Source organism: Seriola dumerili, unplaced genomic scaffold (genome assembly GCF_002260705.1).
Source record: "Seriola dumerili isolate Sdu_G_001 unplaced genomic scaffold, Sdu_1.0 BDQW01000468.1, whole genome shotgun sequence".
Classification (NCBI taxonomy): Eukaryota; Metazoa; Chordata; class Actinopteri; order Carangiformes; family Carangidae; genus Seriola; species Seriola dumerili.
The window spans coordinates 3,088,526-3,147,774 of NW_019174723.1; the positions used below are offsets into that span (position 1 = coordinate 3,088,526).

At 38.5% G+C, this 59,249-nt stretch overlaps 1 protein-coding gene across 3 annotated transcripts; it reads left to right on the plus strand.

The window, feature by feature from the left end:
- Positions 1 to 6,013: 6,013 nt before the first annotated feature.
- Positions 6,014 to 46,671, plus strand: plekhg5 (pleckstrin homology and RhoGEF domain containing G5). 3 transcript variants are annotated; one of them, XM_022763165.1, is made up of 20 exons: positions 6,014 to 6,068; positions 17,803 to 17,944; positions 19,479 to 19,578; positions 19,805 to 19,865; positions 20,294 to 20,385; positions 20,486 to 20,622; positions 23,283 to 23,449; positions 35,848 to 36,039; positions 37,399 to 37,569; positions 39,312 to 39,407; positions 39,717 to 39,917; positions 41,001 to 41,111; positions 41,248 to 41,397; positions 41,493 to 41,630; positions 41,738 to 41,857; positions 42,044 to 42,176; positions 42,463 to 42,578; positions 42,741 to 42,895; positions 43,440 to 44,519; positions 45,152 to 46,671. In XM_022763165.1, exons 2-20 carry the CDS (start codon positions 17,902 to 17,904, stop codon positions 45,159 to 45,161), a joined length of 3,273 nt encoding a protein of 1,090 aa, XP_022618886.1. In that variant the 5' UTR covers positions 6,014 to 6,068; positions 17,803 to 17,901; the 3' UTR covers positions 45,162 to 46,671. The 3 variants fall into 3 exon arrangements, with proteins under 3 accessions (XP_022618886.1, XP_022618884.1, XP_022618885.1); XM_022763163.1 differs by lacking the exon at positions 6,014 to 6,068 and adding an exon at positions 10,887 to 10,950; XM_022763164.1 differs by lacking the exons at positions 6,014 to 6,068; positions 45,152 to 46,671 and adding an exon at positions 10,887 to 10,950 and having other exon boundaries at positions 43,440 to 44,523.
- The last annotated feature ends 12,578 nt before the right edge of the window (positions 46,672 to 59,249 follow it).

The following is a 59,249-nucleotide window of genomic DNA, read 5'->3' on the forward strand; positions in this document are numbered from 1 at the left end:
CTGAGAGCCAGCTGGCGTGATTGTAGTCTACGTGTCAACTGATGATAACCAAGACTTTTATCTTATTAAGTGCACGTAACACAGCGCACCATCCTGTAAAAGACAGGAACATCCTCCCTGTGTTCAGTCATTACTCAGACAAGATATCCCCATATTTATGTGGACATTTTTCTCCAGTGTATCAAGGCTGTTGTGATGTGGATGTCAGCCGACCCAGCAGGCTGCAACAGGCTCTCAGCTCCCTCTTGTGCAGACACACACACAGACTTAATCTGCTGCAAACCAATCAGCGGGTCTTCTGCCCAGCTGTAATTTTCCAGTCCTATGAGAAAGAGCAGCTGATGACTGTGTGAGACCGTTACTCATTTTACCTCAGACTGAAATCTCATTGGTGAGTGTGAGGAGATGGCTCATTCCAGAGAAAGTAATAAAAAGAGCGTCTAGTTTGTTTTTTAACTTGGAAAATGCATTTCATCATTTTTACTTGGAGCATTTTAACAAGATGCACTGATTCTGATGAGCTGGGTTTGACCAAAACACAGACATCAATCTGACTGCGTAACAAAACAGTCTCCCTCTTTCAAGTGAAAAGCTGAATTCATGAATTCATATACACACCTCAGCTTGACTTGGTCTTTTATAACCAGTAGCTTAAGATGGCTAATGTAAGCTAGTGTTAGCATACTTTAGACAGCAACATTACTGAGTCAGTTTGCTGCTGTCAGGTGACTCTTCTGCACGTTGCCACTGTGAAGCTGCATTTTAGCCTGTCATGGATAAATATTTCACTGATTTTATCACAAAAGTAAAACAATAAGGAACATATTTGTTGTTTCCTGCTTGCGTGTAGACTCTGTCATGTAACCTAATGATATTATGCGCAACAACCTGTAAACAACAGATTGACACAATGTTGTTATCATCATATGAAGTTGATATGGTAATTGTATTAACAAACAGTTGCCTATTTATACATCCAGCAGATATGATGCAATATTATCTTTCATTTGGAGTTGTGTTTGTGGCCGCCTGATCCAAAATTCACTCTCTTTCTGTTTTTGTTCCACACCAACTCCTGATGGAAATATTTCTCCAATGGTGTTCACCAGCTATGTCATTTTGTGTTGGGCAGGTAGCGCGCAGTGGTATTATGTGTTTTGTTTTTTTTTGTTGTTTTTGCTGCTTTTGTTTACTCTGGCCCAATTACAAACCTAATGAGAGTGATTTAAGTGATCCAAAACATTATGTTCAAACTCCATAGAGCTGATGATATCTACAGATAATTATCTGTGGGTGAGTCACCATGTGTGACCCCTTTCCTATTACACATAGTCAGTTCATCCAGTGTTGATATAAAAATATTTATTAGAGAAACCAACTGAGAAGGATCTTGGGAAATGAAGGTAATTTAAATGTCATCATCCTGTAATTTACAAATGTGGCCACAGTGGCTGTTGTTCATCAAAAATTATAGGCCTATAGTCTGCGCATCAGTTATGCACTGTGTTTAAAGAAAAAAAAAACTTCCTGGTACTTTTTGCCCCTCAGAATTTAAGATCACAGACACAAAGCAATGATGCAACACTACCGAAATGTGGGAAAAGCAGATGGCTGTCCATCATGGTTAGTGGAAAGATAACAAACAAGCTGGACTTATGAGTGTCCCTCCATAGAATGTATGTCTCGTCAGGGAAGTACAAACACTAGTGGGGTAGCAGTGACGCCAGTTTAACCCCCCCAGGAGCATCCTAGTCAGGAAACAGCATCGCGGCAGACAGGGGAATAACAGGAAGAGGGTACCTGACTGACGCTCCAATGGAAATGGCCTTGTACGGGCCGACCGGTACACCCAGGGTTCAAAGACTTAAGAGAAGGCCCCCAGTGAGGAGATGGGCTGAGAAAACAACCTTCCCCCCCCCCCCCCACACACACACACACACACACACCTAAATCCCTCGCATGCGAAGAGTCTTCTCATGGCAAACCTCACTAATTGTTGGTTTGCTTTGAGTGTTTGGAGAATGTAAACAACCGCTGCTTAATGAAACACTCTGAGAATCACAGTCTGCTCGGCTTTAGTTAGAGAGGCGATAATAAGCTTTGAACAGTCTCCAATTCAGAATCTGTCATTATGGCTGTGGAAGTGTGTAACGCTCGCTCCCTAAATCGCTCTTAACTGAAGCCAGCCACGAAACTGGAACTTCCAGCAGCATCACGTGTCAAATATTGGGCTTTAGTCCTTTTCTCTCTCCCGCTTCCCACACGTCTTTTTCTCACAGCGACTTGCTCATCCGTGTTATCTTCATGCCTACACCACCCTTTGTTTTTCCCCCTTTATTTAACCGTTCCCTTGAAGACTTGAAAGAATTTAGAGCTTATGGTTATTGAGGGGTTAATGCCAAGGTCAGGCATCAAGGAGAGGTCACTCAATTTTCAACAGCCTCTCGCACATACGCACACAGTAGCCACAGCCACCCCACCACCACCAACAGTGGCAGTGCCAGTGGGGCCTAATCCCTCAGGGTAATTGCATCGCTGTTGTCCACTCCTTTAAATATAGCCTCCCCTAATTAAGGCTGACGGTGGGGGGGGGGGGCCGGGCGGACATGGATTCAAACAGGTTGCCTTGTTTTGAAGACAGAGGACAAGGAGAGGTGGAGTTTGTGCATTAAGACCTCCCCCCTCCTCTTATTCCAAACATGTGGCCCCAGGCCCCCGGAGGTCTGAATTGTTTTTGCGAGCTAGCTAATTACGAGGGATTTAAACACGGTTCATCTTGGATTAACTTGAATGACAAAAGAACAGAGAGTATTGGGCTGAGTGTTTGTGGTCAGCGCAGCAGACTGTGACAGGACATTTAGGATATAAAACATTCGCGCTCCCACACAACACTGCACCCAACACACGCATGCACGCACGCACGCACACACACACACACACACACGGCATCACACTAGGGCTGCAACAATTAGTCGACTCACAGAAAATTAATCAACAACTGTATTGATGACCGATGAATCGTTGATATTCCTTTTGTAAGACAAAATATCAAAATTTTCTAGTTATTGCTTTTCTGATTTCTGTTTTCTTTAATCATCACCCAGGGATGGACATTTTTCACAATTTTCTTACATTTGACCAGATGACTAAAAGATAAATTGAGAAAATAATTGACAGATTCATCGATAGTAAAAAGTTGCACCAGAATTTCAATATCAATTTATTTGCCTATTATTTTCTTGATTATAAAACATCATCTTATAAGTTCATTTTCAGATGTCTTGTTTTGTCTGACCTGTAGCCCCAAACACAAAGATATTCAGTTTACAATAATATAATACAGAGAAATGCAGCAATTACAAGAATAGTTTGAAGTGGGAACTCCAGAGATGGAGTGTTGCAACTCACTATATTTGGTGGACTGGAACAAAAGAAAGAAGAATGGCCAGAGGCTGAGATAATCGTGACTCCTGACTCCTTTTCCCACAACGCACTTGGATACTGTCCCTTCACCCAAACCCTTGTCTTCCTCACCTCCAGTTTGTAACACAGGTTGGGCTGCAACTGCCACATACAGTATTTCATTGATTAATCTGCAGATTATTTTCTTGAAAATAGAAATGCCCTTTCACAACTTCCTAGAAGGCCAAAGTGATTTCCTTAAATTGCTCAGTGCTAAGTGAGTAACAGACCAAAACCAAGAAACATGTCATTTATTATTGTCTATAATAAGTGCACAGAGCAAATCCTCATATTTGAGAAGGTGGAACCAGGAAAAGCAGAAAACGATAACCTTTGAAGGAACTCACTTCACCTATTTGTGTTTTCATTGGAGGAACTTGTTTAAATTTAGCTTCAGGGACATAGTTCTTCCGCCAAAAAAAATCCACTGTTCGGAAATTTCAGGGTGGGGCTCGCAGAGCTGAACGTTGCTGATTGGTCAAATTATGCCAGCGCTTTCTACAAACACGTTTTGCTTGAATGTTGTGGCTGACAACAATTAGGACAGCGCCAGAGATTTTACGCCGAATGCATTGATGACAAATTCCAGGCTTTGTTGTCCATTTTGTGTGTATTTAAATGATATTAAAAGTGACCGTTTTGATACATCAGTGAATTAATTTGCATAATCACTCACAGATCTTTGGCCCTGCTGATGAAATGCAAATCTCAATGTGCTGGAGGAACTTTTACTCCCCTGACAAACTTCCAGGACATGAGTTCTTGGAAAATTAAAGTTCCTTGAACTTTTGGTGGAAAAGAACCTAAAGTTCTTTGAGAGCCATAACAGACAGGACTGATTTGATTAATACATTATCAGAATTGTTATTAATGTTCTGTCAATCAACTAATTGTTTCACCACCACACCACGCCAAAGTCATTGACTTTCATTTTTCCTTATTCAATTTTTACATTTTTGATTTCAAAACTGATCCATACCAAACAGGAGGTAGACAATGAATGTGGTATTATTACTGTGTGTTGGTAATGTTGTTTGTGTGTTGTTTGTGTTCGAACAGATTTACTTCCCACTCTTCCACTGGTCAGCACATTTAAAGGAGACTCAGCTGAACTCATTTGGCCTTTTGTCCCTGCAGGGTCAGAGTTCAAATGAAGCACTAAGTCAAGCTGAACAGTTTAACACAGACATGTATAAGAGAAAATTTGATGACTGCTCACTGGATTCGACTTGGATCTGGATCAGATGAAACATCAAAGAAGTGTTCGTCAGATGGAAAACTTTTCTGGTTCTCAAAAAAGAGATCAGTTTCAGTCCACATGAGTCAGCCAGGATGTGTGTGAGGTTGTGGGGGTGTGATTGAAAAGGTAGGCGGGGTTGATGATTTTCTTTCTCTGCGTCTTCCCAGTAGACAGCTGTAGTAAACACAAGGAGCCTCTCAGCCTCTGTCACGTTCATTCGATCCCACCGTCCGTCAGATTAACTCCGTCCGGTGTTTTCACCTTGAAGCTCGGGATTATTTTAGGAACTTGAAACGCACTGACACACGCTCATCTGAGGGACTACAGAGCAAGTTCGGTTTCAGGCTGCGGACTAAAACTTTTACCACCTGCTGTCTATTGGACCTTGGAGCTATTGATTGGTTCTTCCACTGAAACTCAAAGGGGTTGCCTTTCCTGGGAAGTGGAGTTTTTCTATGGTATGTAAATAATGTAAGGACCAAGTTAGCTTGAAGGCAGTTTCATTAAAGAAAATTTGATGTGCTGAGAAGGATTTGCTGGAGTCTCCCTCTATAAACATCATAGGTTTGCATGTGTTGTTGCAGTTGTCATTCATTCTCTGTTAAAGCAAAGGATAGCAGAGGTAAACTAGGGCTGCAATTAACATCTATTTTCATTATTTGATTAATGGTCAGGTCAATAATACAGTGAAAAGTGTCTGTTTTAATTTTCATGGGCTAAATGTGACATCATCAGATGTCTTTTGTTCAACAGTCCAAAGCCCAAAGATATTGAAGTGATTATACTGTAAAACAAGGAAAAGCAGCAGATTCTCTAATTTGAGACGGTGTAACTGTCAAATGTTTGGTATTTTTGAATGATTTACCGTTGCAGCGCCTCTTCACTGACTGTCTTTTGTCTCGACTTTTCTCTTGCTGTGTGAGACTGTGAAGGTAGCACACATCCACATCTGTGAGGAGCAGCACTTAAAACTCTGTTTTTCCTCCTATGTCTGCATATTTCACATCTGCTTCTTATATCAACAGACCAGCGGTACCCCCTGGCACCCACCGGCATTCTCTCCTTTCCATATTACTTGTACCAAATTGGAAGTGGTTTCCAAATAATCAATTTCCATGTCATATTTGGACGCGCTTGCGCCCACATCAGCATTCAGTGGAAGTTCAAATTTGACTTCTTTTTTTTCTATTTTTTTCCTCTCACTTCCTCCTTTTTTGGTCTTGTTCACCGCCCTCCTGTCTATCTCTCCTTCTCCTACCCTGAAGCTATGGTTAGGAAGGCTGGTTGCGTCATAGTCCAGGCAACATTGCCTGAGACAGCAGTCAGTACACTTGACTGTGTTAGAGCGGAGAGAGACCAGCTGCCGGTGAGTGGTGCTTTTCTCATGTAGCCGTATTGATCACCCTGAGATGAATAGTGTTGAGCCTGGATGTGTTTGGTTCTTCAGGTCTAAGAGGATTTAGTGGTGTTTCTCTCCATAAGATGCAGCTTGAGTGTGCTGTTTTTCTCTGTGACGACACTGTGACATTGGCGTGTGTCATTTTGGGTGTCATGTAAATATTTGATTGTGCTGTGGGGGGTTGGGATCAGTTGTGTTTCAGCTTGAGTGGAACTCAAAACAATTAAATAACGTTTAAATCTCATCAGCTTTTACTTTAAAGTTCTTCCAAATGCAATTTATAAAGGAATAGAAAAATAATTTCATGTTGCCAGTTTCAATTTGTGCTTTGATTTAGTTGAAAAAAAACAACTGTATCCAGTTGTCTAATGGGAAAATTAGTTGTGAAAAATGAGGAGGTAATGTTTTTCTTGGGCAAACTACAGTGCATGTTGAAACATACCATTGACTGGAATGCATAGTTTAGTTCACAAAAAAGGAGTTACAGTATTTCCTGTGTGCTTGTTTGTTCTTGAGTTTCTTGCTTTCTGTGGCAAATGCTCAAACCTGCAGAGTCTGTTTGCTGTCAGATGAACCTTCAGGCAGTTTGTGACTTTACCTTTAGATTGTCTGTGTGGTGATCTGCTGTGTGGGGTAGTGGCAGGGATAAGAGATGTGACAAAGGTTATAAGTGGACGTACCATCAGGGCAGACATTCACTGGAGAGTTAATGAATATCTGTAGTCAACACAACAGTGAATTGCATAGTGATTACCAGAATAGGAAATGCAAATTCTGCTATGTTCATGTATAGATTACAGAATGGGCTGGGTCGGACTGGGTTGGGAGTCCCTGGGCCAGAGGTGTTAATAGTTCATGTTTGAAAGTCAAAGACATTAATTAAAAGATACAAAATGACCACAAAGAGATGCAAAATGATAAGGAAAAGAAGCAAAATAACCACAATGAGACCTAAAAAAGACCTACAAAGAAACACAAATTTACCATAAAGACATGCAAAACTACCATAAAGAGACTAAATGAATGCGGACAGTTAAAATGACTACAAAGAGATGAAAATTGGCCAAACCGAAACACAAAGCAACCAAAAACAGATGCAGAACTACCAAATGAGGACACAAAACAAACATAAGGACACACCAAGTGACTATGACAATGCCTCATTTGTACCTGTTTTGTGTGGGGGACCTTTTGCTTGTCTGTGCTCAAGGACCCATTTTCTCATAAACCATCCATAGCCATGTGACAGTGTGAATATGAAACTGATGTCAGTGTGTAGTGATGGGAAACCGGCCAATTTCTCCCAAGTGTCTATAGTGTGAAATCTGGGAAACAAAACCTTCCACAGTATGTGTCACAGTACAGAGGCGGATGACATTATGAAATACTGTGAACAATTACACAGTCTTCAGTCTTATCTGGTGTCCAAACACTATCGAACAAGTAAATGAGTCACACAAAATGATGTGGAGACTTTAAATGTGTCTGATAAATTGGATTTTATATTGTTGGGTATTTCCATCTCATAATAACAGTCCAGTTCATCGCAACTCAGATTTGGGAGTGCAAACATAAACAAATAGTACAGTTATTACCCAAAGTGTTCACTAAACATCCTTCACAGTTTACAGACCATTTTCAGCAGCAGACTCAGTTAGTGACTAAACTGTTTGCTTGTTTGCTTGTTTGCTAACTGACAGTTTGCCCAGAAAGGTAATTGTCCATATAGCTTTAGCAACCGTAACAAGGCAGAGCATGCTGGCTTTCTCTACATGATAAAGTGGTGTGTATGGAGTCATACTCAAGTCTGAAGGGGGGGGGGGGGTCTTTTTTAAAAAAAATTTTTTTACCAAAGCCAAAACACAACAGCAAAGGTGTAAGGAAAGGATAAAACTTCATATGTTATGTAACTAAGTAGCCTTACCACCTACTGTACATCAGTAACTTACCATAACTTCCATAGCCAAGCAGTAACCATTAGAAAAAGCCTTGGTCAGGCCTGGTACATCCCACAGAGAAAAGATGCTACTATGTCTGAGTTTAGCATAACGTTAGCTCACCCTCCAGTAAATTTACCAACCTCTATTATCTATACCTCAATATACCACTATTTGAAAACCTAGGGAATAAAGTATAAATCTGATATCTCTGTTGCCCATCCAAGTATGGTTTTCTATAGTAAGCTTTAAAACAGGGTTTGCATCAAAAATGAGTTTGGTGGAAACATTAAAAGGTTAGCTACAGAAAGAGTTTTTTTTAGCTAGCTCACACACTAGCTAGAGTTAACTAGCTTGCTAGCTACAGCAGATAAAGAATTCTAGCGACAGTTGTTATTTCAGCCAACAAAACAGACAGGCTTGAAATGAGCAGCCTACTTCTTTGTGAAATCAAAGACGCGTTCAAAGATTTTCACTCATTTTGAGGAAATATGCCACCTAGCACAGCATATGTGCTCTGCTAGCATTGAAAGCTTGACAAGCATAGCAACAGTAACTTTAGGGGGGCAGCGAGAGGAAAGTTGTAATAAGTTGAAATTACAGTTGCTCATTGGTTGAATTATGTCTTACAGGGATCACTACATACAGCTGTGTTAATAATTTTATTTTCACTTACAGATGCTTAGAGTGACATCATCCCTCCTCATCCTACATTTGTTGTCTGTTAGTAAATGATCGCCATTCAACAGAATTTACTGCTGCAGGTCATTTTATGAACATACTTAACATGTGTTTGGGTAACACACACACAGAGTCGCACTCACGCTTCTCTCAGGGGAGGATGAAACACAGCAAGTGCCTCTGTTTGAGTAAATCCATATGTGTGCGAGGCGTCAGGACTGTACAGTACCAGAATGAGGGAGAGTCGGTTAATAGGGAACAGACATGCAGACAGGCAGGCAGTGTTGTTGCATAAGGGCCGCAGTAAAAAAGCTAGGCTCTGGCTCTCCTCCTCCGCCTCCTCACCCGGCCAGAGGACAGATGGCGGCAGAAGAAAGCGAGCGGGCGGCAGCGGCTCTCTCCCATGCCACTCCTCAACAGATGCATCGCTTATTTATTGAAAAATAAATCAGACCTGGGCCAGGCCTGCCCAGGCTCCCGCTTTGATCTCCTGCAGCCTTACTGGGCGCTGTTTTCAATCCCACCTGCTGGGCCAAAGCTAATTGCAACTCTGTGTAATGTTTAGGAAAGCAGACCCTCTCCAGCAAACATGGGGAGGCCCTATGGGGTCATGTGCTCTGCTCCCAAGAGGACAATAAAGATAGTCTTAAGAAAAAGGTAGTGAAAAAGTTACATGTAGCAGAGTTTGACCTGTCTCAGTCTCTGTCAGCTCAGCTTGATGAAAAGCATGCACGCTCTGCAGGTATTTATCTCTTCAAACTTCTTCTTTGACAGTCCATTATGCTCAATACAGTAGCTGATATTGTTGTTTTAGTTGCAGTTAAAAAGTAATCGATGTCCCTATAGGACAGCTGCATGCAGGATGGCAAGTGGCTGGAGAGGAAGTTACTACCAACTGACCTCAATGCTGGGAAGTGTGGATGTCGATTTTTGATACTGGAATTTTCTGATATAATATTAATACCATCTGGGGAAACATTAAAGGTTGGAATACATTTAAATGATAACATTTTCTTCTTTCACAGACAGTCAGATAATCTCTAACAGCCTGGCCATCATACAATGATAATAGTAAATCAACAGAATATTATAAAGAGTTTCAATAGCAGTTCATTTTAATTCATCAAATGAAAATGGTATTAGCTTTTTTGATTAAAATATATTGAATAAACAATTGGAAGATGATACCTTGGGATCTTGGAACTTGCAAATGCCATTTGTGCCTCTGACATTTTATAGACTAAATTATTAGTTGAATAATAAAAACAAATCATAGCTTAATCTGTAAGAATAATCATTACATGTATTGCATTCATATAATCAACCTTTTTTTTTATTTGTTGATGTAAATATCCACTGGAACACTGGTAGTCATCCTCAAAATACTGCCACATGATGGATATTGAGGATTTCAATGACATTTGATTTTGTCAGTATAGTAAAAGAATTGCTCTGCTCTAATGTCGACGTTGCACTTTTATTTTTTGCAGAACAAAATCAGTTATCTGAGGAAAATCATTAGATCTGTTTTTTACGGAGATAAACAACAAGTGAAGTTGTTGCAGTGATTACAGTAAAATTAGTTTACGATCAACAAGGAAATATTTTTGCATTAGACATGTTATGGTGTGTTCGTGTAGTCTTTGCAGTCTGTACTGTCTTGTACCGATGTCTGTACGCAGGTCAGTGCATTAGTGTATTTGACTGTGAAAATGAGACAGTGGTTGTCTTTCCTTCACATGTAGACTATGAATCACTGATGATGTGTTTGTGTGTCTGACTTTTGGGTTGTCTTTGATTAGTTTGTGCTGTAGACTGCATGAGTTGGTCTGGCCAAAGTCTTGTCTGAGTATTTGACTGACTTCACTCATACTATTTGAACAAGACTCTGCATGATTCTGCCTCGTCTGGTGCTAACCAATCATTTGCGTGCGTAGGTGTGTTTATTGGGATGCACTCGAGCGCTTTTTTTCTTTTTGTTTGCGTGGAGAACAAGGGAGGAACAACAAGGCTGGGGTGGGTCTTTGAGAGGAAAGAAAAAGAAAAAAAAAAGGTTGACTTGAAGCTACCGTGAGCCGACTCCTGCAGCCCCTCATGACTGATGAGGAGTGGTGTTAATGCTAACATAACTTACTGCTGAGGAGAAGTCCAGTCCAGTTGCCAAATCGGTGATGGCTTGCATGTCAGGACAGGACCTTAACGCAGCCCTTTTCTCTGGGAGTGGAGTGATGGTAAGTATTACAGTTGGCCCGTGTAATTAAACACAGTGTACCTGGATGTCACCGGCAGTCTCAACAAAGACTGAAGTTCAGTGAGACCTTTCAGTGTCGGACAGATAGTTGGCCCAAACAATATGTTTTGTGCTCAACGTAACCAAACAGTATATATCCATTGTTTCCCGTATGAAGCATTAGTTGGGCTGTTGTGTTTTGTGTTGATTCAGGTTGGCTTTGATTTCATGTTTTCTATAGTGTGTGTGATTGTGTGGAGGTTGATGATGGCCTCTTGGAACAATGACAGGGTATTGAGTTTGCTCTATGGGTGTGGGCACCACTATGACAAAAAGTGGTGTGTGTGTGTTATAGTAGAGTAATAAATGTGTGGGAAAACTCCAGTTTTCACAGTATGTCAATAACAGATAAGACATTTTTTAAATTCTTTTGCTGTTTTTTTATTAGATACTGTACATTAACCTCCACCTCCTGAACCTAACCCACACACACACTTACAGCCTGATATATACTCACACTCTGGCAGTAAACATAACACAATAAAGGCTTTATTAAAAGCTCTAGCTGGAGTGTGTTTCCTCCTGGCTCACTCTACCTGTTAATTCTCACTTTTAATTATTTACATCTTGTTGTGCTTGTCATTGGCATTAATTTATCCATCTTTAGGATTGAGTTCTGGCTCCATTTTGAATCCAGATTCTTCAAACTCAGACACTGATATCTTATCAAACCTTTTACCTCCACTCCCTCTTTTTTTATTAGCAAAGAGCAATGTAGAAAACATAAAAAGCTACTTATTTTTAGTCTTCGCCGGCTGTTGCTTCCAGCAGTTAAAATGACAAACGTTAGCAGTGGCAGATGAGATCAGCTGTAGCTAATTAATGTTCAATCCATAATGGCTAGAATGATAGTTTTTGCTGATGTTTTCTCGATAGTGTGCTCTCTGCAAGACTGTCTGTACTCGGCTCAGTCCATGGTTCCCATAGAAAAAGCTCAGTGGATGTGAGCTGCTCTTTAACAGAGGTGGGGCAGTTAACCAGGCAGTGCATCTGCCAAAACAACCACTTAGTCCTCATCCTTAAAGTCTTTTTCTCTTGTAAAAGTAAAAAAGATGTCGTCTGAAAAAAACACTTCCTATAAAGAACAAATCTCCCTCTTTGTGTGACTTGTCTGTGTTTGAGTACGGTGTCTTCTTCACCTTGTTCAAAAACACAAAGGGAAGATTTATACTTTATCTGAAGTGATATTTCCAGACAGTATTTTTGTTTTTTTTACAAGAGAAAAGACTTTAAAGATGAAGACCAAACTGGCTGGTTTGGCAAATGTGTGTCTGGTTAACTGACCCTCCTCTGCCAAAGAGCGGGCACACCCACTTTCCTGAGTTTTTTCTATGGAAACCATTCGGGATTGTCTACCATGCAGTGGATGACATAGTCTCGAATGCTGGGACGCCACTCTGTTACACCACCGACTGTGAGTGAGCGGTGGTGTAACCAATGATCTACGCAACTGTGCCATGTCAGTTTCACAAGAATTGCATGATATCAATATTTCAAGCTTATCACCTTATTAGATCTGCATCTAGACCTCAGGGTTTGAATCAATTAACTAAATTAAGGATATAATTGTTGAAATGCATCACATGCATTTAGTATTTCATGTTTTGTGCTCCTCACCTCATTTTCGGGTTGTAGCTAAAATCACTAAACTTTGGTGTTTCTGGCTTCTCAGCCAGCAAAAGGCAGCTACAGATCCAAACTGAATCTTTGAACATTTGTTATTTATAAATTTAGTTGCATTCAAATGTTGAAAACTGAACCTAATTAGATTAGATAAGAAATAAGAGGTTTGATAAAATGCTATCATGCTACTCCAGCCCTATCAACCCTTTACGCAACAGAGCAGTGAGAGCATATTACCCCTCTGAAGATAAGTTGTGAGAGAAGCTATAGCCTGCAGCTCACATACCCTCTTTCTGCTCCTCCTTTGACCTGATGCAAACACACACGTGCACTCGGTGATACATGCGATTACATAAGCGCTAGGTGTGCTTTGGCAGGACAAGCTGTTCCGGAGGAAGGCTGACTGAGGTCGGAGAGGGAAATGCTGTCAGGTCGCAAGCAGTCAGGAGGTTTTATCCAGTTTAGTTCTGGCTTTTGCAAAACCAGTAAGAGCATTACTGAGCAGATTCTCTTGCTACTCAGATCTCAGAGCGGCAGCCCTGTGATGGATGGGCCTCGTATCGTATTGAGTCAGATCTGTAATCTGGATTTGAATTTATCTGCGGCCTTTCCCTCAATGCGTCATATAATTCCATACACAAAGACCGATCACCCGCAGATTTTCCAGCTCACGAGGACTCGACAAACCTTCCAAACTTATTTAAAACTGTCCTATGGAGCCAAAATTGTGATGGTGGTGAGGAAATTGCAGCCAGATTGAGCTGCCAGGTTGTTGCTCTAAACCCACAAGTTCCATCGTTAATTATAAATCATGTTTAAGACATTTGAATCTTTACTTAATACAACTTCACTGCAGTTTAATGTCTTTAGCATCAGCTGCTGTGTGAAGTACTTTTTCTTGTGATTCTTATAAGATAAATAACACCAAACTCTCAGTGTTTGATCTGTAAAGTGTGTGAGTATACCCTTCATATGTTGCGTGCCAGTGTTTGGAGGATTAAGTGTTAAAGTAATAATCCTGATTCACCTCAGAAGACTCCAGTCATCTTCTTTCAAACAAGAACAGCTTTATTATAGCTGAGTGACTGGTGTGCTGGTCGATGACACAGCTTTGGAACGGGCATGCCTGTGTTTGTAAGTCCATGTATGTATATGTGTGTGGGTGTGGGTGAATTGGCGTGTTTGCAAGATGTGTGGAAACAAGGGTCCATAAGCAGGTGCCACGTGGCATTGGATGTGCTAAGCCGAGACGAGGGCCGCTGTGGGGCTGGTGTGTGTTCTCAGCTGTTTGAGGGGGGGGGGGGGAAGGTGGGGCTTTGTGTGGGGGTGTGTGTGTGCATGCGTGCGTGGTGTGCGTGTGTGTGCATGAAATGTTTCATCTACAGTCCCTCATGCTCCCCCGAACCTCCCCACTAATCCACACGACACACTCACATGACACATGTTGTCTCGCAACACATTCATAAACTCGCAGTATGAGGCACGCATGGCTTCCCGTCAGCTGTCCTCTGCACCATAACCTTCTCTTACGTTCAGCTTCACTTACACGCTGCCTCATATTGTGTTGGGGGGGGGGGCTGGGACTGGGGACTGATCCAGGTTCAGATTCCAGAAAAGGCCAGATAATGAAAGTCAGGTCGTCCTCGTACCCAAGTATCAGTCATCCCTCTCATTGATAGGAATGTTCAGTATTGCAAAAATCTCTGAGGTGTATATCTTCAGGTATCTGTCAGGCTTTTCTAGGTTTTCCTTTTAGGTTTTTTTTTTCCCCCGTTTGGTGCTTTTTGGTCTTTTCTTCATCCTATGATGCACTCGTTTGTCTTGGCTAAAACGTCAGATATTTTCTGTTGCAGCAGGAATGTGAACGCCCTATCCTGATAGTAAGGAGGCCTACCTATCTGGGCTATTGTCTAAATATGGCATCTGATTTGCTCGTATTTGTCTGGCCAGGCTGACTGTCTCCGCACCTCATAGAGAACATACCACCTGTGTGCGATGGGACATTCAACTCTGCTACGTGAAAATGTCTGCGCAGAAGTTGACGTTGACTTCAGAGAAGCATAAGTAGGTGGTGTTGTAACAGATTTCTGTGACTGCCATGAAGCGGTCCCTGTGGGTTGAGGTCAGTGAGTCAGTCAGAGGTGAAACACTCATGTGTACCTGCAACCTGTCGAACGTCATCAACTGCAATGATTGAGAAATATCTTACACTGAATTTTCACACTATCCTCCTTTACAATAGTCACCACTCAGTGAGCACAAGACTGAACAGGATCTCAATTAATAAGAAAAAAGACTGAGTAAGAACTGCCTGTCAGTCTCTTCAGCTATCGTAGCAACGTGGCTCGGGCTTAGGAATGGGGATGTCAGTCATTCAGTTGTTTACTTGATCTGTCCATCCATCCATCCTTCTACCACTTTGGCCAGAATGAAATATCCCGACTTCTGGATGTGTTGCCATGAAATTTGGACATTCATGTCCCACTCAGGATGAATTGTAGTAACTTTGGTGATCCCTTAACTTTCCTGTGTGTGTTTTGTGACCAAATACCTGCAAAACAGGTATTCCCACCTGCCTCAGCTGCTCTTCCTGTTTAGTGCTAATTAGAAAATATTAGCATGCTAACACAAGATAACTAAGATGCTAACTAAGATGGTGCAAACAGTAAGCATTCTGCCTGCTAACCTTCAGCATGTTAGCATTGTCATTGCAATTATATTAGCAGATGATGTTAGCATTTAACTCAAAGCACTGCTGTGCCTAAGTATACAGCTTCACAGAGCTGCTAGCATGGCTTAGTTTTGCTAACAGAGTGATTATATAAGTTCCTTTAACCTGCAATAACACTTTTTTGGCCGCTTCAGACAAGAGAGAGAGAAGCTGCAAACCATAACATTGTCAAGTATTTAACGTTTAAAGTTGACATAGTGGGCTTGTTAGCTGAATGTTGCCAACATTAGCATCAATTTGAAGCCGTGTTTGTGTTCACCTGAGATAATGTAAGTCCGATATTGACTCTCCTTTTAGCTAGCTCTTTAGCTGCTAAATTCTCCATTGTGTCTGTCTGCTGTTTGGTTATGAGTAGATTGTGTGTGTTTTTTGTTCTTGTTTTTGCTGCTGAAACGGGCTGGAAAACTAAAACAGTGAGCAGAAAGATGCTAAATTGCTCTGTAGAGCTGAGGGGAACTACAGAGTGTTAATTCTCTGTGTTCATGTGATCCATTGTTATTATAAAAGTATTGATTCATAGCAGCTTTAAATGATAATTCTGGTTTATTTAGAGCTTGAATCTTGTTGTTGTAGATTTAGCCATTATTCCTATCAGTATTAATATAACACCAGACTGGTCTGACTGCTCATATTTCTTCTATTGTGTCACATTTTATTGCAGTGGTGTTACCATGTTCCCAGATCCCAGCAATTACTTTACTAAGTACAATGTTATCATAACCGATAGAAATGATATCCAAAACTATGAAAATAAGGCCCAAGTTGTAATAAACTGGAATTATCCTTTAACCCCACTGTGCTTATTGGAGGAAAGCATGTCATATACACTACAGTAAACAAGGCCATCCTCTTATTTTGTTTAGCCTCAGAGCTCACTGACTGACTCCTCTTGTCTCCGTCTCTTTCTATTTAAAACCTCTCTCTGGTTGGGGCTCTGCCTGGGTATAGTGACCCTGGGTTTGTGAGAGGAAGGGAGGAGTCGGCGCTGGTGGTGGCAGAGGACAGAGAAGAAAGGGAGAGAGAGGAAAAAAGAAGAGAAGACCCTGGCTGGCGGAGCTCAGAGCGGGCTGTTTAATCTCTGCAGGACTGTCAGATGGCTTTGACAGAGCACAGGCACCAATTAGGGTGCAAGATTAGGGGGGCTTTGTACTTCTGAAAAGCTTCTGGATGGACTTTTTTTTTCTTCCTTCCTGCCTTGGGTTTATATCTTTACTGGGACTCCTCACCCTCCTTTAACCTTATCCCTCCCTCCCTTCCTCCCCCCTTCTGTCCTCCACCAGCCCTGCGACCTCCTTAAAATCTGCGATTATACCTGGCTAGACATTGAGAGGAGTGGATTAATAAAGCAGGCAGCTCGTCAGTGTGGCTTGACAGGGGCACACTGCAGAGCGAGTTTAGCAGGCCAACGAGGTGGCGAGTTGGATGTTTATTGGGGTCGTGGGTGTCTGCTGGCATGGATATGGAGTCGATTTCCAGAGACTCCTGCTCCAATCTGCAGAAAATGACGGTAGAGTACCAGGGGTGGGGAGAAAAGGGGTAATTTGTGTTAAATTCTGAGTCACTTGACTGCACTTTAACTGTGTTATGTGTAGGTAGAGCCATGTGGTAATGAATATTTGTGTATTACAACAATATAATGAATTAAAGAGGGCCTATGTGACGGCGTTGTGTCTGCAGGGCTGCTCAGTCTTCTTGCATATCTATAGTTGTTGTGTTTACATGGAAGCTTGACTCCCTAGCTTGCGCTCAAACCCTGGTTGTTCTCATACACACATATTTACACACACATGCACAGACACACAGCTCCTCCTAAGTACATGGAAACAATTACAGGAAGAACATTAGCAGGACCTCCATTGTATCTCCCCATACATCCCCTCTTCCTGAGCTGGGTGTGTGTGATGGGGGGGGGGGGGGGACGGGGGGGGGGGGGGGGGGTGTCGGATCTGTCTGGCCAGAGAGATCCTTAATCCTGTATCCTTCTGCTGCCTGTCGCCTTGGCTCCAGTAGCTTTTGGAGCTCTGAGGCCTGGAAGTCTCCCAGTTGCTGACCTGTGGTCAGTTTCATTGTCACCTCTTGGGAGGCGATTTTGGATTATGTAACGGTAAGCTGTTCCCAGATCAGCACACAAGGTGAAAAACTGACTCTAAGTCAATTAGTTTTCATCCCACAGAGGGGGACAGATGGTGGGAAGGTGGGAGTCACCAAACCTCAGGAATGCCCATGGCAGCCTCTGTGGTCATTTAATTGTGGCAGAAACAATAGTGAGGCAGGGAGCTGTTTATTCTAAATGTGTGTGACTGTTTTACCCTTTTCACTTTGGCCCCGTCTTTAAAAATGCTTTCGTATTTAATGTAGGGACCTTGTGTACTTGAGAGTTATGTTGATCTGACTTTCTCTTGTCCTCTCTCCCCCTTTGTGTTTTGTTTCTGTGTCTAGGTTTGCCACCACCCAGACTGCCAAGACCTGAATAGCAAAAGCCCCCTTCACCTGTGTGAGTCATGTGACTCACGCTACCATTCAGAGAACACAGACAACATGCACTTTGACCGGCACCCCCGATTTGACTTACAACCTCAAGGTAGACTTTCATGATTTCTGTATTTGGTATTCCTCCTCTGACAGTGATGTCATACCCATTGCCTCATTACAGGATTTCACTGTGTAAATATCAAGGACATTGAGTTTCTATTGTGTCTAAATAAGGCAAACACTTTCATCTCACATGTTTGACTTGGAAATTCAAAGTTTGACTTTTGTGATTTGTGTGATCATTCAGTTTATGTATGAAAACACTGTCATTGTGACTGTTATTAAAGGGTTGGTTTATCTCACTTACCTTTAGTGCTAATTTAGCCATATAATCTGATTTAATTGCTATTTTGTTATACTTAATTTATTTAGTTTGACAATATGTTCATGTTAGCTGATTACTTGTTTGGTACTTGTTTGAGTTTTTTGTTTGATTTTTGTTTGTTTTTTTGCTCTGACCAATGAGCAGCAAGTGGCATTGAAGCTGTGGTAGCTTGCAACAACCTGTACAGCTGTGACAATCTCATCCACACTTACCCTCATTTTTGTGACTATTTTTCTGTTATCGTCACAGCTGTAGCTGCAGGAAGATGACATTATATTTTTTAATCCTGCCTGCAAAGCTTGAATTGGTTGACTGTTTTCTCCGACTGGCAGAAACAGCTGTCAAATGTGCACAGTACCAGATCTATTCGAGTCACTGCACTCAATCGTGCAAGTCGGGAGCCAGGCTAGTGCTAACCAGCCATGCAGTGTTCTATACTCTTTGCCCAGGCTTTGAGATATCCATCACTGAGATTTTTGCCTTCACTCCAGCACATTGGAGGTAAATTGAGTTTAGTTTGTCAAACTGACAGCACAAAAACAATTCAACAGCAACGTGTTTCTCCACAAACAGTGTCTTTTTTTGTTCTGGATAATCTACAGACCTCGCTGTGAACATTTTTTTATTGGAAATACTTTCTACCGACAAAATAGTCTGTTTGAAAACTTTCCAGAGCAGGGATTTCAAAAGTCAGACACATGCTACAATATAAACTCTGTTCATCTTAATCTACAGTTTTAGCTACATTTCTGCTTATTAGCACGGCATTAAACGTATGCCGAATTATCTATTAGCAGTTCCTGCTTGCAATGTATCCATGGATGAACAGGCAACAATCACTGGATTTCACTGATACTGAAGAAAACCTAAAAATGTCGAGTTTTAGAGTGACAAGGAATGTCTTTTCTATGATTTCTAAATAGATTTATAGACCTACATTCATGATAGACATCGGAGATAATGATAATCATAAAACTCTGATCCAGACTAACAAGGACACTGTTTCTGGAAAGAGATGATACTGTTGAATATTTTGAATGTAATGTGAACACCACAAACAAACTCCCCACCCCTCTGTTCCAGAAATCTCAAATATACCAAAACCTGGACAAACTAAAGCCAGGCTATCTTTCTGTATGGCCGGCTATGGCTGGAGAAAATTTGAGTGAACCATCCCCCTTTTTAAAGCTTGATATTAAAGGTTGCCTTGGATGTGATGTAACAGAAGGAATGACTGTTGTGTTTTCTTAACCTTTAGCCTCCATCCTGGCTCGGAACGTGTCCACGCGCTCCTGTCCCCCACGCACCAGCCCCCCCTCCGACCTGGAGGAAGAGGATGAGGGGAGCAATGACCGTGGGTCAGTAAACCTCCATTATATCATTGCTAGCGTTCATGTATTCCTGCTGCCTGTCAGGAGAGATCTTGTCCTCTCACACTGGAGGATAATTTACAGCCATGAAATGTGCGTCTGCAGATTTTAATTATTTCTCTTTAAGCCTCGATGGTCACATTAAACAGTTTCTCATATGCTGTGTTCTTTTGAAGAGCTGGTGTATGATAATATGTGTACAACTGTTTTGCAGGGAGCGTAAAACAGGGGGTCTGAAGTTGGTGAAAAAGAAGCCACGGAGACGACACACTGATGTAAGTAATCACACAGACATGTGGGCTGCAGTGTGCAACATAAAAAAAAGTCCCCCACATGAAACCACACTCTCATTTCTGTTCCTTGAAAGACTTTACAAGATTTCTGGCAGGGGGGGAGTCGGTGTATTTGTCACCTGTTGTGTGACTCAAGAGTTATTTGTAGAAGCATTGTTTTTCACAAATGGTGTATGAGACAAGCCGAGGGTTATGTGTGGTTATGAAAGCAGCCACCATTATTCTCTGCAACGATGATATAACGCAATGGTATCTCCCAGGCTGCTCTTTGTCTGAAGCAGCCAGTGTAGTGAGAAGGAGCCCCCCTGTGGATCCGCTGAGAGCACACATACAGCACGAGCCCAGGGGCCCGGCCCGCAGAGCTGCAGCCCCACCTGTGTAAACTAACAGTGTGTCTGTTCCCCCTGCAGGACCCCAGTAAGGAGTGCTTCAGCCTCAAGTTTGATCTCAATGTGGACATAAACACAGAAATTGTACCTGCAATGAAAAAGAAGACGCTGAGGTGAGAGGAGAGGGAGATTGGCCGCATAAACTCTATCGCAAGAGATTGATGAGAACCAAAAGTAACAGCTTCTTTTATTTTCTTTGTGATGTGTTACTAGAGAGGTTCTAGGCCCAGTGTTTGAGAGGAACGGCATTGAGCTGTCCCGGGTCGACTTGTTCCTGGATCAGTCCAACACACCTCTGTCCCTCAACTTTGAGGCTTACCGTTTTGGAGGACACTACCTCAAAGTCAAAGGTAAAAATAAGAAAAAAAGCCTCATCCACACGGCACAGACTCAACCGCACTTTGCAGTAATGCTTTATCCTCTGACTGAGTCATTGGGATACATCTATCAAGGATTTGCAACCCTTTCTAGGTGTTAAACAGGCAATGTTTTTTGTCTTTATTTACTGCAGGTAAAATAAAAGAAAACTTTGCGTTTGGGCTCATGCAATATTTATTTCAATGTGTTTGGAGGAACAAAATATGGAAGGATCTAGAATGGAAATTCATATAAACAGCCTGTGATTTATCACTGCAGACTGAGCACTGCGGCAGACGAAATGGTGTCTAAAGTCTAACGTCAGGGAAAAGCTGGTATAAAATTTGTAGTACAATTTGATTGGACACACACTGAGGCAGAAAATCCAGCCAGATAGAAAGCGTTAAAGGTCAGATATAATAAACACTTGGAACAAGATTCATTACAAAATACTTCACTCAAGACAAAAAAGCAGCAATGTGACACTTATCATAATTTTTCTCCTGCATGAATATGAATTTCTCCTGACCTGTAATGACTTACAGCAGGTCAACTCCAGTGAAATGTGATTGAAGTAGCCAATACTTATTAAGTAGGTCTGTATGGAAGACCAGAAATTACATAATTATAAATAAATAAATAAATGTAGAAATACATAAATGAATAAATGTAAAAATACAGAAATAACCCTTTTCATCAGCAAAATATTTTTATTTTTCATTTATTTCTGCATTTATTCATTTTTATTTATGCTTATTTAATTTTTCTTCTTCATAGGCCTGTTATATATTATTTTACTTTCATTGTTTATTGCAATAATTTCGTTCATTTCAATGTTGTTCTCCCTCATGGATTTTCATTTGCTCTTTCAAAAAAATCTTTTTTTGTTTGAGCTGAGGATATTTAACCGTTTCCTTCCTATCACAGAATAAATACACAATTACACTTTATTTTACAGGCCGTTGCTTCCCAGACATGTGCAACATGTGTTAAAACAGCCCAGCATCAGGTTTTGTTCAGCTGCATTTTATGCAAATCAGATGAACTGCGACTATACTAAGTAGACCCTCATGGATATTTGCCGCAATCTTATTAAATGTCCCCCACTGTCTTTCTCTGTTAAATCCCTTGTTGTGTTTTATTCTGCCAAAAGAAAAAAGTCAGGCATGAAATTTCAAATTGGTGAAGAGGAAACAACTAAATGTAAAAAAATGTTTAAGTCATAAATCCAAAATTGACAGATAATAGAAGTTATGTGCCAAACAGGTTTTTGTCTTGTAAATAACTAACAACACTACTTGTAGCAGATTGGTCATGTTGGCATTTCTTCCTTATATGTATTTCTTTTTTAATGATCTTTCATTTGTTGGACATTAGTGAAAGGGCCATGGGCAAATAATAGAACAATAGCCCAATAAAATCAGCCACAGATTGTTGATAGAAAGTGAGTTGCCTTTCAGTCTTGTACTTAGCAGTCATGGTGTATTTTAGACATCTCACCATTCTTAACGGCAGCCTTTATCAATGACTGAGCAGGACAAATGAAGGACACACCCTTGTTTGAAAAGTAGCGGACTGTACATAAACGTGATCAGAACTACGTGAAAATGTGTTACTGATTTGTTCAATCTTGTGACAAAAGTGTTGAATCAAAGAAACACATTAATAGTGGGAAAACATGATAACACTTCTAGCTTTTTTTTTTTCTTATTGGAAAGTGGGAAGGGTGCCTCTTCTCTGCGGTTACACTTGTTTGTGCATCAAAGGCCCATTTAAGCATGTCTTAAAAGAGATCCAATGCCATGACTAATTGATATTCTTTTGAAATTGTTGCACCTCTCGACCACAGTCTGGAGTTACATACAGTCTGAGCCACAGAGGTCGAGGGCAAACAATTCACAGCTGTTCAGTCATGTGACGTCTGAGAATCTATTTTGTTCTGCTCTGTTTTGTTCTATAAGCTAAACACTTTCTATCAAATCTCTGTTATTTCTCCCAAGCTTTAACATATATTTATTCAGCTATCATCACTTTTTTTATATTTACAATGGATTAAAAGGCTAGTTGTATGTGAAAGGGGTTGCTCATGGTGATGAACTCATCTTTGTTCTTTTTTGGGGGGGGGGGCGGTTTGTCCAACATTTTTAATATTTTTTAGTGAAAAGGCTCTAAAAGATTACTTGAAAAACATTGATTCTGGCCAGCCACACAACTTCAAATTAATAATAACATTGCTCCATATATGTTTGATGTGTAAATAGACAACTGTTTGCAAACAGACAACCATCAACTTCAACTTCAAAAGGTGATAACATGTCATAGTTTACAGCTTGTTTTTGCTGCCCCCAAGTGGCCAATAAAATCAGCCAATGCAGGTATGACTTAAAAATACATTTTTTGTTGGTATTATCCTTCCTACCATCTTTGCAAAAGCCTGTTGAAGTATTTGAGTTCATGAAAAAAACAGAAAGTCTAAAACTTTGGGTGTGGTGCTGAATTCAACATGACTCAAAACTGAAAAAAACTTTTCGGGACATTTTAACCACAGTGGCTTCCTCTGTAAAAAATAAATAAATACTGCTCCTGTGCAAGTTTTCAGTTTCAAAGGATTCCCAACTCAACCTCTCTTTTTTTCTTTTTTTTTCCATTTTAGCAAGGCCAGGTGATGAGCTGAAGGTGGAGCAGGGCGTGAAGGACTTGAGGTCACTCAGCCTGCCCAACATGAAGCCCTCTGGAGGTCAGAGCCCCTACATCCTCACCCCGGGCAGCGAGAGGGTGGAGCATGGGTCTCTGGGACGCAGAGAAAGCGTAGATCTGCTGGTGAGTTAACATCTGGCTGAACAGGATAGCAGTGTGGTCATATTTCATGTGACACTTATACGAAACTGTCTCTCAGACTCATCAAACTAAAATACACCACCCCTATAAACCACACAGTGCACACAGACACACCCTGTGAGTCTTACTGTTTTGCCACACCCTTCACTATTTTTCCATAACTTCATCTCCTCTTCCTCCAGTCCCATGATGCCTTGGGCTAGTGTAGTATCTCATGGTAATCCCATCATGACCTCATATCTGCCATTACCTTTATCTGTCCAGCTCAAACCTGGGAATGTATTCCTGGATTTCCGCCCCAGCCTACCACCAGCTGCGTTGTGTGTTTTTGCGCGCGCACTCATGTATGTACATGCCAGGCTGCTCGGTGCTCCTGACTGAGCCTTTCGATCTCATATGATGATGAGTTCACTCGGGAACACTCTGTGTTCACTCCAGCGCTTCCTGCAGCTACAGGAAGTGGCTGTTTTGTTACTGGTGAGAGGTGCTGAGAGGCTGACGGAGGCCTGCAGGATCCCGATCCACTCGGCAGCCAAACATGGAGCTGGGGCAGACAGTCATGAGGTTCATGCAGTGGCAAATAAAAACTGTAAAACTTGTGTTTGAGCTAGAAGACACATGCTTTAGCACCAGGGCTGCAACTAAGGATTATATTTATCGTCAGTTAATCTGTGGATTGTTTTTTAATTATTAATCGATTAATTTAGTCTGTTGGGTTTGTGTGTTTCAGCAGCAAGAAAGGGTTGACATCTGCTGCTTGTGATCATCTTGTGGCTACATTTTAGCAAATAACTGACCAGTTTCATAATATAAAGTGTGAAGGACTGACAAAGCTGGAAGAAAATGAGACTTTCTTTAACGGCAGTCCGATAAACATGAACCTCTAATTACATAGTAGTGCTAAATTAAAACAGCTCTCTGCCCACGCAGCACCGGGATCAGCTGCCCATTTTACTGTTATTATAGTCATGGAGACTGCTCAGTGTGTTGGTACTTTATTTTATGATAACTGCATTCAAATTTTCGCTTAGCCCTGCCCCCCCTTAGTAACTGTCGCTACATGTGTTCAATTTTTCATTCTCTTGTAACACATATTCAGCATCCAAGCTAGTCAGTTGCTTGTTTTCTGCAACCAACAGCATAAAACCCAAAGATTTACACAGATGTGAAACTAAGAAAAGAAAATTCTCTCATTTGAGAAACTGGAACCAGCAAATGTTTTGTATATTTGCTTCATAAATTATATAATTAATTGTTTAAGATATGAGACTTGTTGTCAAAATGCCTTTTGACAGTACAGGTTTGTGGGCTCACTGGCTTTCTCTTGCACTACAATGGTAACACAATTCAGCACTTGAATATTTTATAAACAATGTTATTTAAAAATGACAAACTAAAAACAAAAAACTTCCTCTACATAATGGTGTTGTCAATAAAGAAGAGATGAACAAAGTGGTTGCGTGCCAACATCCCCTCCATTATGAGCGTTGATTTTTGTGCATCACAATAATATTTACATCAACAGTCACTGGTGTGTATCGAAGCCAGATGTTTCACGGTTGCTCAAACCTGAATCACCATGATGGAATAGCACAAGTGGATGCATGTACAGATTGGGAAAACAGAGGCTATCAAACCGCTTAACCTAAAGCATTAGTGCAAATTTTTTTGCGTCTAATTGATGAACTGCGAGCACTGTAGTTTTCGTTGTGTCACTGTGGACCTTCTAGTGTTTATTCTCATTTTCAGCCCTTTTACAAGTTTCAAATTGGCTGTTAAACACCCTCCAGGCAAGTCTAGACCAACTTAGGTGAGTTTCATTATGTAATACGCACACACATTGTAAACAGACTATTCTCATTGTCATCGTTGCTTTGGGCAAAGAAACAGGTAGAGGCTCGGTGAAAGCGTTTTACTGCCATCTGTGGCGGTAAGTCACTAAGGTTAGTCATCAAGCGGAGACATAAACACTGTAGGTTGCTGAGGAAAACAGAGTCATGGTCCTGCAGTATCTGACCTCCTGTTGCTGTTTGGCATTGTTGTATTTTATTTTGTTTGTCGCATCATTTGACTGTGAGTGTGGAAAGATGATGTCAGTGATAAGAACTCCCGTACAGTCCTCAGGGGGGCAATAATGTGTCGCCTCTGATACTCTGAGGAAAGCTGGTGAGATCTGACAGGACACAGTGAAGCATCTACACTGTTACAATATGCAGTGTAGCTGTATGACATGAGAAAATCCATTACTCATCAGTGGAAGAGGCATTCAGATCCTTGAATAAAACGTGTAACAGCACAGTGTAAAAACACACACCCACAAGTAAAACATCCTGCAATGTCCTCATCTGGTTCTGCTCCAGGTTTCTGCCTCTTAAAAAGAAGTTTTTCCTTTTCACTGTCGCCAAGTGCTTTCTCGCAGTGGGAATAGGTCTCTGTAAAGAGTATGGTCTAGACCTGCTCTATTTGAAAAGTGTCTTGACATATTTTCTTTTGTGATTTGGTGCTATATAAATAAAAAACTAACTTGACTTGACATCAGAATATTACTGGAGTAAAAGTACAAAAGTATTACTTCAAGTCAAGTCCATTTTATTTATGTAGCCCAAAATCACAAATTTGCCTCAGTGTGTTTTATAATGTGATCAAGATACGACACCCTCTGTGCTCAGACCCTCCAATTATCACCAAACATAAAAATATAAAACCCTTATATAATAAATATAAATATAATAGACATACCTAGAAAGTACAAGTAGTCATTAGACAGAAAATGGTCCTCCTGGATCAGGGCAGTCTTATATCATAATACTGTATATAATAGTATTATTAGTGATGAAATAATGTGAAATGTGATTAATGTTGCATTTGCTTTTAATTCATTTATATTCTGTTTGGTTGTTTAATCTATAATACAGCATCATTTCTGATAAGCTTATGTTTTGTATGGGAAATCTACATCTGCAAAATAACTAGTAAGTTAGAGGAAGGAACTCTGATTGAGGAACTGCTGATTTAATACATCACAGTGTCTTTACAGGTTTTGTGGAGTATTACTGCATATGTGAAAGAAAAGTTGTATAAAGCCCTTTGTGGCTCCAGAGGGCGCTGTGTGAAGTCTGAGAGAATGACTCAAGTGATCTGGAGAGTCTGGAGGTGTGGAGCTGGAAAGAGGTCTCTGCTTGTGGCCAGATGCTACGCCCGAATCTCTGAACTGAGGGCAGTGGAGTTGCATTGTGGGTAATGTAGGCGCCAGTTTTTGAAGAAGAAGAATGTGTGGAATCAAGACAACGTCTGGTGCTGCTGCATTGATTTCGATCCTTTTTTTACAGTTCATTATTATGACAGTATTAAAGGAGTGCAATGCTAAATCACTATCGCTCATTGACGTCTACTGATACTTTAATCTTTAACAGACTCCACAGCAGAAACCCTGCGCTCCGTTTTTGGGTGCCGGCCCATATTTTATGAAAGCTGTTTGGAGCACAAAAGCTCTGCTTGGACATGTGGGCACTGAGTGCGCTCTTTGAGTTTCTATGGCAGCAGCTTTGGCACTCACCGTTAAATGCATGCGTGGCTTGTTTTTATGGAATCAAGTGCTTTGCTCCAAAAAAGTTTTGATATTTGCCCAGTGACCGGACTCATGGCCTGGCATCACAGTGGCTTGTGCCAAACTTCAGAGGAAAAGCAGCCAAGCTCTGCTCCTTTATGTATAAAGTTACTCTTTTGTTTGATTGGGGTATTTCAAGTTTATTGTTGCGTGCATGTTACAATTTATAGTCTCTGGCAGCGTTGTGATAGGCTGCAGTGAGCTTTGATGATCTGGATTGATTATTTTACGACAGGGGAGCCTCAGCCAAGATCTCTGATTGGTCGAAAACGCATTCCAGGCCTGACGATAGTTCCCATAAAGCACCGCTTCCCGTCTGTGCCTCGCACTTATTGCACCATCCACAAATAATATGCATCCTTTTACACCGTTACAGTATCAGCAGTGTATCTCCTTTAATACACACTGACCTGAAAAGAACTTCAACTTTTAACCTGCATGACTTGGCATGTGATTGAAAAAAACACATTTATGACTTTGAAGAAAAATTTAAAAACCTGTTCTTAGGCTCACTGCATCTGTCCTGGAATCATGCTAATTTCACATAACTTGACTAAACTAAAACAGAAACCTGAAAGTTAGTGTCACATGCACACTCAGACTTCCCTTTCCGTATACACTGTCATAGCTGAGACTAATTTTACCTGCTCGGGAAGTTGGAGGTCATTAATACCCAAGGTTAGGGCTCAGGATGCTCAGGTTAAAGCGAAAACAAAACTTTTCTACATTTTGGGGGGGGGCGCACAAAAATATTTATATACCTGTGGCTTAATCACAGTGACTTATGGGGAAACACAGGGTTCAAGCACTCGCTTGTCTTTCCTTTTCCTGAGAACAGAAACTGAGAGTAGCTTTTACAGTCCTTACCGTGATAAAGATTACTCATCCGTCTTGGACCTTGTGATTTTCAGTAAGCACTTTGAGTACAGTGATCCTCGCTCCCTGTCAGTCAGCCCTCTTTATATAACACACGTCCATCAGTTGCCATAGCATAGTGAATACAACAGTTGTGTGGCGGGCCAGAGCTGCCGTTGTGTCACGCTCCACTGACTGTATCTGAGTCAAGTTAAATACATAAAACCTGTGTAAAACGACAAACGTCTGTTAATTTACAGTAAGATTATTCGATCCAGAGATTGGAAATCATAGCGACTAGAGTCACATTACAGTTTGCATTGGATAGTTTTAGCTTTCCCACAGAGTTAATGTCAGCTAATGGATCCTCCACATGTGTAACAGTGCTCGGGATTCCCATAATGCACTCTCTCAAAGACCTAATATACTCAGAACAAGTGCTATACTTGTGCAAGTGAGTAAAACTTTCCTGTACTTAAAGCTGGTTCCTTCTGGTCAGATCCCTAAACTTCTCTGACCAGAGAGTTCATATCTACTCATCTTTAAATCAGGATTTTCTCCAGATTTGCCATTTTTATCCTGGAAAATGTATTGTACTACTTTGTGTGTCGGCAACGTTCAACATCTGAGACATCTGGCCTGTCTTTTTAAAATAAAACATCTTATCTTACGTCTTATTGTCGTATCATTACTGAAACTCTGGTATCATATCCACACTAATGTTGAAACAGATCTTAGGATTCTTCTTTTCTTTGATTTAAATAAACACAAAGTGAATTTCTTTGGGTTTTGAATTGTTGGTCAGTCAAAACTGCCCTACATGTAATCTGATTTAAATCAATATTTCATAATATTATGTTTTGCCTCTTTTGTTAAATGACAAAAGGGATTTGAAAAAAAAAATGTATTCATCTCAAAGGACATTATTATTTTTCATTGTTCTGGTATTTCTACTGACACTCAGGTATCCATACTAATATTGAAATATCTAATGAATCAGTTGTGTGAATTTTCCACCATTTTCTCACCGTTTACAGACCAAAGTCAAAACATAAAATGCCGATTGGTTGATAATGAGAACAAACATCAGTTTCAGTCCTTATTAACATGTCTACATAGAGAGCAGAGACTTGTGGCATCGCCTCGGGATGGAAGAGTTTGTTATGTAGAAGATGAGAGAGGTAGATAGTATTGTCTCATAATAGACAAGGACTCAGTGGTGGGGAAATAGCTGACAAATGCCCCAGAAAAGCCTTCAGGGCTGAAAACACATGGTGACGCAGAGAGCCCACATTTCACCTGGTGAGACAGTGGAGGGAGTGGTATGTGTCTTGTTTTCTTACTGTCTGCATTACTGAACCTGAAATACAGTAACACATGTATTTCCTCCACCACAGACGGATTCAAATCTGTCTTGAGTGATACTGTATTCATGATGCTTGAATGCAGCTCATACAATACACTCAGTCAGTATGCTTTGTCTAGGAGGGCGGCAGATGTTAGTAGAAACAATTGTCATTATCTATTTCCTCTATTTCAAACTGGGTCATGCATTTTTCCTTCCCGCATTACACAACTGGAGGATGGCAGCGTGTGGAGTTTCCCAGCCAGGCTATCACGTCCAGCAGCCATCCCTGCCTCTCTCACTATCTGACCTCTGTGATAGCTCACAATGGGCACAATTGTCGAATTAACACAGAGCCACTTTGAATGACAATGGCTGAATCAGTGGCGGTCACACGGGGCCTCGTTTGATCTGAAGAACTGAACTGAAACATGAAGTGTTCTACACAACAGTTGGTATAGTTTGTTAATAGAGTGAGAAGTATCAGTGATTGACTTGATAAGATCGTTGGCATAAATATTAGACTGTAAAGTTTGCTGTCAAGTGCGCATGCACTTTAGTTTTACTTCTGACATCAATGCTCATTTATAAAATAAAGGACAGAAAACCTTATTGGATTTAATGTTAAAATTTCATAATAATAAGATATAGTAATACACATCCATCATGCACATACATATACACACAATGGATATACTGTAAAACTAGAATTAGACCTGCAATGTTACTGTATTTATCAATAAACAGCCGCTATTTTGATAATTGATTCATTGTTTTGGGCATTTTTCAAGCACAAATTGCTAAATATTCTCTGATTTTAATTGTGATTTGCTGCTTTTTAGTTTTTTATTATTTTTAACTGAATCTTTAGGGTTTTTTTTTTTTTTTTTTCGACTGTTTGTCAGACAAATTGAGACATTTTAAGACGTTACTTTGGACTCTCAGAAACTGATTTTTTTTTTTTCACAGATTATCTGATATTGAATCGATTATTTGAAAAAAAAATCAACAGTTCACTTGATAATATATAATATTATATATATATATATATATATATATATATTATAATCATTCAGTTTAAGGATCATGTTGACCTTTATTTCAAATGAAACTAACAATATTCAGACCGGCCTCTGTTTGTGTTTTGATCTAATATTAGAATCATGTAACTGCTCAATCCAGCTCATCCAGTCTGTTTGAGTTTGTGTGTGTGTGTGTGTGTGTGTGTGTGTGTGTGTGTGTGTGTGTGTGTGTGTGTGTGTGTGTGTGTGTTAAGAATTTAGATGAGTCATGTTTGGTGGCACTCTCTAATTAAACTAATTATATCAGGTGCTAGAAGACTATTATTTATTCCCCATATGGTGTGGGAGGAGCTACAAGCTGAGCAGACTCAAGAGGTGTGTGTGTGTTTGTGTGTGTGTACTGGAAAAACAAAGAACTTCCCATAATGCCTAAAGGTGCAGGTAACTGCAGGCTGAACACACACCTTTATGATTGTTATGTGTGTGTGACCGTTGGCCTACAGTTACAGTATCTGCAGGCTCAGATAGGCTGTCACACATAGGGGAAGTAGCTGCGATGCTTCAGTCTGCTCTGCACTTCAATCTGGACTGTGATTTCCTGGAAATGGATTCTTCCTGACTTTTGGAATTACCTCTGTTCTTTACTTTTGATCACTCAAAGCATTTTTTTTTTACTTTTTTTTTTTTTTTGGTTTGGGGGATTTTTTTCATTTTGTTTCTGTGGAAAATGGTTCGTTTTGGTCGTCTGTCATCCTGGCGCAGCTGGGACCTGCTGCATGTGGACTCAGAGATTCCTGAGTCACCTCCTCTTGACACGAAACCAACACCAACTGACTGTCAGGTGAGAGGTTTGCTGACACGACTGTGCGCATCGCCAAGATTGGGATAAGTTGCTATTCCTTGCTGTTTCTCTTGGCAGTGGCAATAATATGTTTAGATCTACATTGCAGATAATAATAGTTTTTTATATATTTTTTTAAAGCAAGAAATGCCAAACATTTGTTGGTTCCAGTTCCCAAATGCAAGGATGTTATGTTTTTCTTTTTCATGCATGATAGTAACCTGAATATACACTAAGTTGCCCGTTTATTAGGTACACCTTGCTAAAACTACAGTAGTCTAATAACAACAGTCCTGAGATGAATTCTACCTTCCTTTGTTTAGCCTTTTTCAGTCTCGTAAAAAAAGGCAGGTGTTAATTCAACTTTATGGTCATTTTTGGAAGCTGCTGTTTGTGGTGTAGTTGAATTACACTGTTTTTAGTATTTTGTCCAAAATATTGTAACAATATGGAGAAACTAAATACAGTAAAATAAAACAGTTTCAACAAAAACCTAACAGTATAACCTTCATGAAGCCAGGATTTATTGCAGGACTGTTGTATCAGACTGGTTTAAAATGGGAACTGAATGTCTTTGGGTTTTTGGGACATGTGAAGATGTCATCTTGGGCTTGTGGAGGAATTATAACAGACATTTTTCACTATTGTCTGAAATTTTTAAAGTAAAACAATGAAGTGATTAATTGATGAAATAATCGGCAGATGAATCCTGAAAACTATTCAACCATTATACTTGGTTTTGTTTTGAATTAATCTCATCTTCCCTCTTAGAAGCATCAGAGTTAAAATGTGTGTGTGTGTGTGTGTTTGAAGGGTGAAGTGTGATGATGGCTGGGATCTCATTACATTCACTGCTACAATGATGGGAAAAGGAGCATTGTTGTGACAATGCTCATGTCTCACCTCAGGCTGAGAGCTGAGAGGGCCTTGATTATTGGAACTGAAGTGGCCTTGAAACATGCAGCTTGTGTTTACCACTTGGGGGGTTTCTTTTAGTTTCTATTTCCTGGTTATGTGTGTGTGTGTGTGTGTGTGTTTGTGTGTGTGTGTGTGTGTGTGTGTGTGTGTGTGTGTGTGTGTGTGTGTATCCCCCTGTGTTTGTGTGTGTCCAGGCTTTCAGGAAGGTCAGTGTCACGCTGTTTTCCTATCGTTAATCAAACCTACCTGATCAAGGGGAGCTGTTATCAGTAAACTAACATAAAGGCAGTAGCAATGGGGAAGAGAGAGAAGGGGATGAGGGGGTTGGTGATGCTGCTTCCTTTGTCACCACTTATTTTAATACAATCCCTTCCCATTTAAAGATTTTCTCCTTTCCAGGCCAAGGTTAATGCAACAAACCACTGTGATAAGATAAGGCTTTGAGCAGGCACAGGGCTTGATATCATTAACCTGACTGGCCCCCCTCTTAGACCCACTCCGCAAGCCGTAGTTCCCAGATGGAGTGGCTTTACAACAATAGAGAGCTCCTCAGGATCTCGCTGCCCTCGGTCCTGACTGACAGGTTTACACAGGAGGCACAAGGGAAACCTTGTAAACATAATTAGTCAGGCAGACAAGACTAGAGAGGCTTAGTGTTAACTGTGAGGGTATATTTGCCTGGGCTGAAGTGTTTTTACCTACAGACATTCAAATTGCCTCTATTATATGACCAATGACCAACAGAGATTTTCAGTTCATACAGATATTAAAGCGCAAACTTATACATTTTAAAAGCTTGATATTAAACATCTGAAAAGTTTATGAAAATAGTTGCAGGTTCATTTTCAGATGGAGGAAGTTTTCAGACCTTCTTGCTGCTCCAGGAGGAGGCAGTGTGTTTGTGCTTATCTGCTGGCCGTAAGCAGCCTATTAAATGTGCTGAAACAAGCAAGTAAACAAAGGGAATTTCCCGTTTGGCCATTATCGGGGCATTTCTTTCTTTGTTTTGGCCAACTAGCATGGCATTGTTCAAAGGTCTCCGGGCAAAACAGTGATTGAAGATAAGGTGAAGAATGGTGGACCAACTTCCAAATAAGAGTAAAGAATGAAGTGTTCCATCCCTTTACAGTCACACTGTAATTGTCCTGCTTTTATTCAGGTAATTGCTTGAAATGAAAGCACAAAAGATTATCAAAGATACCAAAAAGATGGTGTGTCTTCAAGCAGTGAGTGGTTAGTTTGTTTCTGCTTCAGCCTGTTGAGACTGACCTAAAGAGCATTTGGCATCTTCACAAGCTCCAGGATGTGTGTGTTTGAACCAGGGAGCTCCCTACAAGCTGTCACCCTGACTCCACCTCCAAATATTCAGATCAGCCTCTTTTTTTTTTTTTTTTTTTTTTTGTCCTGGCCCTGCCTTTGCTTTCCTGCCCAACACAATGAGGCAGGATCCTCCTGGTTGCTATGACTTCAGTCCAGAGCCTGTATGAAATGCAAGCAGACTTGGGTGCCTCAAGAAAGAAGGTTTCACCACTGACTGTTTGGACAGCAGGACAGGACACAGATACGTCCCGGTTCAAAAAAAAAAAGAAGCTGCCGATCAGACAAGACACGGCAGGAGGCGGCAGCCAGACACGGCGCCTGGTTGGGGTAACCCGGACCCTGTCAGCTGGAACGGGACCTTTCAAGACTGAGTGAAGTTCAACACAAAGTCTCTCGATCTTGGAATAACGTGGCAGTGTCACAGTCGTTGTGGACTATCTGAGTCGGGACGGCGTGGATGTGTGTTCTGCGCGGTGGAAGTGGAGAGAGAGAGGGGAGGCGAGAAGTTGAGAGAGAGCAGCAGCTGGCTCCAGAATGGGCTGCGATCCATGAATCCAATTGAAGGATTAGGATGGTTTTTGTTACTTTTGACATGCCTCTGGCTTCAATGGTGAGCACTGTTAATGTGGTGGGAAACTGTTGGTAGCTTCTATCCCTGTGTGCTTATAATTACAACTCCCTGGCCTTGTCTTTGTCTTTGAGAAACCAGTTTCTTGTTAAAGTGACTTTTCTTTATCCGTAACTACAGTATATTTATTGTGAGGTTTGTCAGACATGTATGTGGAAACGCCTCATTAGAAAAGCTCCAGTATCAGCTTTTTTCTGCCTTCAGCACACCTGTTTTAAATTTCCAGAACTCTTTTCCTCGTGCTGTCACGTACTGCACACACAAACTAAACTGCCCAGGTTTTGGTTTTGGCCATGAGTGTGCTGGCAGTAGCACAGGGTTCAGACTTTGCCTGTTTGTCCATGGAGACTGAACGCTTCCTGACACCTGTGTGCTTGAACTCTTGGACCAGATATTCCCATTTAAAAAAAAAAAAAAAAAATACAAAACAAAAAAACCTTAAATGGGTCCAGGCTGGTTTCCCTTTCACTGAGGTGACTCTAAATTTGTCCCTTTTACCCTTTCTCTATCCTAACATGTCTATTTGCAGTGAAGTGTTTGTGTAATGCAGAACAGGAGCTATTCATAATATTTACATTTCAATTTTGTTTTAGTTTTCAGTTACATATACATGCCACAAACTATACACTATGATAAGTCTTTATCAGTAGTTTTTATGCAGTCTGCTTGTTCATGCAGTTTGTCTGCATTGATTCAACAGAGTATGTCTCTGTTAGAGGCTGTAATTCCGGCTGGGGATGGAGGAGACATGTCCCCTGCACTTTTTTAAAATCAAGGGTTTGTCCTGCTCAGTTTTACACTTTTACTTTGATTAACTCACTCAAAGCTCTGTAATTAGCCGTCTGTCTGTGCCTCTCGCTTCTTAGAGTCCACGCAGCAGCTTACCCTCTGATGGTGGAGGTTGTACCTGCAGCCTGAGTCATGGACTGCAGGGCAGTAAAAATAAAGCTGAAAATACAATGTTTAGTATTGTTTGAGATCTCTATGAACAAAAACAAAGGTGATTTTAAAGGTAAATCAAAGTCTGTTTGGGCAGCACTACTGATTATGTGAGCTCTTGTGGCCTCAGAGGGAACTGAAATCTGATAAATGCGCTCAAGTGATGTAACAAAGTCTTTGTGCTTAAGTGTTTTGATTGCAGTGTGTGTGTGTGTGTGGGGTGATCAGTAAAAGAATTTCGTTGGAATGGCTGCTCAGTTTCAGCAACAGTGTCAGTGTCCTGGAATGCAAGTTCCTTGTCGCTGTGTTTGAAGGGGGGGGGGGCTGGTCAGCGGCCTGACCCTCACCAACTCCCCACCAGCAGATTCCTCAGGACTGACACTCTTAACGGCAAAAACAACTGCTTCCTCAGATACTGAGGTGGCCCCTGTTTGTTTGCTTTGCCGCTGCTCGTAAAGTGGACAGAGATTGCATGAGTGAGGGTGTGCGGCAGGGCCTGCTGACAGGGTAACAATGGAGGGGGGGGGGGGGGACAATGGTTCAGACTCAGGCCGTCTGTTCTTATGGAACAACCTCCCGCCCGCCCGCTCCTTGTGATGTAATGAGCATTCACTGCGAGGAAGTGGCAGTCCTTCCCTCTCCTGTTTGTCTCTGACCATTAGGACAGCTTTAACGGACCTGCTGATGTCATCCCTTGCACAGAATTCCCCTCTGATTTCCTGTTTATCCTGTCCCTGTATATCTCTCCCTCTCCTTCATTGTCTCTTTCCATCTGTCTAAGTGGAAACCTTTGTATTTCCCGTTGAGGTGACAAAACCGCTTATGCCACTCATATCTGCTCTTTCATTTTCTGTTTTGTGCCCTTGTACACTGTGTAAATTTTTTTTCTGCATCTATCCTTTCAGGGTCAGGCACGACGGAGGAAGAACATGACAGAGTTCCTGGGGGAGACGAATATTCCAACCCCGGATGCTCTGGGACAGATCGGTGGCTCACTGCCCAGCGCCGGGGCCGGGCCTGACAGCTGGAAGAACCGCGCCGCCAGTCGCTTCAGTGGCTTCTTCAGCTCCAACGCCGGAGCAGGGCCCTTTGGCAAGGTAAATGCTGATCACATTAAATACAAGTGCGTGTGATTGCAAGTAAAGTGCTGCACTTTCTCCTGGCCATAAAACTGAGATTTTAAAAGCAGCTGGGGGCAGGATTGTTGCCCAGGCGTGTCTCAGCTTAAAAAAACAAACAAAACAGTAGCGAGCAGCAGTGGGAGGAGGCCAGAAGGCCAGATCCCCCGAGCCCTGGTGAGGTAATTTCCCTTTAGAGTCTCCTGACTTGTAGGCTCACACACTTCCCTCCCAGCAGCTCTGGAAATGAGTAGGTGGAAGAAAAGCTTCACGCGCTCACTCAGCTGTATCCATCATTTTCATTTTATTTAAAAAAAAAACAAAAACAAACAAAAGAACAACAAAACTCAAAGCTTAGAGGAATAGATATTCATTTTCTTGTAGAGAGTTAGAGAACATCGATACCATGTCCAGCAGCCGGCTAACTTAGCTTAGCATAAAGACTGGAAATGGGATGGAAACAGCTAGTCCGGCTCTGTCCAAAAGCAACAAAATACCACCGCCCACCAGCAACCCCGAAGGTCACTAATTAACACAAAAGGGAATAAGCGTATACCCCAAAATGTCAAACCTTTCCTTTTACTTCTATATCAGAGGGTTTCAACAATAATAATCAACTTTCATTGTAATGAGGCGCACACACACCCACACACGCTCCCATTGTATTCTCCCTCCCTGAGGTCACATGCTGCACAGTAGCAGATGTCAGATAGAGACAGTATCTGTCAGTCACCTGTCAGCGTCGGGCTCATCTCTATTCACCCTGTCCGTTCCCTTTAACCCCTTTAGGGCCAGAGATCTTCCACTGGGACCTGGACCTCTGGCACCCTCCATATTGCAGGGGTTAAATGACTGCCAGCCCCTCCTGTCACAAAGCTTTGAAAAGACTAAGGCTAATTTCTGATCATTTTTCTCCTGAATCTGCTGCACAGTTTTAATGAACGTGTATCAGTACTTTCTGAAAGGTTTCAAGAGCTGTAAATCAATGGCCCATCTTCCTTCTCCCTGCTGTAGCTCCTGCCCCCACTCCCCCCCCGTCTTCTATTGTTAAAATGGTCTCAATACACAGAGCTCATTTTCATAACTGCATCAGGGCTGCCAGCTTGAACAAAGACCTGAATAGCAGCTACTGTTGGATTTAACAGTTAAGGCGCCAGTCAGGACAGGGTTTATATGCTAATACATGGACTCATCTTTTTTTTTTTTTACAGTTTGAATGTACCAACACACTGTCGCAGAAAGGACAGAAATGGACACTCACTTTCGCATCTCCCCTCCATGCTGTTAACCTTGATCAAAAACTAATTAGGCTTGTGTTTTGTTCCTATCTTGTAACAGGAAGTGGACCGACTGGAGCAGCTCCAAAGCAAGCTCCACTCCTACACGTTGTTCGGGCTGCCCAAGGTGCCGCGGCAGCTCTCCTTCCACCAGGACTCCTGGGAAGAGGAGGAGGAGGAGACCAACCTGGCCCTGGAGGACAGCTGGCAGTCACTACTGGACAACTCAGAGGTATAGCACACACAGGCCACACAAACATACATACTCATTTTATATTGTATACCCAGACTGTAAAATTTAATGAGAAATTAAGCTAAAATTACAAGAAAAATTTAGTCAAAACAAGACCAAAATACTTAGGGACTGTATGAAAATCATTGATGTGTGGAGGGAGGTTGAACCTTATGTTTAACTTTTTAAAAAATCAAGACCACAGTGTTATTATATTAATATATATTAAAATAACAGTGCTACATGTACATTTTAAATTTATTTTTTTAATTCATTTGGCAGACACAACATACAAATGAGCAAATTAAGGATTTATACATCTCGATTCACCATTTATAACTAAAACAGATGGTAGATGGAAGATAGTATACCCGAACCCTAACATTAACATTTAACCATACTATGTTAATGAAATATTTTTTTTTATTTTTTTTTTACATTTTTCAGCATTTGGTCCTTTTTCTACAATTAATTTGCAAGAAAAAATAAAAAATAAAATACAAAAACATTGAAGACGCTCCCCTGCTCTGAGATTAGGATTCAGCACAAAGAAAAAATACATAAACTTTCCCCCTTTTCTGACTACCCTCTGATTCTAATAATTTGAAAATAAAAGTCCCTTACAGTCAGTTGCATCGTATTACCTTCATGCATACTTGCATCCTGCTTCCCGACTTTCACTTCCTCATCATTTATCTGTGCCACACTTTCTCTGATGCCTGTTTTCCCAGAATGATGCTTACACATCACTTAATTATTACACAGCTGTCATGAACCATACTGTACATGATAACACCCACTGAACATTGTCGCTGGCTTCCACCTGTTAATGTGTACATGACTAATCAGGGGCTATATACAGAGCAGTATCACTGCTCAGCTGTTATACAGCACTGCATACCGTACGTTCATCCCTGATGGTTGGTTACATAAGTCATATTACTGACTGGAATGGTGGCAATTTCCCGATGCTGTCCTGTAATCAGGCTGGTGATGTAAATTACTGGAGCGTATCAGAACATTGCCAGAAAGGTATTCAGGTTTTTATGAGCATATGTTTTGACGACATATGACAAGGCTGTCGTCTGACTGGCATTAGAATTGTGTAAAATAACACGGCCCCTGCTCATTTATTTCAATAATAACAATAATTAACACTTTTCAAAACACTTCAAAACAAACAAAACAAACATTATTATAGAAAAAAATATTGGTACAATATTTAATTTGTTGTTTGTCTGTAACCTCTGGCATACAATCCTTATGTTTTGTATTTGTGAAATATTGGTCTCTTTTTTTGTCTTTAGTAGTCAAAATGTTAATGAAAAAAAGATTGACATTATTCAGCTCCAAGTTAGTGAAATCTATCAGAACCCTCAAGCTTTTTAATTTCATGTAAAGCCCCTTTCCTTTTTTCTTTTGTTTGCTTCCTTGTTTTTTTTATTTTCAGTGTGTGTTTATTCCTTGTTATTATATTTCTGACATGCTGGACATGTCAAAATGTCAATGATCAACACTTTTACATATGACAACAAATCATTATTGTCTTGTAGGAGAGCTTAGTGAAGCCCATTTAATGTTGGATTCACTTCTACAGTTTTAAATCCCTGTTTCTCTAAACAGGAATGAATTGAATGTGCATAAAATGAATGAAAGTCAGAATTGCTGTAATACTATACTAATTACTGTAAGAATTAAGAATGTGTTTGTTATATTTATTAATATAATCTGTGTGTGCGCAGACATTGACGAGGCGACAGTTCCACCAGCAGGAGGCAATATGGGAGCTGCTGCACACGGAGGCTACCTACATAAAGAAACTCAGAGTCATCACTGATGTAAGTGCAGAGACGGCTACTGTAGTCAGCTTCTGACTCACACATAAAGATCACATACTGATACAGGTCTGACTGTTACATAAGGTGAACTGGCTGTGACAGATAGGCACACAATGAACCTGTTGTTGAGGTGTAAAAATACCCAGCTTTTTTTTTTAAATCTTTATCACAACTCTAGTGAGCTGTATGCTCAGAAAGTGAACTGTGTTTTAACAGGAAGGCTGATAACCTTGTCACCTTTAAAGGCTCCATGTCAGCTTAGTGTCTTATTCTTGTGAGGATAAACATTTTTTGTATCATCCTCTGCAGTTGTTCCTGAGCGGGCTGCTGAACCTGCAGGAGAGCGGTCTGCTGACGGAGGTGGAGCCCCCCAAGCTGTTCAGTAACATCCAGGAGATCGTCCGCCTCCACACATCCCTGTGGAACCAGGTCATGCAGCCTGTCCTGGAGAAGGCCAGACAGGCCCGGGCTCTGCTCGACCCCACTGACCTGCACCACGGCTTCAGGACGGTGAGTCAATGTTGCACGGTAAATAATAAACAGAATATTCAGAGTCCATAGGTACCACAAAAAAGGGTTATCAAAAAGCCAGGACGCTGTTAGCCAGCTATCCAAGCTACTTTATTAAGTCATCAACAAACTCATTAATTGCTCTACTATAGGTCTCAGTAAAACACAGAAACTTTGAGTACAATATGGTTTGTAAGCTGTGTGTTGGATGTTATGGATAAAATGCTGAGAAGGCAGTGAAGTCAAAAATATAACTGAATACATCAATAAATAATGCAGTTGGTTTAATCATTGAAAAAGAAATATAAAGCTTTGTACTTAAAGTAACAGTTTAATTTACTGTTACACATTTAATCATCTTTCTGCATCTATGTGCAGACATACAGTTGTGTATGTTACTGTATATAATAATAATAAGCTTTATTTATATAGCACCTTTCAAAGTGCTTTACAAGATATGATAAAATAAAGAGATTAAAGGTTCTTCAACATTGGGGTGGGGGCAGAGATTGTGGTCCTTTTATGAAAATGACTTATTTTATTTAGTCTATGTCTGCATACACACACAGACATGGTCACACTTGTGCTGGGACAAAATGAGCTGAATTGAATGAATTAGCGGATCTCTCTTCTTACCAACTGACTATAGGTTCAAACTTAAAGCTTCATATTTTTATACCATTTTTAATTATTAAACCAACTGTATTATTTTATTGATTCAGCTTTGTGTTTTAGCAGAACTTTAACATTAAAACATTTTTAAGATACCCAACCTTAACACCATATACTGTATACAGAAGCCATGTCCAGAGCATTAGAAAAATGGCTGTGACAATAATGCTGATGAGCGTGTATAACAGTAAATCATTTCTGGTTTTACATCTGTGTGCACATAAAAAGTCAGATTAACAGTTTATCTGTACTTTCATAAGAGCCAATAGAGGACACCTGTATTTCTTTTGAACTAACGCCATGAAATTGCCTTTTGGCATCTAATACACTGCCTACAGACTGAAGTAGAAGTAAACATGTTTTCCCTCATGTTGACGTAGTAATATCTCTGACACATGTCTGTGTGTTCAGTTTGGCTCCAGGTTCCAGCCCTACATCCGGTACTGCATGGAGGAGGAGGGCTGCATGGAGTACATGCGCACACTTCTCAGGGACAATGAGCTGTTCAGGACCTACGTCACGGTGAGTTTCTCTCTGCTCCCCTCACCTCGTAGCCAGCACCTAAAGCACACACCCTCTGTTGCACTCGTTAGTTTTCTTCTCATATTTCTGGCTCGTTAAAATGTTTGATTTCCTGTCTTTGTTTGGCTTATTTCAGTGGGCAGAGACACACAAGCAGTGTAACCGTCTGAAGCTGGCCGACATGTTGGCAAAGCCTCACCAGAGGCTGACTAAATATCCACTACTGCTGAAGAGTGTCCTCAAGAAGACGGATGATCCGTCAGCCCGCGACATTGTCAATAACATGGTAAGGGTGTTGAAAAATTGATGAAATGTACTGTCTTTCAAAGCCTGTGTCTACAGTCTGAACATGAATGTATTACTGTGTTTTTCTGCCTCAAGGTGGCCACAGTAGAGGGCTTCATCAACAGCGTGGACTCCCAGATGCGACAGCGTCAGGAACAACAGAAGCTGGCCACCATCTCTGCCCGTATAGACTCCTACGAGGCTGTAGAGGGCAGCAGTGAGGAGGTGGAGAAGGTAAGAAAAGGATTTATGGGACTTCCCAAGTCTTCAAACAAGGACAGCCAGACGTTAAACTTTCATTTCAAGATCCGGCTTCATGCTTTTGTCTCTCCCCCTCTCAGATCCTCAAGGAGTACAACCGCTTCGACCTTATGGCTCCCATGAGAGGAATATCGCCGGAGGAGACTCGACAGCTGCATCTTGAGGGGGCGCTGAGGATGAAAGAGGGCAAAGACAGTAGGGTGAGTCTGACTCACATGACGGCTCGGAAACACATGATGAGCTCTTATCTTTACACTCAGCTCACAACTGGTATCTCACGTTTTACTTTACAGCCGTCTCATATTTCACAGAGTGAAAACGGATGACCTATGAAACACCACGTGTTGCTGTCAGTACTAAGATGAGTTTTATTTCCCACCCTACAGATGGATGTCTACTGTTTCCTGTTCACTGACCTGCTGCTAATCACCAAGCCAGTCAAAAGAGTGGAGAAAGTCAAAATCATCCGCCAGCCTCTCCTCATGCACAATGTCGTCTGTAAGGAGCTGAAAGACCCTGGTGAGGGCTTAAATCTGGAGCATGGATACAGCTAATCAATACTGTCGTTGATGATAGCAATTTTTAGATGAGTCATCTAGTCTATAAAACATTAAACATTTTAATAAATTTCATGTCTTGATGTGAAACAGTAAAGCAGGAAATTGTCACATTTGACAAGCTACAACTAACAAACATTTAAGATTTGATCTATGAAATTTGATTATTTCAGCACAAATTTAGAGCTATTAAAATGAGCTAAAGTAATGTTTGCTCACATTTTATATTCATTTTTTTGTCTCTGTAGGCTCATTCATCCTCATCTACCTCAATGAGTTCAAGAGTGCAGTGGCGGCCTACACTTTCCAAGCCAACAGCGCCACCCAGGGGCGAAGCTGGATCGATGCAATCTGCAATGTCCAGGTTGGAGAGCCACTTTATATCTCATTAGATCTTAAACATAAGCAGCTGGGAGATAAGATTTCAAGAGGGCATCATTCTTTTTCATAACTTTATATGTATTTAAATTAAAAATCAGCAGCTATGGTTTATGTACTTACTGTGATTTTTTTCATTATGCTGCAGAACCAGCTCCAGAGGCTTCGCACTGAGGAGGTCCTCCGACAGCAGAACAGTCGGAAGAGATGTATGGGTGAAGAAGAGGAGGAGGAGGAAGATGAAAGCAGCAATTCCACCACGAGCTCCCCATGCCTGAGGCACAAAGACCAGCAGAACTCAAGGTATAACAGTGTTCAAACTGTAGATAAATCTGTAATTTCGTCAGTTATAATATATGACCAAATCACATACCTGGGGCTCCATTCATATTTAAGTTATTGATAAAGCTTTAATCAGATTATTAATAAGCTAAAATGACTGATAAGGAATAATCGAATATATAGGTGGTTAGCTTGTCTTAGCATAAAGACTGGAAACAGTGGGAAAGAGCCTGGCTCTGTCCACAGGTAACAAAATCTACCAACAAGCACCTCTAAACCTTAATAATTAACACCTAATATCATGTTTGTTTCATCCACACCAAAATCAAGTTTAGAACTGACCAGTGAGCTTTAGTAGTGCAGGCACGTGTGTTTTGTTACCTTTGGACAGATAAGATATTGGCCATCTATTTCCCTGCAAAAAAGCAAATAACTGTATTCCTTTAAAATGATGTATGAATGTAGCTACAGTTGAGCGATTGTACTCCTTGCTTATTTTCACATGAGCTCCAAGTTGTTGTTGCTGCTGAACCATCAAATGAACCAACGCAACCTCTCATTTCAGTCAATCAGATGGCTCCACTGAGACCCTGTCAGTGATGGACGTTGACGAACCAGGTGAACACCAAGAGCCTCCTGCCCCCAACATGAACCTCAAGGGAACCACTAAGACAGACCCAGATGCAGATGTGGCCCCACCGTCTGAAAGGTCTGAGGTGCAGCAGTCTCAGTCCACAAACGCCAACAGAGTCCACTCCAGTATTTATTCTGAGCACGATCAGGAGGTGAGGCCTGACAGCGAGGAGCTGGACCCCCAGTGTCGCTCTCTCTCCATGGACAGCGCCTACGGCACGCTCTCCCCTGAATCCCTCCTGAGAGAACTTCAGCCACAGCCTGGCCAAAGTGAAGGAGAGGAGACCGAGGAGGAGGAGGGAGATCAGGAGGGCCAGGAGGTGGAGTGGATAGAAGGAGGAATAGAGGAGGTAGAGGGAGAGCAGGCGGAAGAAGAGGAGGAGGGGGATGCTGCCTCGCTGGGGTCCCAGCTGTCAGTAGTCCAGTCCTCCAAACCACGCCGTCGGCCTCATGTTCAGTCACGTGTCCACTGCCTCCAGAGGCTGTCCACTCTGGCCTTATCCCGCTCTGAGGACAATCTCCTGCAGCGTTTCCACGGCATCCACAAAACCCCTGTATCCCACAAACACTTGCTCAGCGAGGAGGAGCAGGACCAATCACAGTGTAGGGACATGGACACATCATCGCTGGCACACAGTAAGAGTCTATCAGAGCTGGGCCAAAACTGCATGGAGCCTCTTTCCAGTGTCCTCGACCAGTCTGACGACTGCTTGAGCATGAGCATGCCGGCTGACAAACTCTGTGCCAGTCTGAGGAGGTTGGAGGCCGGGCACAGCCACAAGGCGCCTGCAGGACAATGTGAGGGTAACGAGTCCCAAAGCAACAGCTCGGACGGGGAAACGGCTCCTTCTGCCTGCGTAGAACAGAAAAATGAGTCAACAGCCACCGGTGATTCAGGGGAGGTGTCGCCCAAGAAGAGGAAATCTCCAGCCCAGCAGCACAAAAAGCTGACACTGGCTCAGCTGTACAAGATACGCACCACTCTCGTCCTCAACTCCACACTCACTGCATCGTAAGTATTTTCTCCTGAAATACCTGCTTTTGGGTTTTCTACATTTAAAGGAACAGTTTGACATTCTGAGAATACACTTTTTGGTTGTTGAGAGTTAGATTAATACCAATTTCATATGTACAAGATAGAGTGGCAAAGAGGCTAGTTTAGTTTAGCAACAACTAGCCCAGCTCTGTTCACATTCAACAATATCCACCTCACAGTGCCTCTAAAGCTCAATAATTAACATGTTATATCTCATTTCTTTGATCCAAGGAAACCATGAAGTAAATGTACCCGACCAAGAAAAAATCCAGTAAATGATCCTCTGTAAAATCACAACTTGTTGATTTTACACTTGTCCAGATTAAACAAAAAAGATATAACATTTCAATTAGCTTGTTGAGCTTTAGAGGTACTGGTAGCTGTATTTTGACACATTTGAGCAGAGCTAAAATAAGCTAACCGGCTGCTGGTTGCAGCATGAGTGATATCAATCCCCTGACATAACACTTAAGTATTCCTTTAATTTTAAACAAATTACATTAAATTTGGTTGTAAATGTAATAACTAATAGATTTAATTATTTTATACTATAGTACAGAATTTAGTATTAATGGTTTCTTGTTTTTGTTTTTTTGTTTTTTTTCCAGGGAGGTATAACCACTCTTCCAAACCGCTGACCAGTGGCATGCAGACATGATGAGGAACAACACTTGTTTTGCGTGGATGGACTGAATTTCTTGAGACACAAATGCACTCTCTCTTGCTGCCCTCTCCCTTCCTGTTGCTTTATTGGACAGTGACTCTACCATTTTTACATTTGAACAATAACAATAATCCTTTTTTCCTTTGCTGTTGCATTGGTTTCTAATTTTCTCAAACGGAAAGGAGAGGCAGAGAGACATTAACTGCTTGCACTTTGCAACGGAAGTAGCATTACAGGGGGCTGGGACCTTAAGGTGGACTGGAGGGGAGTGTGCAGGGGCTTGGAGGAGTCATACAGACAGAAGTCCTCAAACTTTATCCCTGCACTCTGTACTGGAGAAGAGGTGGGGTTGAATCCTGCACCTTCCCTGTCAAAGAGAGCAACACCAAGTCTTGAATATACTCTCTACCCGGGCAAAAAAAAAATGGCACCTAGGACGTCCTCCTAATATTTGTACTACTCCTGGTTTGAAAAAAAAAAAATTGCACAGTTATCTTTGTTAAGTAGAAAAATCACTATGGAGTGAAATTACATATACAGTCACGCAATAAGTGAGTTTATTGTTTGCTGTTTTTGTCTGCTTGTGTACAGATATGTGTGTGAATGAATGAGTGAATGTCTGTTTGAATGATTCATGGTCCTGGATTCCTGACTGAACCAAAACTGATTCCCATCTCCTGTGAATACGCTAACACACCCAAAGACAAAAGCGGTCCAATACAGCCAATCAGAAAACAGCTATGTTACCATAGAGACGGACTTCCTTATTTCCTGTTAATTTTTTGATTGAACTAATGTTATCTGGTATGTTGAACTAATGAGACGATGAGTTGACTTCCTATAAAACAATGACTGAATATGGGTGACTAAAGCTGTTTTGAGGAGTTTCCTGCACTATATATATTATGGCTTGAGTGTATTAAAACCACATACAAGTGCACAAACAAGAACTCGGTCATAGGAAAAACAAACACACAAAGAAAGAAGTCTACACATGAGTAATGCCTGTGTTGGAGCACCTTCCTCACAGACATTTCATTTCTTGTGTTTTACAGTGGTAACATTGACATGGTTTGGGTTGGATATTATGTAATGAGTGAATCTGCAGAGCTGGCTTTTGTTTAAGACATTTCCAGGAGATTAAATAAAACAACAACACAGAAACTTAACATTCACACATCAGTGATTTATAACCTTATTCCAAACTTTGTCCAAAACCAAATAGGTTAACTCTGTTTACTTTTAGTTTTTTTGTTTGTGTAATATTTATTATGCCTGCAATGTTTTATATATAAGATATTGTTTATATTGTTTGCTTCCTTGTTTGTATTTTTTTTTGTTGATGTAGTCTTAATCTTTTTTTTCTTGCCAGGCATGAATGTGCTATGAACCAAAATCATGTGTTTCCTCTTTCAGGAATGACTTTAAAGTGTCTTACAAAAATAAAAATGCTAAAATACTTTACAATCCCTGTGTTAATGGTTTAATCCATTGTAATGGAGTGATTTCAGGAGAAAGGCTGAATCTGGATGGCATCGCATTAAAACAACATGAAAAGGTCATGCCACTCTCGTCTGTCGTGTTTTTAACAGACAGACAGCAGGTGGCGAAAAAATGTTTAGGGAGGTGAAGAAGAATTACACCAAAAAGGTCATGAGTGCATGTACCAGTAATTCATTGCATCATTCTCTTTCTATGTCATGATGTTAAGCTTAACTTGTTGTAATGGGTCATTTCAGCAAAGCAGTGGACTAGTTTATCACAAAAGCCTGCACTGGAGAAAAGTAGTGGTGTGACAATAACACAACAAAGTAGAGCAGCAACTATTTTTTATGTATTGAAAACAAAGGTACACATTATTTTAATGTAGTAGCTGTGAAGAAGCTAATTTTAAGTATAGATGCTGTTGGGTAGTATTTATAGTACACAGTGATGTTTTGAGATTTTATTGCCTTACTATACCATTACGTTTTTTGAGCTTTTTTGGGTGTTTTATGCTTTACTATACTATACAATGAGGTTTTTTTTTTTCATTTTTTGACAATTTTATGCCTAACTGTACTTTGACATTGAACTTTTTTTTTGACGATTTTATGCCTAACTATACTATGACGTTTGAGCTTTTTGGCGTGTTTTTATGTCTTACTATAGGGTACTATCGAATTTTTTGACATTTTTAGGCCATACTATACTGTGACATTTTTTGACAATTTTAAGCCTTACTGTGAAGTTTTATGTCATGCTATACTATGACATTTTTGACAATTTTATGCCGCACTATGCTATCACATTTTTATGCCTTACTATACTATGATGTTTTATGCCATACTACACTCAATTTTTTTGACATTTTTATACCATACTATGCTTTAATGTTTTTTCGCATTTTTATGCGTTACAATTCTATTTCTATTGATGCCTTACCATAATATGACGTTTTTATGACCTTTTATGCATCAATATACTGAGATGTTTTTTTGACGTTTTATGCCATACTATACTATGACGTTTTTTGATATTTTTATGACTTACTATACTATTTCTATTGATGCCTTACCATAATATGACATTCTTATGACCTTTTATGCTTTAATATACTATAATGTTTTTTTGACGTTTTGTGTCATTACATTCCTTACCATACTATGACGTTCTTATGACCTTTAATACCTTAATATATTATAATGTTATTTGGCATTTTATGTCATACTATACTATGACGTTTTTTGGCATTTTTATGCCTTACTATACTATGTCGTTTCATTCCTTACCATACTATAAAGTTTTTATGAAATTTTATGCCTTAATATACGATGATGTTATTTTGACGTTTTATGCCATACTATACTATGACATTTTTTGACATTTTTATGCCATACTATACTATGACATTTTTTAACGTTTTTATGCCTAAATATACTGTGTCGTTTCATTCCTTACCATACTATAAAGTTTTTATGAAATTTTATGCCTTAATATACGATGATGTTATTTTGACCTTTTATGCCATACTATACTATGACATTTTTATGCCTAAATATAATGTATCGTTTCATTCCTTACCATACTATGACCTTTTTATGCCTTAATATACAATGATGTTTTTTTGACCTTTTATGCCATATTATACTATGACGTTTTTTGACATTTTTATGCCATACTATACTATGACATTTTTATGCCTAAATATAATGTATCGTTTCATTCCTTACCATACTATGACCTTTTTATGCCTTAATATACAATGATGTTTTTTTGACCTTTTATGCCATACTATACTATGACATTTTTTGACATTTTTATGCCTAAATATACTGTGTCGTTTCATTCCTTACCATACTATGACGTTCTTATGACATTTTATGCCTTAATATACAATGATGTTTTTTTGACCTTTTATGCCATACTATACTATGACATTTTTTGACATTTTTATGCCTAAATATACTGTGTCATTTCATTCCTTACCATAGTATGACCTTTTTATGACATTTTACACCTTAATATACAATGATGTTATTTTGACCTTTTATGCCATACTATACTATGACATTTTTGACATTTTTTGACATTTTTATGCCTAAATATACTGTGTCGTTTTATTCCTTACCATACTATGACCTTTTTATGACATTTTATACCTTAATATACAATGATGTTTTTTTGACGTTTTATGCCATACTATACTATGACGTTTTTTGGCATTTTTATGCCATACTATACTATGACATTTTTTGACATTTTTATGCCTAAATATACTGTGTCGTTTCATTCCTTACCATACTATGACCTTTTTATGACATTTTACGCCTTAATATACAATGATGTTATTTTGACCTTTTATGCCATACTATGACATTTTTTGACATTTTTATGCCTAAATATACTGTGTCGTTTTATTCCTTACCATACTATGACCTTTTTATGACATTTTATGCCTTAATATACAATGATGTTTTTTTGACCTTTTATGCCATACTATACTATGACGTTTTTTGGCATTTTTATGCCATACTATACTATGACATTTTTTGACATTTTTATGCCTAAATATACTGTGTCGTTTCATTCCTTACCATAGTATGACCTTTTTATGACATTTTACGCCTTAATATACAATGATGTTTTTTTGACCTTTTATGCCATACTATACTATGACATTTTTTGACATTTTTATGCCAAAATATACTGTGTCGTTTCATTCCTTACCATACTATGACGTTCTTATGACATTTTATGCCTTAATATACAATGATGTTTTTTTGACCTTTTATGCCATACTATACTATGACATTTTTTGACATTTTTATGCCATACTATACTATGACATTTTTTGACATTTTTATGCCTAAATATACTGTGTCGTTTCATTCCTTACCATACTATGACGTTTTTATGACATTTTACGCCTTAATATACAATGATGTTTTTTTGACCTTTTATGCCATACTATACTATGACATTTTTTGACATTTTTATGCCATACTATACTATGACATTTTTTGACATTTTTATGCCTAAATATACTGTGTCGTTTCATTCCTTACCATACTATGACGTTTTTATGACATTTTACGCCTTAATATACAATGATGTTTTTTTGACCTTTTATGCCATACTATACTATGACATTTTTTGACATTTTTATGCCATACTATACTATGACATTTTTTGACATTTTTATGCCTAAATATACTGTGTCGTTTCATTCCTTACCATACTATGACGTTTTTATGACATTTTACGCCTTAATATACAATGATGTTTTTTTGACCTTTTATGCCATACTATACTATGACATTTTTTGACATTTTTATGCCATACTATACTATGACATTTTTTGACATTTTTATGCCTAAATATACTGTGTCGTTTCATTCCTTACCATACTATGACCTTTTTATGACATTTTACGCCTTAATATACAATGATGTTTTTTTGACCTTTTATGCCATACTATACTATGACGTTTTTTGGCATTTTTATGCCATACTATACTATGACATTTTTTGACATTTTTATGCCTAAATATACTGTGTCGTTTCATTCCTTACCATACTATGACGTTTTTATGACATTTTACGCCTTAATATACAATGATGTTTTTTTGACCTTTTATGCCATACTATACTATGACATTTTTTGACATTTTTATGCCATACTATACTATGACATTTTTTGACATTTTTATGCCTAAATATACTGTGTCGTTTCATTCCTTACCATACTATGACGTTCTTATGACATTTTATGCCTTAATATACAATGATGTTTTTTTGACCTTTTATGCCATACTATACTATGACATTTTTTGACATTTTTATGCCATACTATACTATGACATTTTTTGACATTTTTATGCCTAAATATACTGTGTCGTTTCATTCCTTACCATACTATGACGTTTTTATGACATTTTATGCCTTAATATACAATGATGTTTTTTTGACCTTTTATGCCATACTATACTATGACATTTTTTGACATTTTTATGCCATACTATACTATGACATTTTTTGACATTTTTATGCCTAAATATACTGTGTCGTTTCATTCCTTACCATACTATGACGTTCTTATGACATTTTATGCCTTAATATACAATGATGTTTTTTTGACCTTTTATGCCATACTATACTATGACATTTTTTGACATTTTTATGCCATACTATACTATGACATTTTTTGACATTTTTATGCCTAAATATACTGTGTCGTTTCATTCCTTACCATACTATGACGTTCTTATGACATTTTATGCCTTAATATACAATGATGTTTTTTTGACCTTTTATGCCATACTATACTATGACATTTTTTGACATTTTTATGCCATACTATACTATGACATTTTTTGACATTTTTATGCCTAAATATACTGTGTCGTTTCATTCCTTACCATACTATGACGTTTTTATGACATTTTACGCCTTAATATACAATGATGTTTTTTTGACCTTTTATGCCATACTATACTATGACATTTTTTGACATTTTTATGCCATACTATACTATGACATTTTTTGACATTTTTATGCCTAAATATACTGTGTCGTTTCATTCCTTACCATACTATGACGTTTTTATGACATTTTACGCCTTAATATACAATGATGTTTTTTTGACCTTTTATGCCATACTATACTATGACATTTTTTGACATTTTTATGCCATACTATACTATGACATTTTTTGACATTTTTATGCCTAAATATACTGTGTCGTTTCATTCCTTACCATACTATGACGTTTTTATGACATTTTACGCCTTAATATACAATGATGTTTTTTTGACCTTTTATGCCATACTATACTATGACATTTTTTGACATTTTTATGCCATACTATACTATGACATTTTTTGACATTTTTATGCCTAAATATACTGTGTCGTTTCATTCCTTACCATACTATGACGTTTTTATGACATTTTACGCCTTAATATACAATGATGTTTTTTTGACCTTTTATGCCATACTATACTATGACATTTTTTGACATTTTTATGCCATACTATACTATGACATTTTTTGACATTTTTATGCCTAAATATACTGTGTCGTTTCATTCCTTACCATACTATGACGTTCTTATGACATTTTATGCCTTAATATACAATGATGTTTTTTTGACCTTTTATGCCATACTATACTATGACATTTTTTGACATTTTTATGCCATACTATACTATGACATTTTTTGACATTTTTATGCCTAAATATACTGTGTCGTTTCATTCCTTACCATACTATGACGTTTTTATGACATTTTACGCCTTAATATACAATGATGTTTTTTTGACCTTTTATGCCATACTATACTATGACATTTTTTGACATTTTTATGCCATACTATACTATGACATTTTTTGACATTTTTATGCCTAAATATACTGTGTCGTTTCATTCCTTACCATACTATGACGTTTTTATGACATTTTACGCCTTAATATACAATGATGTTTTTTTGACCTTTTATGCCATACTATACTATGACATTTTTTGACATTTTTATGCCATACTATACTATGACATTTTTTGACATTTTTATGCCTAAATATACTGTGTCGTTTCATTCCTTACCATACTATGACGTTTTTATGACATTTTACGCCTTAATATACAATGATGTTTTTTTGACCTTTTATGCCATACTATACTATGACATTTTTTGACATTTTTATGCCATACTATACTATGACATTTTTTGACATTTTTATGCCTAAATATACTGTGTCGTTTCATTCCTTACCATACTATGACGTTTTTATGACATTTTACGCCTTAATATACAATGATGTTTTTTTGACCTTTTATGCCATACTATACTATGACATTTTTTGACATTTTTATGCCATACTATACTATGACATTTTTTGACATTTTTATGCCTAAATATACTGTGTCGTTTCATTCCTTACCATACTATGACGTTCTTATGACATTTTATGCCTTAATATACAATGATGTTTTTTTGACCTTTTATGCCATACTATACTATGACATTTTTTGACATTTTTATGCCATACTATACTATGACATTTTTTGACATTTTTATGCCTAAATATACTGTGTCGTTTCATTCCTTACCATACTATGACGTTTTTATGACATTTTACGCCTTAATATACAATGATGTTTTTTTGACCTTTTATGCCATACTATACTATGACATTTTTTGACATTTTTATGCCATACTATACTATGACATTTTTTGACATTTTTATGCCTAAATATACTGTGTCGTTTCATTCCTTACCATACTATGACCTTTTTATGACATTTTACGCCTTAATATACAATGATGTTTTTTTGACCTTTTATGCCATACTATACTATGACATTTTTTGACATTTTTATGCCATACTATACTATGACATTTTTTGACATTTTTATGCCTAAATATACTGTGTCGTTTCATTCCTTACCATACTATGACGTTTTTATGACATTTTACGCCTTAATATACAATGATGTTTTTTTGACCTTTTATGCCATACTATACTATGACATTTTTTGACATTTTTATGCCATACTATACTATGACATTTTTTGACATTTTTATGCCTAAATATACTGTGTCGTTTCATTCCTTACCATACTATGACGTTTTTATGACATTTTACGCCTTAATATACAATGATGTTTTTTTGACCTTTTATGCCATACTATACTATGACATTTTTTGACATTTTTATGCCATACTATACTATGACATTTTTTGACATTTTTATGCCTAAATATACTGTGTCGTTTCATTCCTTACCATACTATGACGTTCTTATGACATTTTATGCCTTAATATACAATGATGTTTTTTTGACCTTTTATGCCATACTATACTATGACATTTTTTGACATTTTTATGCCATACTATACTATGACATTTTTTGACATTTTTATGCCTAAATATACTGTGTCGTTTCATTCCTTACCATACTATGACGTTTTTATGACATTTTACGCCTTAATATACAATGATGTTTTTTTGACCTTTTATGCCATACTATACTATGACATTTTTTGACATTTTTATGCCATACTATACTATGACATTTTTTGACATTTTTATGCCTAAATATACTGTGTCGTTTCATTCCTTACCATACTATGACGTTTTTATGACATTTTACGCCTTAATATACAATGATGTTTTTTTGACCTTTTATGCCATACTATACTATGACATTTTTTGACATTTTTATGCCATACTATACTATGACATTTTTTGACATTTTTATGCCTAAATATACTGTGTCGTTTCATTCCTTACCATACTATGACGTTTTTATGACATTTTACGCCTTAATATACAATGATGTTTTTTTGACCTTTTATGCCATACTATACTATGACATTTTTTGACATTTTTATGCCATACTATACTATGACATTTTTTGACATTTTTATGCCTAAATATACTGTGTCGTTTCATTCCTTACCATACTATGACGTTTTTATGACATTTTACGCCTTAATATACAATGATGTTTTTTTGACCTTTTATGCCATACTATACTATGACATTTTTTGACATTTTTATGCCATACTATACTATGACATTTTTTGACATTTTTATGCCTAAATATACTGTGTCGTTTCATTCCTTACCATACTATGACGTTTTTATGACATTTTACGCCTTAATATACAATGATGTTTTTTTGACCTTTTATGCCATACTATACTATGACATTTTTTGACATTTTTATGCCATACTATACTATGACATTTTTTGACATTTTTATGCCTAAATATACTGTGTCGTTTCATTCCTTACCATACTATGACGTTTTTATGACATTTTACGCCTTAATATACAATGATGTTTTTTTGACCTTTTATGCCATACTATACTATGACATTTTTTGACATTTTTATGCCATACTATACTATGACATTTTTTGACATTTTTATGCCTAAATATACTGTGTCGTTTCATTCCTTACCATACTATGACGTTCTTATGACATTTTATGCCTTAATATACAATGATGTTTTTTTGACCTTTTATGCCATACTATACTATGACATTTTTTGACATTTTTATGCCATACTATACTATGACATTTATGGACATTTTTATGCCTAAATATACTGTGTCATTTCATTCCTTACCATACTATGACGTTTTTATGACATTTTACGCCTTAATATACAATGGTGTTTTTTTGACGTTTTATGCCATACTATACTATGACATTTTTTGACATTTTTATACCATACTATAGCATGACGTCAATTGATATTTTGATGGCTTAATATCCTATGTTTTTTTCATTCCTTACCATACTATGACGTTCTTATGACATTTTATGCCTTAATATACAATGATGTTTTTTTGACCTTTTATGCCATACTATACTATGACATTTTTTGACATTTTTATGCCATACTATACTATGACATTTTTTGACATTTTTATGCCTAAATATACTGTGTCGTTTTATTCCTTACCATACTATGACCTTTTTATGACATTTTACGCCTTAATATACAATGATGTTTTTTTCACCTTTTATGCCATACTATACTGTGTTATTTTTTGACATTTTTATGCCTAACTATACTGTGTTGTTTCATTTCTTACCATACTATGACGTTTTGACATTTTACGCCTTAATATACAACGGTGTTTTTTTGACGTTTTATGCCATACTATACTATGACATTTTTTGACATTTTTATGCCATACTATACTATGACATTTTTTGACATTTTTATACCATACTATAGCATGACGTTAATTGGTATTTTGATGGCTTAATATACTATGTTTTTTCATTCCATACCATACTATGACGTTCTTATGACATTTTATGCCTTAATATACAATGTTTTTTTGACCTTATGACATACTATACTATGACGTTTTTTGACATTTTTATGCCATACTATACTATGACATTTTTTGACATTTTTATACCATACTTTACTATGTCGTTTCATTCCTTCCCATACTATGACGTTCTTATGACCTTTTATCCCTTAATATATTATGACATTTTTTGACATTTTTATGCCATACTATACTATGAATTTTTTTGCCATTTTTATGCCAAACTATACTGTGTCGTTTCATTCCTTACCATACTATGACGTTTTTATGACATTTTATGCCTTAATATACAATGATGTTTTTTTGACCTTTTATGCCATACTATACTATGACATTTTTTGACATTTTTATGCCATACTATACTATGGCATTTTTTGACATTTTTATGCCTAAATATACTGTGTCGTTTTATTCCTTACCATACTATGACCTTTTTATGACATTTTACGCCTTAATATACAATGATGTTTTTTTCACCTTTTATGCCATACTATACTGTGTTATTTTTTGACATTTTTATGCCTAACTATACTGTGTTGTTTCATTTCTTACCATACTATGACGTTTTTATGACATTTTATGCCTTAATATACAATGATGTTTTTTTGACATTTTTATGCCATACTATACTATGACATTTTTTGACATTTTTATACCATAATATAGCATGACGTTAATTGGTATTTTGATGGCTTAATATACTATGTTTTTTCATTCCATACCATACTATGACGTTCTTATGACATTTTATGCCTTAATATACAATGATGTTTTTTTGACATTTTTATGCCATACTATACTATGAATTTTTTTGCCATTTTTATGCCAAACTATACTGTGTCGTTTCATTCCTTACCATACTATGACGTTTTTATGACATTTTATGCCTTAATATACAATGATGTTTTTTCGACGTTTTATGCCATACTATACTATGACATTGTTATACCATAATATAGCATGACGTTAATTGGTATTTTGATGGCTTAATATACTATGTTCTTTCATTCCTTACCATACTATGACATTGTTTTTGATGTTTTTTTGACGTTTTATGCCATACTATACTATGACATTTTTTGACATTTTTATACCATAATATAGCATGACGTTAATTGGTATTTTGATGGCTTAATATACTATGTTCTTTCATTCCTTACCATACTATGACATTGTTTTTGATGTTTTTTTTTTACTTTTTATGCCATACTATACTATGACATTTTTTGACATTTTTATGCCATACTATACCACGACATTTTTTGACATTTTTATGCCATACTATACTATGACGCTTTTTTGGCATTTTTATGCCTTACTAAACTACGTTCTTTGATGACTTGCTATACTATGACAATTTTATGACCTTTTATGCCTAAATATACTATGATGTTTTTTTGACCTTTTATGACTTAATATACTGTGTTGTTCTATGCCTTACCATAGTATATTTTTCTGACCTTTTATGCCTGATTATACTATGACGTTTTATGCCATACTATACTATGATGTATAGCATTTTTATGGCTTAATATACTGTGACATTTTTTGACAATTTATGCCTTACTATACTGACGACGTTTTTTGGCATCTTCATGCCTTACTATACTATGTTGTTTGCTGCCTTGCCATACTATGACATTTTTATGACCTTTTAAGCCATACTATACCATGATGTTTTTTTGACGTTTTAAGCCATACTATACTATGATGTTTTTTTGACGTTTTATGCCATACTATACTATGATGTTTTTTGGCATTTTTATAATTATATTATGATTTTTTGGCATTTTTATGACTAGCTATACTCTGTTGTTCTATACCTTACCATAGTATGATGTTTTTATGACTTTTTATGTCTTAATACACTATGATGGTTTTTTGAAGTTTAATGCCATAATTTGACTTTTCTTGAAATTTTTATACCACACTATACTATGATGTTTTTTGGTATTTTATACCATACTATACTATGATGTTTTTTGCATTTTGTGACTTACTGTACTCTGTTGTTCTGCCTTGCCATACTATGCAATTTTATGTCTGAATATACTATGATGTTATTTCGACGTTTTATGCCATACTATGATGTTTTTTGGCATTTTTATGACTTAGTATATTATGTTTTTTGGCATTTTTATGACTTACTATACCCTGTTGTTCTATGCCTTACCATGGTATGATGTTTTTTGAAATTTTTATGCCATATTGTGATGTTTTTTGGGATTTTTATGCCTTACTGTACAATGTTGTTTGATGCCTTGCCATACTATGACGTTTTTATAACCATTTACGCCTTAATACACTTTTATGACCTTTTATGCCTTAATATACTATGATGTTTGTTTTATGCCATACTATACTATGACGTTTTTGACAATTTAATGCCGTACTATACTATGACGTTTTATGCGTCATAGTATTTTACATAACTATGAGCTTTTTTGATGTTTTTATGCCTCACTATAATGTGACCTTTTTTCAAAATTTTATGCCATACTATACTATGAATTTTGACATTCTTATGCCTTACTATGCTATGATGTATTTTGATGATTTAATGCCTTACTATACTATGACATTTTATGCCATATCATACTATGACGTTTTTATGCCATACTACACTGTGATGTTAGACATTTTAATGAGTTACTATACTATGACACTCTCATTTAGTATGACATTTTTTGACATTTTTATGCCTTACTATACTATGATGTTCAATGCCATACTAAACTATGTCGTTTTGACATTTTTATGCCCTAGCATACTATGACGTTTTTATGCCATACTATACCATAACGTTTTATACTTTCCGTTTTACTTTCCCATATGTCCCTAAATCAAGAATGATGTTACCACACATGTCACCTTTAAGTCACATATATGAGCAACATATAAATAAAATAACATAATTATTAAAATTCTATATTTTTATACATGATTTTCCTAATAATTTGATTTCAAACTTAAACATACATGTCTATGTTTTAAATTTACATATAATATTTTTTGGCATTTGGATGGACATATATTTATGTATAATATGTTTATGATATAAACATACATACTAAACATACACGTTTCTTTTAGCTAGATATATATGTCAATATATGACACTGTTCCAATTTCAAACAGGTTACATATGTCATTTTTGCAAATATAGGCTATACTTTAAATACATTTTCCTTCATATCTACATATATTTCATATGTGGAAATGTAATACACGTACATATATTTCATTTGTGTATAAGGATTTCTAAATTGAGATCTCATAATTAATAAACCGTTCGGTTGACAGCATTAAAAAGTCAAACTCTTTGATTGGAGGTGTGGCAGGTTTGTTGCGTCCTTTCCAATGTTGAGTCCAAATCTATGCCCTTGTGTCCAACACACATGTGGGACATGAGAGCAGGGCAACGCGGGGCCTGATGGCCCAGAGTAACATCATGAATAAGGTGTATTTACAGGTGATTATATCAGCTAATCGGTGGATTACAGCATGTTGAGTCCACACAAGCCCCTAAGCTGTAGAGAAAAGACAGTGCAGTCCTGTGGGATTTTCTGTTTAATCTGGTCCCAGAATGCAGCGGCCCCTCCCGTTCTCACATCTGGCCTGTCAGGATTTACTGTTGTAATCCTTGATTTTAAAACAATTTTATCATGCTTTACCGCTGATACACTGGACTTTAATTATTAAAA

Excerpts from the sequence above, each read along its gene's own strand:
- plekhg5 (XM_022763163.1), top strand. The coding sequence starts at position 10,891 with ATGGCTTGCATGTCAGGACAGGACCTTAACGCAGCCCTTTTCTCTGGG. Across the intron at positions 20,386-20,485 it reads ATGAAAAAGAAGACGCTGAG|AGAGGTTCTAGGCCCAGTGT; the intron begins GTGAGAGGAGAG and ends ATGTGTTACTAG. Across the intron at positions 42,896-43,439 it reads AAAGACCAGCAGAACTCAAG|TCAATCAGATGGCTCCACTG; the intron begins GTATAACAGTGT and ends CTCTCATTTCAG.